This window comes from Coptis chinensis, chromosome 5 (assembly GCF_015680905.1).
Source record: "Coptis chinensis isolate HL-2020 chromosome 5, ASM1568090v1, whole genome shotgun sequence".
NCBI lineage: Eukaryota > Viridiplantae > Streptophyta > Magnoliopsida > Ranunculales > Ranunculaceae > Coptis > Coptis chinensis.
In genome coordinates, this window is record NC_141460.1 from 45,342,861 (window position 1) to 45,414,949 (window position 72,089).

At 35.4% G+C, this 72,089-nt stretch overlaps 2 protein-coding genes, 1 long non-coding RNA gene and 1 pseudogene across 5 annotated transcripts; 3 read left to right on the forward strand and 1 right to left on the reverse strand.

Annotated features, from left to right (window-relative positions):
- The first annotated feature begins 18,238 nt into the window (after window positions 1-18,238).
- Window positions 18,239-31,046, forward strand: LOC147497639 (serine/threonine-protein kinase AFC1-like). 2 transcript variants are annotated; one of them, XR_015195197.1, is made up of 14 exons: window positions 18,239-18,428; window positions 18,656-18,827; window positions 18,921-18,947; window positions 19,056-19,209; window positions 19,294-19,342; window positions 19,463-19,577; window positions 19,778-19,869; window positions 20,025-20,181; window positions 20,272-20,336; window positions 21,687-21,784; window positions 21,871-21,976; window positions 25,213-25,479; window positions 26,032-26,184; window positions 30,668-31,046. XR_015195197.1 is itself a non-coding variant. In XM_086560042.1 (12 exons), the coding sequence occupies exons 2-12, from the start codon at window positions 18,668-18,670 to the stop codon at window positions 25,300-25,302; spliced, it is 1,113 nt and encodes a 370-aa protein (XP_086416168.1). In that variant the 5' UTR covers window positions 18,239-18,428; window positions 18,656-18,667; the 3' UTR covers window positions 25,303-25,744. The 2 variants fall into 2 exon arrangements, 1 of the variants encoding a protein (XP_086416168.1); XM_086560042.1 differs by lacking the exons at window positions 26,032-26,184; window positions 30,668-31,046 and having other exon boundaries at window positions 25,213-25,744.
- On the reverse strand, window positions 29,402-29,776 carry LOC147497640 (uncharacterized). Its single transcript, XM_086562953.1, has one exon. It carries the CDS (start codon window positions 29,774-29,776, stop codon window positions 29,402-29,404), a length of 375 nt encoding a protein of 124 aa, XP_086419079.1.
- A 418-nt stretch (window positions 31,047-31,464) lies between the features above and the next one.
- Window positions 31,465-31,868, forward strand: LOC147497641 (uncharacterized). The gene is made up of 2 exons (XR_015195198.1): window positions 31,465-31,605; window positions 31,697-31,868. It is a non-coding gene; the product is annotated as an uncharacterized LOC147497641 (long non-coding RNA).
- An 8,885-nt stretch (window positions 31,869-40,753) lies between these two features.
- On the forward strand, window positions 40,754-52,506 carry LOC147497642 (metal tolerance protein 5-like; annotated as a pseudogene). Its single transcript, XR_015196864.1, has 6 exons — window positions 40,754-40,828; window positions 41,530-41,679; window positions 41,786-42,031; window positions 50,683-50,768; window positions 50,909-51,148; window positions 51,922-52,506. The product of XR_015196864.1 is annotated as a metal tolerance protein 5-like (transcript).
- The last annotated feature ends 19,583 nt before the right edge of the window (window positions 52,507-72,089 follow it).

Below are 72,089 nucleotides of genomic sequence, written 5' to 3' on the forward strand. Positions count from 1 at the left end.
TTCGATTGTTTCACATGCTAGATGTTAGTTGGTAGAGAACAACTAGAGATTAGAATTACCAAATTGTTATGCGAAAGCATTTCAATTTGGATCACGACATTTCTTTGTTAGTTGATTGAGTTGAGTTAAGGTGGAATCAATCCCCCCTAATTCCTTATCATAGATTCAACCCGTAGCATTTCGTAGTTATAAAATCATATCTTGTTAGTTAAATTTGCATCGTAGTATAATTTCGTAAAACTCTCATTGACTTTGGTAGGATTGATAATCTTAGGAAATACGAATTCTAAAGAACTAGGAGTGGAACAAATCTTCTATTCCCACTATATTGTTATAGAATCGAGAGTAGAAAACTTTGATAAATTCATTCGCACCCGAATAGCTTTAGTTTTACTTGCCTATGCGTAATTGTATTCGTAGGTAAAACTAACATTTTACTTTTATCACTCCACAGGTTCACACTTACTCGAACAATGAGTAAAAAATGTTTTACAAAGAAAATGTGAGATATACGTGGACTAAGGCTCCGACACTTGCAACCATACACTCTAAGTGGAGTGGTCCGGTTATCTTAAGGATGCACTCCCATGGAATCCATCGAGAAAACATAATATGAATATTTTATAGTCAGATATTCAAGACTATATGTAGGCTCATTTTAATTCAGATTCCCCAAGACTATGCATAAGATGGATGATATGCTGTTAACTATATACTAATAGCCTAAACAGTTGGAGATCTTTATTGAAAAACATATAAAAGCATATACCCCCAAACAGAATGAAATGATACATTTGGAGGGCAAGATACAGAATGATAAGAGAATGCTTGTATAACCCATCATGGAACTTATGCAATAACCTGTCATCATTGAATTGTCTAAAAGTGTGAGATGTTGGTAGTAGATGTTCTTTATAAGGCTCAAATGAGGGGGAATAGGACGTACCAGGTTTCTCAACTACTGAAATAGACTCTTGTATTTGTATTTTGGGCAAAGTCTCTTTACTGGGAAAGTTTAGAAAATTATGAATGATCTCAAAGGCAATTGGCTTAAGTGCGAATTTGAGGTTTCTTTGAAGTGGTTTCGTGGTGCAGTCCTGATAAACCGTAAAACAATAGTTTTACCTACTCTTAACTAGTTATGCTATGAATAAGTAAAACTAAATCTAGTTATTACTCTATGATCAAAATTCTACTCTCGTCTATCATGTAATATGTGGAGTAGAGAATTCGTTCCACTCTTAGTTTCTTAGACGTAAGTTTCACTAGTTTAATCAATTCTAACAAAATTGGTGAGAGTAATGGATTGAAATTATACTAATATGGTGATTGAACTAATTAAGATAATTTAACTTATACCATAGCAATTAAATACTAAGATGTGAATATGGAGAAGGAATTAAGGGGATTTGATTTCACTTAGATAAATTCCTAATATGCTAGTGTAGATTATTGCATTCCTAACCACTAAAGATTAAATAATTGATTCCTAATTATTCATGACAATCTCTGCCAACTAATAATTAGCATGTGAGAAAGTTCAACCCATTTTCATGGCGAATCAACTAACCTACTAGAGTGAAACTCTTAAAAAGCAATAATCTTAACTAACACATCAAGTCTTCATCAAGCTTCATCAAACTCCTCTAATAGAGGTTTAGCTAGAAGTCAATAGACTATCATTAATAGAAGAATAAGAAGAAGACATAATGAAGAATAATAACTTGGCTTTTATTAATCTAATTGAAGAGAGTCTAAGACTTACAACTATATTAAAGATTAAGTATTGAATAATTAACTAACTTAAAACTAATGAAAGATTATATGAATTAAATCCTAGGTAGCTAACTAAGTATATAATTATTTTCTAAGTATTTCTAGAGTTATGCCTTCGTCCTCTTTATATAAGAGAGGGCTAGGTTTACAATTTCGTGCATGGGCTTTGGAGCCATGTTTTGGGCTATGAAATCAAGCCCAAAACCTAATTACATGTCCAAAAAGGGATTCTCTGCTGGAAATTACTACAACAGCTTTTTCGTCCACTTTTGCTCTTTTGATTGGATCAAGGCCTAGACCATTAGAAAGCTCTTTCTGAGCCGGTCGTTTTGACATATAATAGGCCCAATTCCGAGGTCTGAGTCCAAAGATACAGCTTGTGGAAGTTCTGTTGACTTTTATACTCTATTTCTGCCCGCGTTGACTTTGACTTTTTAGCTCTGACTGGGTTTTAAAAAGGCTTTTTCTCCTTGAATCTTGGCCTTTAATCATAGAACTTCTTAGCAACCAACCTTTGCTCCTTTATCTCGCAAAAGTGACATATTTCTTAATATATTTGACTCCAATACATGAAATACATAAAAGCACGTAAACAATACTAACTCTTATTTATTATACACATAATTGGTCTAAATGTAATATTATTAAATGGTTAAAACTACAGTTTTGGGCTCTTATCAAGTCCTCATAAATTGGTGAATTTTTTATGAATGGAGGATGGATTTCAAGAGGTGTTAATTTGGGATGGTGGTGGTTGGGTGGTGGTCTTCACATAATCTCGATGACTCAGAGAATTCTTCATCTAGTTTTGGCATTTTCATAAGATTGTGGTTCATATCTGCAATAGGAAGGATGTCATAAATTTGTTCCATCGATAAGTCTTTAACGGCCAAACTAAATTGAAATCCACTTTCCACCATAGATTTTATTTTCTCTTTTCTAGGCACTTCATTTTCGTTGTCCTCTCTGCCTAGATCTTCATAAAATTTCTCAATGCCATTGTTCAAGTGTATCGAGTCCAATGCATGCTCTTGAGTTTCTTCTACCGGAGTTTTCTCATTAATGGGTGATGATGCATTAAGGCATGTGAGAGAAATTGTGACTTCGGGCATATAGTCATCATCATAAGATCTGGAATTCACACAATAGTTAGGTGGGGGATGATGGGTTTTTGATTGGTTATAAGTATCAAGATAGGCTATAACAATTGAATTTGTTATAGTAACACCTTGTTTATCTTGTTGGTTGGTTTCTGGAGTGGTGGGAAGAATATTAGTCTCAGATGTGTCCTCTTGTGAATCTGATTGGAGAAAACATAAGGTAGTTGTTATTTGCTGAGTTAGTATTGTTTGCTTAGCCATTTCCTGGTATAGTTGGTCTGTGATGGATGGTGGAGTGGAATATGAATTTGATATGGATGGTGATATGAATGGTAATGGGTTTTGGGTGAAATCGTACTCTGACTGACCAGGTGGATATATGAATGGTGGTTGACTAGTTGTGGCAGAACTCCATGAATTGTCGATATGATTAGAAAACTCTTGAGTGTATGGGGTACTAGTGAAGTTTGAAAGTTGAAGTTCATAATCGTAAGGATTTCCCGTAGTAGGCTCGAATTCAGTATATGATGGACAATGAGATAACCAGTGATAAGGACTACCGCAAAAAGAAAAAGGTTCTGGGTTTGCATTGTAATTCTATGATGGTTGCGATGCATATTGATAAGACATGAATGCTTAATCAAGGATGGTGCACAAACAATAGAAATTCATTTTTTTGGATTTTTGAAAATATTTGCTTGGTCTATAATTTATTATGCCCTGTTCAAGGGAACAATTGGGTGCGAGACTAGGATGGCTTTACTACACGTCTCAAAAGTGTAGGCATACACTTTTCCAAGTAGTGTGCTACCAAGAATCTCACTCACGATGAATCTGGGGGAGGGGAGTGAAGAAGGTAGTTGGTCCATCAAAATCTGGTAACTAATTACTCTAAATCCTCATGGCTATATTTTTGTCCTTTTCTAGAGGAGCGTGACTACTTTGGGCTCTAGTTGATTGATTTTAATTTATTTTTTTGGTCTAGGGCTTCAAGAATCAAACATCGTCTGATTTACCTACATTGGGGAATGACTTCCCAAAGGTTGTTATGTGGCTCGGGTTCAGCCTTATGGGTGAATGTAAATTGCAGTGCGGAAATTAAATTTCAAACAATCACATAAGCATGCTTGAACACACATGGTATCCTCTTACATGGGCTTTGAGGAGGTTTAGAATTTACCTCTCAAGCCATGCTTATACACTGCTTGAGTAGAAGGCGACGCTGGTTGGGTGAGCATATGATTCATAACTCGCCCCACACACTTGAACTTCTCAAGGCAATGAAAACTCTAATCTCTTGGTAAGTTTAGAACTTCAACCAAGTATTCACCCAAGTTCATCCATACAATCAATCAAAACTCATATTTTCTATATTTTTTTTTTTTCGTTTTTCATTTTTCTTTTTTTCTTTATATCTCTATCTATTACAAACAAGTTTCACTGATTTATACTACTTTATTACAAAATCCGGGTATGGAATTCAACTACACATCACAAAACAACCGAATCGAAAAAAGATCGGACATCGAGAGGCCGAGGTGGCCTCGAGGTCGCCTCTGCCGACAAAAAGCGTGATTACGCAGCGTCGGATTCCGTCCAAGTTGTGTCAGTTTTCAGCTGCAGCTTCAGCTCCTCTCCAGTATGTTGATCTTGAACCTGGATTTGCAGAAAAGTAAGTCAGTAATGAAAAATAATGAAATAAATCAACGAAAATTAGAAAAATAAGAAATTGAAAGATGAGAATGGTGCTTCGTCCTTAGATGCTCAACCAAGCATTTTTGCTCCTTCAATCCATGACGGCAATGCCATTTGAAGTAATTTAGTTTGGAGTATCTCAAAGATTTTGATGTAGTTCACTATAGATTGTTTAGAGTTTGAATGTTAGGAGTTGAAGAAAGGAAGGTAGACTCTTAGTTTAGGACTTGTATTGGTTTATAGTTTATGAAGAACATTGAAAGCTTAAGTTGTTTTAAATATTGAAATAACACAAACATTGAAAGAAAGGATTGAAATGAAATATTGGAACAAAGAACAACAAAAAGAAGATTGATTGGATTAATTGAATAATAAAGCAAAATAACAAGACTGAAATGAAGAACAATAAAGTAAAATGACTTGAATGAATGAAAAAAAAAAACTAGAAAAATAAATCCTACATGACACTAGATTAAGTCTAGGTGCATTCTCTCTCCCTAAATTTTAGTTTATATACCCCTACTTTATGCCAATGACTGATTTACCCTTCTCCATTATATTTGAGACACCTCACCCTTTATTTTATGTTTTTGCTTTTTGATTTCTTCTTGATCAAGATAGGTTTTAGAGGAATGTCGTATTTTGTGCTAAGGACCTCCATCACTGGTCTTCTAAGTTGAGGGCTTTGACCTTTGACTTTGACTTTTTCTGTACTTTTTCATAGCAGCTTCTGGTCTTCATAATAAGCGTGATTAATGCTCCTTTTGGTGCTAAGACACATCTTTCATGATAAGTTGTCTGAAATTCTCTGTAACCTGAAAAAGGCAATAAAAGTTATGAGTTGTCTTTTCATTAAACGTAAGAAGGGCTGTAATTGAATAATATAAGGGTAATAAAATGCACATTTGGGTGCTGATCAACACACACACACACACACACACACACACACACACACACACATTTCATATGTGTCCGTATAGATAATTTATGTTTTATTTTCATTTTGTTTGTTTTGTTTACATCATTCCAAAATTTTCCAATTTTCTTTTCGGCATTACATATGTTTTCAAAAATACAAAACCCAAAAATTTCATAGTAGAATAATTATCCTTAGTACAATAAACTATGTATTTCTCGTTCTATATCAAACAACCCGCACCCCAAACTTATTTGGGGGTGGCATATTTTCATCATGAAGAACAGAATACAGGTGTATCGCTATTTTTGTTTATGTTTCTATGGTAATCTCTTTTCTTATCTCTTCATACTTTGAGGACAAATCATATTTATATTTGGGGGGTGGTATAGTAACGACATTTTGCAAAAACTAGGCATTTTTTATATTAAATATAGTAGTATATTTCTTTCTTTCTAATTTTTTTTTTTTTTTTTTTTTTGAAAAAAGTCTAAAAATATTTTTCTGTTTAGTATTAAAAGTATTGTTTCCTTTTCTCATGATGAATACAAAGTTTAGAAGTCTCATTATAGCAATAGAGTAAGGATTCATTCTTCGAACTTAGACTAATATACGTACAATAGTTTTTGTATCTTTTTATGAATGACATACATAAGCATTTGATTGTATATAGCAGCGAGTTTTCGAGACCAAGATTAGAACAATTAAGTTCCATATCCTGTGAGAGAATTTAGGCCATTTTTAGATCGATATAGTCAAATAAACGTTAAAAACCCAAAAGATAGTTTTTCCTCTAGTTACCCCTCTTGAGCCTTTACCAATTTCTGAAAACCTTTTTATTCTTCACCATAAAAAACTTACCCAACACACAATAAAAAGCAACCATGGTGAGGTGTCTTGATTGTAGAGGGAGCAACAAATTTTTTCCATAGTTATAGAATAACTTAATTATTGTGTAACGCGCTCAGCACCAGTTTGGCTAACTATTATGTCACTATTTTGGATGTTTCAGCTAGGTTGAAGGTACTGAAAGAGAAAGTATAGATTGTCTTCAAACTGCTTATGGCTTCGTAGTCTGAGACAGAAAAGTTGCTTGAGCAAAAGGCATTAGTTGAGATTATCTAGGTGGTATTGAAGTCATTTATGGCACAATGAGGATGTAGTTCAATATATTTTGACTATACTAACTGAAACTGAGGACCAATTAAAGTAGAGTAAGAGCTTTTTTTTCAATTCCAAAAGTATCAAAATTGATTTTTTTTTTTTTTTTTTACTCAAATGTTGTTTTTTGTTTATAAATTATGAAATCTTTAGTTGAGGTTTCAAATTAATATATATAATATTGATGGTACTAAGAAGTTGTAGGGGTTGTTGGGCTGTTTTATGTGGTAGTTTAATTAAATTAGGTGGATTGATTACTATGTAGTGGCTGGAAATGGCCTGGAACCATCCTGCAGCAGCCTAGGGTGGCATGTAGTACGTGGCCTTGGGATGGCCTATAGCAAGCCTAAGATTTAATTTATACTAAATGTGAGGTTTAGGTATTTTATGCAATTCTAGAATTATTATTTGGAACCACACGAACTCTAAAAGTTAATTTCATATATAGTTAGTAATCAAACACACAAATTTCTTAATGGGTTCCTCTCGAAATTTGTATAAATGATATATTGATTATTTGTTTATAAATTATGATAGACTTACGTGTATATATATGGTATATCTATAAGAGTGGATATTGGATATAGTTATTTGGGAACACGTGGAGGTAGCGAAGCGTGCGAAGGTAGGAACTTACACCACCAGTATATTTGTTATTTCATTCATGTTTTATTTATTTGAATGGTTAAAATATTAGTTTGATATTATATGTATAAACTCTTTGGTTTGAAAATGAGTTTTTCTAAATTCGGGATATTGGGCTAGTTGTCTTTTCTTTTTTTGAAAAGAAAACTTGTTTTGGAAATGCTCGTCTCATATTTTCTTGAGAGAAAATGTGAGATGGATTTTTGTAATGCAGGTGCTGATAAGTGATGTGTTCAAAAAGTTTATTTTAGCCTGTAATTATACCTCTTGTTTGTCCCTCTTAGTGGACTAACATGCTTATAAGTTAAAAAGAAGTTTTTAAGGATCATATGGAAAGCTTATGGATAATTTTTGGGAAAACCCAAGATTTAAAAATTATGAAGAAAGAGAGAACTTGAACCTATTTTAAAGCCTAGGTCCTTCCACCATCTATATTCATAAATAGTATAGGGATAATATTAATAATCATTGTCACACCCTTGGCTATTTACTAATGCACCCATGTGATCCATTTAAGTTAATTAAACAACAGGAAACATTTTTCTATACTGACCGGGTTTAGTTTAATTACTATGTGGATTCATTGTGCTGAATATCCTCGGTGGATCATTTGTTGGACATCTGTAATACCACGACACCTTCAATTTATCACCCAAGTCATCCAATATTCAGCCTATGTAGGCGTCATTGGTTGACGGCTCAAAGTGACTCATATCCATATTGAATTTGTTACAATTCCTCAAGTCAAAAGACAATCTAGTAAAATGAAGAAATTACATTCTCCTTGACAGTGAATTTGTCATGTAATTTCACTCGTGATCTTGTTTAGTGTTAGTTCAAATACTACACTAATATGTGGACCTAGAGTCACCACTCTGATGATTGAGATACCATCACTCTATCTTATAGAAGTCTCTACATATTACAGTCATATAAATGAAGGCCCAACTTCATCCACGACTGTGAACCAATTCAAGGTAACTAGAAATAATCATATATCTCCCACATGTAACTCTTACATGTATGATTATTCTATTTAATATTACCTCAAGAACCTTATTCATCTCATGAATTTTAACTTATAAATATCCATAAAGAATGCATGCTAAAACAATATATAGACTTTATCGTATTTGGCTTTGTTTGGGCCAAATAACCCTATAACTCCGACTACAAGAACCCTCACCCAGTAGAAAAAATATCCTAACACCATGTCATCGTCTTCATCATAACAAGGATTCACTATTCGATATAGACACCTCGAAAGGTCAGGCAAAAGTTTTTTTGCATTGAAAATGCATTCCACAAATGTTTGTTTAATTTATCATCCATTAAAGGTCCCAATTTCTCAAACAGTGTTGTTAGCTTGGCAATAGGCATGGAGTGACCCTCTTTATCCTCTTGGTAAGCTTTCATTTCAGCTGCTACTTTATACATACCGTCGGTTCTTTTCCTTTTCAACTTTCTTCGATAATTCTAATTCTATCACTACGCCAAAAGGGTGATTTTGTAACGCACTCATTTTTCGCTTAGTAACATTTTTTAACCGTTACATAATTATTAAAGTTTATAAAGCATTAGTATGTCACTTTATCCGTTATTTAATTTCAGATAATTATCGGAATTAATTTATCACGGTTGACTAACACATGTATACCATTAGAAATAAAATAAAAAAGAAAAATAAATCTGAAAAATAAATGACAGCCTAAAACCGAAGGTTGGAATCCCGCACTCCTCTCTCTCACTTTCAGAGAGGGCGAAGGTGGTTGGCTCAAACCAATACTTCCTCATCTAAAACGAAGGTAATGTTTGTTTTTTCTTCTTTTGTTAATTAGTTCTTCCTCTCTTTCTTCTTCTTCTTCTTCTTCTTCTTTTTAGGGTTTAGAAAATTTATGTTTTTATTTTTGTGCCTTCCTCTTCAATTATCTTATTTACTTTTTGTGCTTATATACCAACGGTTTAATTGGATTTCAAATTTTGGTTTGAGAACGAGTTAGGTTTCTCAATGTGACGCTCAACTTTTCTAATTTGGAAAAATAATTTTGGTAAGGGATTTGTGAACATAGGTTCATTGTTTTGTTGATTATCTCTTAATGTTCGTTGAATTTTTAAATTGTTTGATGAAAGTTTGAACTTTGTTCAACATTTTTAATTTCTTCTATTTTTCACTCTTCACAGATCTTGTTTCGATCTTATGCCAGGTTAGATTTGATAAATGATTAGTATTTTTACTAGGAATAGTTATTTGTTAATGTTAACGAAATAAAGTATTGATTTTTGATGTTATATCTAGTTGGGCATGTGTGTTTATGGGTTATGTAACATGGGCTCAATTGTTATTAGCATTTGAAAGACTTTGAATGTATGATTAGTGAGGCTTTGTCAGCTATGGATTGTTCATAGAGATATTAGAGAAAATATAGCCTTGAATAATTAACAAACTTCTTCTGCTCGTTTGGTGACTTTTCTAAAATTAGCTTAGTAGCATGAATGTTTAGAGTTGTGCCCTGGGCGTGGGTATTTGCTAGCTTGTGACTCTGATCTGATAAGCTCAAGTTAGAAGCTATTGTATCAAGTTCAACACTCCATTTAAACTATTAACATTAAGAGCCTTTGAATACTTACTTAGTTTAAGGTAGAAATGGAGTGAAGTGTAGAATTAGGGAATCATAAATAGAAGGGATGGAAGTGTGAAAGGAACTAGTGAAGTTTGTTTGTGAGTTCTATAGTATTTGAAAGTTGACGTAGCTGATAGAATGTAGGATTAGTCCTTGAACAGCTAAGAAAAATATGAAGTTATGAACACACTTCTTCTACTCATGTAGTCCACCCCCTTTAAAAGTTAAAAATATAGTAGCGTGTGCATTCAGAGTTGCCTTGCTGGAATGGGCATTTGCTAGTTTGTGGCTCCTATCCAGTAACTCGGTAGGGTCAAGGTAGAAGCTACTGTATACAGAATTACAGATCCACTCCCTTTAAACTAAATTGTAAGATCTTCTCAGTGTAATTAAGTTCAGGAGGATATTAATATATCGAGATGGCCATATATATTAATCCTTTGAGCCATCACTGTTTCTGCCTCTTGTTACAAGAGGATTTGTTAATGACTTCGGTGCAAAGACTAGCAGGCAGCAGAAAAGACAAGTAGTTGATGTCTCAAACAAATATCAAACAAATGAAACAGAGATAACCATAAAGGAAAGCAATCTTGCTAAGATCAAAAGTGTGGTATGTTACCTCTTCACTTGTAATTCTAGCTCTTTAGCATTTGTCATAGTCTTGTATTGTCATCAGATATATACTCAGATAGTAGCTTGGTAGCATAAGTTTTGTTGGAGTGAGCTACTGGTTTAGGTAGCTCAATTTGAGCACCTCAAGGTCATAACTATATAACTACCTCTCCTTTTTAAGTCGTTATTTGTTTATTTAGTTTTTCTTTTACAGTACTTATAACTTCTAGTACTATATAACTACCTAGTTTTTATTCCATGCATCTCATTATAATACCATGATGCTACAGGTCTTATGCTGCCATGTGCTACTGGTAATTATAACACCATGCATGCTACATGTAATTATAACACCATATGATGCTACAGGTCATATGTGCCATAGGAGTAAGCTTTTTAAAGATATAATATTACTGGTAGAGGTCTTCCTAACTCCAACTAGCTTGTGGAGATACAGAAAAGTTAAAAGTAAATTAGGTCTCCGTATTTGTAATTAAGATTTTGCAGGCAGGGCAAGATTTGGAATTAATTCAACACTGTCAGACTTTTTTGCTTGTACTCGCATACGTTGGTTCTGTTTATGCAAGCATATAATTACTTTTGACAATGTTAGCTAAGCCTTGCATTTAAAAATCTTGTATGGATCTAGTATGGATTTAAAAAAAAATATTGTTTCTATCTACTTTGGAATTCTTTTAGGAACTTTAAATATATGAAATGTTAGACAAATATGGAGTGATTTTGCCTCTCTGATACTCTACCTTTTCAACTATTGTAGCCTTCTGGTGCTACTCCAAAGGTTATTGATGATTCAGAGAAGGTCATTTGGATTTCCATTTGTTGATATTCTAGTATGATGAAATGAGTTTTAAAACTTGACAATGGTGTATCTGTTATTTGTTTTCAGGTTCCTTGTGAAACGTACAGCTAGTGAATATCCATCGAGGACAAGGGCTAATAGTTCAGGGCATGTATCTTGGTCCTAAACTCTTATTTACATTTTGTTAGAAAAAAGACTAAAGTCACATCCAGAGAGCTATGGATCTAATTAGTTATAGTTGTGTTTGCTTACAAGTTTTAATGTTACATATATTTCTCCTGATTTTAAATATTGATCTAGTTATTTTGCATGATTTAAAATCGTGTACTAATATGTACTTGTATTAATAGGTTAGTGGCCTTATGCTAGCTAGTCATACTAGTATAAGGCACCTATTTAGAAAGTGTATTGTGTTCATATTGATATATCTGACTACTTAGCTAGAAAGTTTTTGAGGTACTTGGGTAATACTTGAATTTAGCATCGACTCAATTCAGGTATGGATGTTTCTTTCATTTTGCCTATGTCTTATACATTTTAATTTTTGTTATTCTTAGGATTAAAGATTCATGGATTGTCAAGGCGTAGATAGTTGAAGAAGATGAGGATGGGCTCCCTGACAAATCTTATTGGTTTTGAAGAAATGTTTATTTCCTTGTGGCGCATCAAATGGTTATGTATGACTTTTTGGTTGTGATTTTTAATAATATAATGAATTACTTGGTTGGATGTACTTGTGAGGTTTTCTGTCTAGTGATAACTTTTGTGGATTTCTCAAAAAAAGTGGAGGCATTTTATGCAGGTGAAGGTGCTCAATGGGTGGTAGGAGAAAGTTATTTTTTTTTAATACGCAACTGTTTCGTAACGGCAAAAAAGCGTTACTGATCTCTTCATTTACTTACACTTAAAAATCTGAAAAAAAAATGTTAGCAATGAATGAAAAAAATGTTAGTAAATGATTCAATCAGTAACACATTCCACACAAAACAAAACATTACTAACTTCTCACAACTTTTTTTTTTTTTTTTTTAAAGGCAAGCAGGGTTTTTGAGAGGTCCCTTACCCCTATTTTATTAAAATTAAAACTAGCTTGGTTACATAGCTTATACTCTTACATATCTTTTGCCCGTGGCATCATCGAAAACAATTTTTCTTACATCTTTGAAAAATGAACTAGGGGTAATTACTACATAACTTGATGTCGGGATATTACTAGCCAATATATCGGCTAATTTGTTGGCTTCCCGAAATACATGTTTGAGTGTGAAACTCTCAAGTTGGGCTTTCAATCGGTGGATTTCACCCATAAGATAATGGGCTCGCCATGGGTAATGGGCCTGCTCCCTCCCTCATATAAATTTATTCTTGTTGTTGAGTCGGTGCGGGCTCTAACATTTAAACATCTTCTCTCCACCGCAAGCTGAATTCCTCTCGCTAACCCCTGTAACTCAATGAGGTCGATCGTCTGATATTCTGACTTTCCCTGTGCAGCTGCTACAACAACTCCTTCTCTATCTCTTATCACAGCCGCCCATCCCCCTTGTTCTCCTTGGAGTGTTCCATCAATATTGAGGCAGTACGTTCCCATATTTGGCTTCTCCCATGCACAAAATCGAGCTATCCTTGGCCTTGCTTCCACCATTACATTCCATATTGACATAACCCTGTCTCTTTCGGGACCTTCATCCTGTTTTGAGAGAAAAGTTTGGTCGCTACATCATAAATGGTCGCTACATCATGAATTGACATAACCTTCTCACAACTGTTACTAATAGTTTACTTAAGCTATGCTGGAAAACTGTTAGAAACTAAAGGAAACCGTTACTATTTTTGCAAATAATTACCGCAATTGAGAATGAAAAACCGTTAGTAAGTAATTTCAATCACACTAAAAAACCGTTACTAAAAATAATTTGTAACGGTAATAAAATGTAAGTAAATAACTTAACAAATTAAGAACGCCCAAACAGTTACGGATAAACGGCATTACAAATATTTTTAGTAACGGTCCTGCACCGTTAAGGATATCCTGTTTTGGTATATATAGTGTATCTTCTAGTGCCTTTTCCTCTCTTCTGGAAAACTCACTTCTCTCTCATCAGTTTTATTTACTTTAACATTAACAGAGGTTCAACAGTCAAAGAGTGGTGTAACGTGAAAATAAAACAAAATACATGACGGACATCAAATGTTTTATCTAAATTGTCAATATTAGGAAGATAGGTCAGAAAACATAGTCTATGACTCTACGTTTTCTTTGGTCTAAAAATATGGTGACTGTGGTTTTTGGTAATTCTCTCTTAATTGTATTGGTTGCCACATTTTTTTGTAACTTTATTGGATGTCACAATTGAAACAAACTAAATAAAACAACATTTACACAAGGATCAATAATAATAAAAATAAAAAAAAAAAAAAAAAAAAATGAAGAATACATTGGCAGGAGTCCTTTAGCCATATTGTTTTACGAGAAAATTAGCCAGTAGTGTCATTTATCATACAGTTACAAAAAGATAAAATAAAATATACACAATACGAGCTAAGAGATGATATCTTGATATCCTATATTTTGCATAGTTTATCAAATATATATATATATATATACGAACTCAACTAAAAAATTGGAATATCACAAAATATACTCACGAAGGTTTTAGAAAACCCCAAACCTCATCGCTCCTATTTTCTCTCCCATATCATCTTTCGTGAGAGCACTCTTCTGATCTTCTCTCTCCTCTCTCTCTCTCTCTCTCTCATGTTTTCCTCTTTCTCTTTTTCAAAACTTCTAAAGTGTTTGTCTATGATGTCACGCTATATGTAGCATAATCCTTACGAAGAAGACAATCAAAATCGGTGCCACCCAAAGTAGTCATTTTTACTAATAAGTGATAGTGTATCACTTTCTCGAGTAGAAAGGGAGAAGACAATAGCCTTCTCCATACTGATCATATGACTATCCCTGAAATTTTAGAACAAAGAGATAGTTGTTGTTCTTGGACAAGAGTCTATGTCGATTCAGGAACTTAAAATGGTAAAAAGGAAGCAAGTTTAGCTCTGCACTTAATGTGTGAAAGTCTACTACAGTACTACCAGGATCAATGAGCATTGGAAAAAAAAAGGGTAATGTAAGTGTAAGAGATCGAAGGGGAAAGAAACACGAAAAGGTATGAAGGGAGTGAGTAGCTTTTTATTCACCAACGAATCATTGAACAAACTTCTGGTTGAAAGAAGTTTCTGATGCTGCCATTTAGGATGCATTGAGTATTGGCATTAGGTCAACTCATTCAGATGGGATCAATATCTAATAACAAGAAGTAATCCTAATGAAGAAAAAAAAAATACATGATCACTTCTCTTATATGAGAACGTACCATGAAAAGGCATGAAGTTGTTTCAAGTTAATACTAGATTCACATTTAGTGAGTAGTGACTATTATTAGTTTCAATAGAGAACCTATTATCCTTCGAATTTCAAGAAATAACACGAAGGCCCAGGAATCAAATAGTTGCTCTTCACTGATCTTTATCCAACAAGAGCTTAGCTTCTAGGCTTGAGACTATCAGGCTAAGATTTTCCAGCTACTGATGGTGAACTATTTTTAAGTAGATGGAACTCTATTTTGCCTTGCTGAACGTGAAACAGTTTAACTCTTGGAGAAAAGTCAGGTTGAAGTTGTAGGTCTCGGTGGCGGTGAGGCTTGCATCTCAATGATGTATAGTTGATTTTCATACTTCAACTTCAAAACTCCCACAACTCGACAGGTGCACATTATGTTCCCTCTTGAGTTCTAAAATACACACACCCAAAATCCCTCCGCTTGGTAGAAGGCATATTGCGAGCAAGCTGCACATGTTCAATTTCACCATATTTTTGGAACTGCCTCTGCACTTGCACTTCGTCCCAACTAGTTGGCAAACCATCTAAGAAAACAAATTTCACCTATAGTAAGTGTAAATCAAATTACTAGAGTAGAACAAACCGTTCAGATATCATAAAGTTTGAAGACATGAAACAAATAACGATAATACTTTTCAAACTAAGCCATCTTATAATAATATATTAAAAATCGGCAAGCTAAACAAGAGTCATTAAATTGAAGTTCACAGATGTCAGAGATATGGATAGGGACTTCAAAATAAGCACAAAAAATCTTATAAATAGCATTTCCGATCAGATCGCACTAACAAATGAATTTAACATAAAAGTAACACATCCAAATTAACGCCTCTAAAATTAAACTTCCTAAAAGTTCTTGTCTTTTGTTGTCGCACTAACATCTATTTTTGTATCCGCCATATGGTTTGTCAAGTTAGAAACTAATAAAAGGAAAAAATGAATTGAGGTTTTAGAAATCAAAAGAATTGGAAACTTAGGCACCGATTTCGATTTCAAAAGGAATCCACATATAGCGACGAGATGAGAGAGAAACACGATAGAAGTTATGAGAGAGATAGAGGAAAACAAGAGAGCGAAAGAGAAAGAGGGTGGTAGGAGGGAGAGAGAAAATAGGAGAGAGAGAGAATTACAGTTTGGGGTTTTGAGTTCCAAGCACTAATGTTGTTGAGAGTATATTTCGGCGATATTTCAATTTTTATGTGAAGTCCGTTTACGGACGTCCTTCAGAGAGCCGGGCTATATATATATATATATATAGTTGAATACTTGAATCATTAATTAGATTACACGTTTAATTATCATGTTGGCATTCAACACTCACGGATTGTTATCCAATTCATTAGCAACTTGAATTGATTGTCTAATTTCACAAAGAGAAATGCTAGCTAGCGAGTTACCCCTCTATGGAGATACCTCATAACAAAACAAAAAATGTTGACTTAGAACATCTCTAGGTGGTGGTGGTATACTCTTCAAATTTGAAGAAATTTTTTGGAGAAACTGGCTGCAAATTTTGACCAACTCTAACTGGTCGCAAATATCGACCGCAAATGAGATTATAGATCCTACCACGCGTGCCATTGGTACTGGCACGCGCCAGTACTATTGTCGCACGACATTACCACTGTCGCCCCCAAGTTGAAAAAAAAACTCATGCGACATTCCCACTGTTGCACCAAATTGAAAAAGTAAAAAAAAAACTCGCACGACATTAGTAGTGGTGGCGATGATCGATATTGGCGTGGTGTGGTAAAAAAAAAAAAAAAAAAAAAAATCGGTGACATTTGCAATGGCATGGGACATTACCAATGTCGCTCCGCATCTGCGTCCAAATTGCCAAATTTGCGAACAAGAATGTAAACGAACAGGTGATACGACCGAATATACTTCCACCTAGAGTTGAAATTCCGGAAAATTCGAATTTTTTCTTCAAATTTGAAGATTTTGACAGGTGATACACCTAGAGATGCTCTTAGAGTTGGTTTGGCAAGTATCTCTTTTCTCTCTATTCGCCGTTGACTTGTCTTCATCATCCATATGACTATATTCTTACCCTGCACCAATTCAAAGTTGGTTTTCAATTCTCTCAATCAAATCAAAAGAGTGTTGTTATTCAAAAAAGTAAAGTGTTATAACACATTTTAGCAGTGTTCGAAAAAACGTTAGGCGGTAGTCGGGTAGTGGAAGAGCGCCTAGTGCCTAGGCCTTCTAGGCAGTGCCTAGGCGGGCTAGGCGCTAGGCGGTTTCTTCTTCTTAATATATCTTATAATATATATAGTAATACACACTTATACTATAAGAAATGAAAAAAATCATTTACCATAACTAAAAAAATAAATACAAACAAATATATATACTTATTACAAAAATGCGTAAAGAATATTGACTTCATATAAAAACATACTCTTTCTTATAGTGGCATATACTTTACATTAGACTTTAGTCTTTTAAACTCATTCAAATCTTAAGCCTACACGGGCCTTTAATTTTTGACATTTAATCATTAAAAAAAAAAAAAAAAAAGACTTGACTGGACCGCCTAGAGGTAGATCAGTCCGCCTAGCCCGCCTAATCGGTCTACCGATTTTTTAAACTACTTGGACCTAGGTGAGTCGGTTGGGCACCACCTAGCGCCTAGAGATCGCCAAAACCGATTTTTAGAACAGTGCATTTTAGACCTATGGAGCTCAAGGAGGCCGTGGACTTGTAGGAAAAATATGTTATGGTCAAGAGAAGTCCATGGACTAGGAGTACGCCAAGGGCATAGAGCAAGATACAATGAATAATTGAGAGTGGCAAGTGATATGTGCGTGGCAGGTCATGGTATAGGAGTGGACTGACATCACAGTATAAAATGCACTATTCTAAAAATCGGTCTAGGCAGCCGCCTAGGCGGTCTCTAGGCGCTAGGCGGTGCCCAACCGAGTCGCCTAGGCCCAAGTCGTTTAAAAAATTGGTTGACCGACTAGGCGGGTTTAGGCAGATCGATTAGGTGGGCTAAGTGATCTCTAGGCGGTCCAATCAATTTTTTTTTTTAATAATTAAATGTCGAAAATTAAAGGCCCGTGTAGGCTTAAGATTTGAATGAGTTTAAAAACTAAAGTCTAATGTAAATTATATATTACTATAACGAAGAGTATGCTTTTTATATGAAGTCGATATTCTTCAACTATTACGCATTTTTGTAATAAGTATTTTTATTTGTGTTTATTTTTTGAATTATGGTAAATGATTTTTTTCATTTCTTATAGTATAGGTGTGTATTACTATATATATTAGGGAAAAAAAAGTGCCTAGAAAGCCTAGGCGCTCTCCCACCGCCCAACGACCGCCTAGCGTTTTTCAGAACACTAATAAAATGTTAAAGGAAAATTCTGGGCCTCAGAAAGCCAAAACAAAGCCCAGATAATCCAGCTTTTCTAAACTCTGGTTAAGCTATAGAACCTAACCATGGTTAGTTAATCTCTTCTCCACCTGGTTCTTCTTTTTTGCCTTGAAAAACTAGACCTCACCTAAAAAAACTAGACCTCACCATTTTTTTCTCTCACATTTTTCACATTCTTGATTTTCAGTCATATATCAATGGAGACACAATGGATCACAGAACTTCCACATAGTAAAATGGATAAACGACCAAGAAAACGAGCTAGACTAACGTGGGACATCTTCCCCACCTCTTCATAAGGTATATTCATTATTTCATTTCATTTATCTCGAAATTTCCTTCTTTTCAGCTTCAATTGATATTTATCTCGATTTTTTTTTAATGTTAATTGATTGTTTGTGAGTTTAATTTAGGAATTGATTGTAATTATATGATTGGAAGAACAAAAGATTGAAAATTTCGTTATTTTTCATCGAATTTACGCTCAATTTAATATGCCCAACGTGTGCATTTGTGGATAAATGTAGGGGATTCCACCAATGTATTGTGGGCAAGAATATATTAATAGAGTGGCTTCGAATCATGGGTTTTCGTCTATGTATTATAAAGTACAGCCTCAAAATTTATCCCCACCTTGGAGGAATGATGATAAAGACGGGCATTATGTTTTTGCCATTGGAGACAATCTAACTCATCGTTGTAAGTTCTGGTTTTAATACTTACTTGTATTCAACTTCTAATGTTCTTTAAACTCAATTGTGATTCATGAATTGTGTTGTCTTAATTTCGCAGACCGAATTATGAGTAAAATGGGCGAAGGTTAGTTTGTGCGGTCTTTGGGAGCTATCGTTGCTAATTTAAGTTGAGTGTCCGAGTTGCAATTAGTTTGATCATTATGCTGAGTTCATCTTCTGGGTAATATTTCAGGAACATTTGGACGAGTGTTGGAATGTTGGGACAATGAAAAGAAAGAATTGGTGGCCATTAAAATTGTCCGTTCAATTCACAAGTACCGTGAGGCTGCTTTGATTGAAATTGATGTTCTTCAGAAGCTTTGCAAATATGATGTTGGAGGCACTCGGTATGGATCTTGTTTTTGTTTGTTCTATTTTGGTAACTGAAGATGTTTAAGTTGAATGTGGTATAAGTGGTTCTATTCTTGCAGTTGCGTGCAAATACAGAATTGGTTTGACTATCGAAATCATATTTGTATTGTAAGTATTTGATTATATAATGATACTTGTATCTGATTGATATTGAAGGGCAATGAGTTCCCTTCCTGCCTAAATTTCATGCGAGTTAAAACTTGCATATGAATTTAAATGGTTTAACAGGTATTTGAGAAGCTAGGACCAAGCTTATATGATTTTCTCCGCAAAAACAGTTACCGTTCATTTCCCATTGACCTTGTTCGGGAGCTTGGCAGACAACTCTTGGAGTTTGTAGCATGTGTGTGAACAGTACTTGCACCATTTTTTTTGTTTTGCATTTCTCTTGATGGCCAAATGCTGTCTTTGAACATTGAAAGTTGGGCATCAAGGTTCTCGATCACCATGTTATGGTTCCATCATGAGTAGTTGAATGACTGTTGTGGTTGGAACTAGGAACTGCAAATTTTCCATACTCTGACTCATCTGTGTCTTTGGCAGTTATGCATGATCTGAGACTTATTCATACTGATCTGAAGCCAGAAAATATTCTTCTCGTTTCTTCGGAATATGTCAGGGTGCCTGACTATAAGGTAGTGACATACTCAACCCTTTCTAAATCGTCGTTATGACAGAGCTTGACTCTGACACAAATTTTCTCTTTACTGGTTGATCATTTAGTATTTCGGATGTTTTTAATTAGCTCGTAACTGATACATTTTATTTCTGATTTTTGGCTGCAACTAAGTTTCTGTCGCGTTCCACCAAAGATGGTTATTATTTCAAGAATCTTCCGAAGTCCAGTACTATTAAGCTCATTGATTTTGGAAGTACAACTTTTGAGCATCAAGATCACAGCTATGTGGTATCAACAAGACATTACCGTGCACCAGAGGTCATCTTGGGTAATACTTTGTTCTTGCTGCAACTGCTATTTTATTTTATTTTCTTATTACCTAGCTCTACGATATATTGTTTGGTACTGTCTGTTGCAGGTCTTGGGTGGAACTATGCTTGTGACTTATGGAGTGTGGGTTGCATACTTATTGAGCTTTGCTCGGTTAGTTCATTGGATCCAATTATTAATATTGTTTAAACTTGTTATTTTGTAAATTCTTGTGACTTCAGGTTTCTTAGACATCATTACAACAGTACATATTCTCAGATTCTTGAGTTTAGGCCTCTAATGATGCTTGGTTGAGAGGACTTAGACTAGAGGACCTCCTGTTTGGGTGGGATAATGTAATTTTGACTTACGATTCTTTTGAACTTGGTGATGCTATCTCTCTACCTGGATTTATACCTACCTTTTTCGCCTTGCTGAGGGTAATCTCGATGTTTTTTTACCCTTCCAAAATCACATGCAGGCTGTATTTCACGGGTATGTGGAAATGGTTGCCATGTCCAGAGTCGTGTCGTGTCAACAGCGACACGGACACTAGTACGACACAGATACGGCATCTACGGTATCAACGAAGAAGATGATCGGATTTTCTAATATTGGTTTTGGTAAATGGGATTCGTTTCTTAGACGCTGTAGTGTGTGCCTTTACTAAATTAAGTAAATTCATGATTTTCTTATCTGGGTTTTTCAAAAAGAAGCTAGGTTACATTGACACTCCGTATCGGACACGGCAAAATATCAAAATTCGAGATAAATTACATGCAATATGTGTCCGACACGGGCACGTGGATACGTATCTGACACGGATTGTTTTCAAAATATGGCGTGTCCATGTAACCTAGAAAAGAAGCAATATGATATTTCATTTAAGACATGTACCAGCCCATTCTACTGTAAACATATATTTCCAACGTTAATGGCAAATAATATTCTTTTTTATTTTTTTATTTTTTACAAATTAAATTAAAATATTAGCCTTGTCCCCGCATCTGATTTTTAGACCTTGCTGTGTTGGAATCACCGTACAGGTGTCCAAACCCGACACTTGTACCTGTACCCATGCAACACAGCATGCAGGCATTTGCGTTTTCTGACCCTATCTTTTGGTATATCTTAATCAAAACAGTCGTAATACTGTCAATCAAACTACATTATAAATGTGGGGCATTTGTTGGAAAGGAGCAGAGGCTTTTAGTGGGGGTTGGGGAGGTTTGTCTTCTCCTATGGCAATGATTTAAATGCTTAAACACTCTGCAAGTTTGTCTAAAATGAAGTCAAATGATACCAACTGCTGTTATTTTCATTGCCCTGTTTCATAGTGTTACCTTAGAGAAATCTAGATTTTCTTATAATTATTTATGCTTGGACTATGACATAAAGAATGCAGTACTTCAACCTTTTGTGTTATTGCATGTGATCTATTTGTAAGTCTATCTACCTGGCTCAGGAAGTTGTTTGTTTAAATTGGAAGTAATAAGCTTATTCCGTTTTTCTTTTGATGTAAAGGGGGAAGCTTTATTCCAAACTCGTGAGAACTTGGAACATCTTGCCATGATGGAGAGGGTGCTAGGCCCACTGCCCCAAAATATGGTGACAAGAGCGGAGTGAGTTTCTGTTTTGTCTATTTTGAGCTTCCTTTTCAACTCCACTTATTATGCATAGAACTTATAAGGTACACTGTTCTGTCTAGTCGGCGTGCTGAGAAATACTTCAGGAGGGGTGCACGATTGGATTGGCCTGAGGGTGCTACTTCAAGAGAAAGCATGCGAGCAGTTTGGAAACTGCCACGTCTCCAAGTAATCAAGTCTTACTTCTTATATCATGGATATCTGTGCCCTAAATTATGCTTTAAATGACTGATAATGGCTGTTATATATGACAAAAATGTTGTTAGTTTTGTGGATGTGAATGTTTTTTCTGAATGAGTGGGTAAACATGGTTGGGATAGATGAACCAAAAAAAAGAAAAAGAATAAAATCATGAGAGCATTTTCAATTTGGGGTGTAAACAGTATAAGTTGTACTCCCCATCATCAAGAACACCCGTCCAGTGGGGGGTGTAAATTGTATAAGTTAGTTATCAATTTGTAAAGGGAGGAGAAAATTCTCATCAGTTTACACTACTTTTAAGAGACAGGCTTTAGTTAGAATGACGTGTGGGCGTTATGATAGTACGAGTACCTCCAACTGATGTGGGTGTGTTGAACTACAAGACATGTTCAAAGTAAGGACTCCTTCATAAATCTCCATTGTGAAGGGCAACTTTCCTCCTTTCTGAGACTATCTCCTACTTCTCCCTTAAACACCACCACCCATCACTTATGTTCTTTGCTAATTTCTATCATCTCAACCATCATTTCTTAATTTATCGTTTTCAGTTTCACAATCACAAGTTCTTAAGAGTCCCATTCTGAATTCGCCAAATTGCAAGAGATTAATATTTTTGAAAAGGAGACAAATTGATAATTGTTTTTCCAAACTTGGTTTAGATATATTTCTGATTACTAACTTTGTGAATTTGCACAAGTTTTTGGTGAAGATTTGATCAATTGAAGATTGTTCCTACAGAATTTATGTTTATAATTTGTATCACTTTTATGATTTATAAATTTTCTTGATTTCCTAGTGAACTTCTAAATATCAAGCTAGTGACCCAGATTGAGTTATGGTAATCTTGTTTCTGAAAAAGAGGAAACGAGATTGAAATCTGCATCATTATTTTGTGGGATCGGTCCCCCTTATTTAGCTAAGACGTTATCCAGAATGATGTCAGTGTTTATAATATCCAAATTTGTATATTTTCTCCATTGGAGACGTTCAAGTGTTTTACTTTTCATACCGTACACTAGAGTGGAGTGGGTGGTGTTAAATCGTAAGTGGAGCCTAGGTGGATTTGTAATTTTACACTCCCCTTTGGAGATGCCCTGAGACAAAATGATCTGTGGTTTTGTTTGTTCCAGTGCCTGTCATTGCTTTGTTATTTGTCAGTTTCTAACTGCAACTTTCAAAATATACATCTGTGTTTAATGAACATTAAGCCTTGTGCAAGGAAGATTATAGTCTTCCTCTCCTCTGGTTTAAGTCTCTATTTAGAAATGTTAGGATCTTTGTATCTTTGTATCTTTGTTAATTAATAATTATTAATGACGAGTCAAACTTTTATTAGTAAATATGGGGAAGATGGGAGCATGGATGGAATTTTCTATCTTCAGAGCCCAGGTCTGGTGGTCTGGTTCTTATATGGGATACCCTAATGGTAGAGTGCAAAGGAAGTCTGAAAGATGCTTATTCACTGTCTGCTAGATATATTAATGATGTTGGTGGTTTCTGATGGGTTTTCAGCAACATTTATGGGCTGTCATTAGTAGAGGAAAATGAACAATTCTTTGCAGAGTTAGTAGATATTGGACCATTGGACAGTGTTGGCAAGCTCCTTGGTGCTTGGGAGGGGACTTCAATCAGATAAGATTCAGTAGAGAGAAAATTGAAGGTTGTAGATTGACCAGAGAGATGCATGAGTTTAATCAATTCATCAATGATTGGGGTTTGGGAGATTTTCAATTACAAGGGTCGATGTACACATGTTCTAATGGACAGGAAAGGGTCAGAATGAGCAGAATTGATCACTTCCTAGCCACATCAGATTGACTTGAACACTTGGGATGGAAGATAGAGAGAGCATTAGGCAGTTTCTTTTCAGATCATCAGATGATTCTCCTTGATGCATGGAAACTTCCTGCAGGATCAAGACTGTTACGATTTGAGGTATGTGGTTCGAGAGTTCGGATTTGGTGCATTTGATGTAGGGGTGGTGGAACAAAATCCATGTTAGCACCAAGGCTGGTTTTGGTGGTGTTTACATAACTCGGAGACTAAAACACAAACTAGGAGACTAAAGATGGTGGTGTTTACAATTGATGCAGGGTAGTGTTTACAGGAGTTCAAATTTCAGACCTATTAGTCTCCTTGGTGGTGTTAAAACACTAACTAGGAGACAAAAGATGGTGGTTGAACTTATCATTTTTAAGTACCAACGAGCTTCCGTAAGCAATAGACAAATTCTTGATGGCGCATTGACTGCTAATGAGATTATTGACTCTCATAATAGAGCTTATATTCCTGGGGTCGTTTGTAAAATGGATTTCTCTTGTGAATTGGGATTTTCTCGATCTTGTACTTGTAAGAATGGGGTTCAGGGTTGAATGGATTTCTCATAATAGAGCGTACTTGTGTGTGTGTGTATACTGTAGATATATATACGTTTCAGTTTTTGAATCTAGCCCAAGCTACTTTCAGTAGTTATTTTGTGGATTATCAGAAATTAGCAAATACAGAGACAAGGTCAACGTGTCGTCAAATGTAAATATGGATACATCATAAATATATGGTTCTTTTTAGTTATTTCTTTTGCACATTGTTTTGACCTCTGTGGTACTGAACACACTGCCATAATGGTATTGGAAAAAATCATGGTGATGAGACCGAAAGACCATCTATTATATCTGAACTCCCTCGAGTTATTTCTGTTTTGATTAATAGTGATAAAAATGGGGAAGGGAAGAGGGAAAAAAAAGAGGTATGTATTTCACTAAGTACATTGACACGGATAGGTGTGTCCGTATTCGACACAGATATGAAGAGTTGGACACGGCGAATTTTCAAAAATTGAGGTATATCACACACAATGTGTCTGACATGGACACATGGATATGTATCCGACACAGATTATCTTCAAAATATGGCGTGTCCATGTAACTTAGGTATTTCATCAATCAAAGCTTCAATTACCGATAAAATAACAAGAAGGTTAAAGTCAATCAACAGTATTGGATAAAAAGAATATTCAATTTACCAAATTTCTCTTCAATATAATCTAATAAACTAAAATTAACCTTCTGGTCATTGCTTTATTTTTCATAATAATGTTCTTATTTGATTACTGAATTACGCCAAGAAAAGTGCTATGGAGCTGGAATTTTTCAAGGCTTGTAATATAATGGTCTGATATATAACTACTCATTGGTTGCTTGCAGAACCTTGTGATGCAGCATGTGGATCACTCTGCCGGAGATCTAATTGATCTTTGCAAGGCCTCCTCCATTATGATCCAGCCGAGCGGCTGAAAGCAAGCGTAGCACTATGACATCCTTTCTTTACAAGAGATCAGAGAAGGTGTGGCTATCCCGTGTAGCTACTAGTCCGACATAAGAGTCTGTTATGAAATGAACGCTCTAAGGACAAAACAAAAGTGTGGAATGCATCGATCTGCAGAACCTTCTTCTTACTCTGCCAAAAGCATTGTAAGTCTACTACTGTACATGGAGCTATTACTCATTTTGTTATTGTCTTTTCGCAAGGCTTTGTCTGTCTGGAAAAGTGTAAACTGTGTACAAGATGAGAATCTGTAGTAAAAATCATACATCTTTGGTTTGTGTTTTCTTATAATATTTTCCCATGTACTTTTCCCTGTTTTTGAACTTGCACATTGTAATTAAGATATGAATCTTGAGGTTACAATAAACCTCAGAAGGAATTGGCTAATGAATGATGGTAAGTTCTGAGTAACACCAGACATGTAAAAGCATGTGGTATTCTTCAAAATCCCAACAATTTACAGGACTGGCAGAAAGCTTCAACAGAATGTTTCCTTCAAATTAAAATTTCCAGAAAGATTGTGAATGAGATTTTTTTTGTGAACGAGATTTTTGTTTTGCTACAGTTCCTAAGCCCTAGAAAGAAAAAGACTGGGCACATGAAAACCTCAAAAATATTTTGACAGGATCATTGCTAAACTTTCGGAAACCGATTGGCAGGTAAACAAGAAAGGAAATTCTAATGTATATTTTTTATAGGGATGCACCGGAGAACCATCAATGTGATAGAGAAAGAGTACAAAGAAAGAAAAGGCGCACCTTCAGTCAGTGGCTGCAATGAGCGGATGTTTCAAAGCAGGTAAAGAAGGGTAGTTATGAAGCTAAAGGGTTTCAGTTCCAAGAAGATACCAGGTGTGTGCTGAAGCCATATTAAGATGTGCTAATTCCATTGGCCGTTTTCCAAGCTGCTAGCATATGATTATATAAAATTAGCACCTGCTACTGAAAATAGAATTAAGATCTTGTCATTAATAGTTGAGGACTTAGGTCCCATTTGAACTTGACTATCAAAGATGAGCAAGTTCATCAAACCTGCCAGACTACAATATAGGAGTTGGATTTGTTGTCTAGGGCATGATTATGTCCTCAGAAGCTCATTCCGCTCTATTGGGTTAGTGGGTGGTTCATTAGTGTCGTAGCTCATGGGGGAAAATTTTCATATAGCTCTGCAAAATTGCCCACATCTGCCAGGCCACCCATTCCGGCTCGAAGCACTTCCACAACCCCAGTGCCATCGTGTAGCTGTTTCAAGTATCGTACTTGAGTCAGTATTTTTGTGCCTTGGTAACGTTGTTTCAATAATGCTGAGCATCACCCCCAGTTCTGGCTTATATATGGCTTCAGAATAATGCTGGCCACTGATCAAAATTCATTTTTGGCTATGAGATTTTGGACGTGTACTAAATTCGATGTTACAATTGACGGATTAGCGTGGGCAGTTCGATATCACAATGGGATAATTGGTCAATCGGCTTGTTGTTTGGAGGCAAGTGTATTGCGTTGAAGATTTGAAGTGATTATGGGAAGTGTAGAAATGGACAATGTTTTATCGCTCAGGGTGTCAGTGGGTTGGGTCAGGCTCAATGCCTGACTGACTTTAAACGAGTCAAAGAGGGTAGAATTTAGACCCTAGATTTTAGAGTCGTCCTCCCAGAACAACCTGCTTGTTGCTTCAAAGTCATTGCAAAATGAAAGAAATAAGTCCAACTACATTTGCAAAATAAGAATGAATATGGTATTTGGATCAGCGTTAAAAGAAATTAATCAGAAATTAAAATCCAATCATTGAGAATGTGAGATCATCATACCCAAACATAATTTAGATTCGAAATTCCAACCGCGTAAATTTATCCTCCATGTGTTTTGCATGCATCAACTTTTCATGGTGAACATTAAGAAGTAAGAGTCAAGGATTCATGGGTATGAGATCTCGTTGATTATTCCTATAGCATACCCATCAAAAAAAGTATGTCATTACTCGACCATTGGACACTTTTCACTTTTGTCATACCGTGGTGGATTCCATAGTCCATAATCCATACTCATCGAGTCATCGTTATCTCTATTAGTAAAGTACACCATAATTAACCTGACCTTTTAAATTAGACCAACCTTTTATCTACCACTAAATACCCTTGATTAGATATTAAAATAAAATATTCAATGCCTTTAAAAAGGACTATTCTGTCATTTCAACTTTTATTTACATTTATACCCTTAAGTTATAACACCATCACAAAGGAGTTTTGTGTAAATTCAGGTTGAAAACCAAATGCACGCACTATATGACTATGAATTGTACGCCTATATTTATTAGTCATAAATTAAGACTTAAATTACCATAAATACGCTAATCCTTTCCCTTTTCGTCTCCCTCTCAATCTCTACGTATCCCATCTTTTTTTGCAAACAGTAGGTAAAAAAAAATCGTATTATCTCTTGCCTCTCTTGAAATACTTGGGATCAAATGACCTCTCTTCTTCTTACGTTTTCTCTCTCTCAAATCTCTCATTCGCTTTCTCCTAAAAGGTAATAGCCAAACAAAACAAAAAAAAAAAACAATGCGGCCCTAATAATATCTCTATTTCAAAAGGTAAGATATTTCATTTAACCTATTCAAAAATTTCATAGATTGGAAATTACTCATTCGAGGATCTGCAACTATTTCGTTACTTTGGCAGGAAGGTTAGTTTCGTTCTACTGACCTCTAATCATTATTTGAAGATTTATGATTTTTTTTTTAAGAAGCATGAAATATCTTGATGACTTTTTGTTAGTTTCCAAAATTGGGTTTTGGGATAAAATTTTGCCCTAATATGATGAGTCTTGCCCTTCTAGAAAAAGTTGTATGGAGTTATCAGCTCGGCCTTTTCTGTGTCGACGGAAGATGAATTGTCCTGTTGACAACAACGTTTTCCACCCTTTGGTATGTCTGGAGAGGGGAAACATTTAGAGTAGATATTGGAGATCAAAGTAAATTATCTCGAAATGCCTGGTGGAGTATATACACAACTATTCTCACATCCAAACACGATAGCAAATTCGAAATCACTCAACTCGGCCTTACTTATTTTGTGTAGATGGTTGAAATTTAATTGTGAGGGTTGTAGGGAGATGGGAAAGAAGATTCGAGATAGTTCTTTTATGATGAATTGTGGTTATCATTACAGTACTTGCAGTTCAATTGGCTAGGACTCTTACAAATGCAAAACAAAGATTCGAGCGATTAGAGAGGCCATTAGTGGGAAAAAGGTTCAAGAGGTACAAGTGTACAACCTATTGGATTAAATGCAATGCACCACATTAATCGACTTTTGAACCTCGGTCAAGTTCATTACACTTCCATGGCCATTGTTAAAATTTGGTTCTGATAGTTTTAGATAGGTTTATTGGTCTTAGAGTTATCTCCTGTTAAAAACCCTTAATGACATGCTCACACAGTGCATTGTGGTGAATACAATAAGTCTTTTGTTTGGGTTAATAGCTGTTGTTGCTGCTGCTTGGTGAGGTCTTTAGCAGACTCAAGATTTGTGTTGGCTGTATTTTGAACTATGTAATGATGTTTTCCTTTTCCTACAACTGAAAAAAAGCAGTCTAGATGTATGCTTCACTTGCAGAAGAAATCATATGCTTATCACTTGCACAAATCCCATAAATTTTGTTATATAGTAAACTTGCAACTGAAGTGCTTGAAATCAAATTGGATGCCTTTGTACTTGAACAATATATTAAAGGACCCAAAATGTTTCGATGCATTCTTTAGAAAAAAAATTCATAGTTAACGGATGTGCTTATCACACATAATTTCGTTACTTTAGTGCTTTGTTGGTTTTGTTTGATTTTTGCTCACCGCATATTGCAACGTGTTCTTTTGTTCGGAACACTCTACTCAACCAGTTGATTACAAACCGCTTGACGCCATCCAACCTGTTTGTGGCCAAGATGCCCGATTAGAGAAGCCCCCGGATAATGCAAGATCATTGAGCCTCTTTACCGCCAACCCGTTCTTAATCTAATGTTGTAGTAATCTTGTCATGGAAGAATCATCTATCTGAGATCTTATGCGACATTATTGGATCAATCCTAGGAGCCCCGTAACAAGACACTTGATTGGCACCGCGTGAGTGAAGATACCAATGGAAGATGAGCATATCGAGGAAGATCTTCCAACATTTACTTCATGAAGATGGTCATGAGTACTGGCTTCACGACAAGAGATTTCAACCTCAGTTTCGTGATCCCCAGTTGTGGTGACAAACTGTAACCTGCTTTTACCGAATGTTTTCCTCGTCAAGCCTTGCCTGGTCTTGGAAAGCAGATCTCCATGTGGTAAAGGATTTGGCCCATCTCGGTCATTAGCCGAGTTAGGTAGAACGTGTGACTCGTGTCGCGAAAACCCATTGCTCTCACTTGGTGGGAGTGATGATAGGTTCTCTATTCTCATCTTTGCAGGCCAACCAAGGACGGCCGGAATTAAGAAACTGGATCATCCGAAACTCCACTTGCCTCGCCGACTCGATGGAGGAGAAAAATCGGCCGCAATCTGGTCAATAAGACTCACCATGTCGGTGGTGTATATCTCGATTGCAAGGCAGCCTTTCCCATCGGCCCCGACTCATTTCAACAAGCTCATCCGAAGATTGTATCTATTCCTCGCAAAGTTCGGGTTCTCGAAGAATTTGCATGTACCAATCGATTCATTTATCCGAGATTGAAATGACGATCACGATTACTAGCGGTTGCCAATACCGTGATTCTTATCAAGCAACAAAGAAACATAGTTATCTTTACATATAGAATAACCAATACAAATTGAACTCGTAAAAGGCAATATAGTCTTCTGAGGAAGGTTATGCTTATTGCTCTCGACAACAAGGCCTTTGTTAAAATACTTCCAAAGATATCGCCAATACTTTTCTTATACAACTAACCGAACCGAGACTTGGCATGGAATTCAGAAGAAATAACCGGAAGGGTGCGGGAAAAAGTTGATTATAAGGTCATTTCTTTGTGGTTAGTCCAAATCTGTAATAATTCGAAATGACCGCGATTAGTACGGATAACTTTGTGGGTTCAAAATGGGATGTACAAGAGTTGTATACCTGCATTACCAAGTTAGTATGTTTTCATTTTCTACTACTTTAGTCCTATTTGTAGAAACATACTTCAGTATTGGCCCTTCATAGTATGTGGTCTGGTGGCTGACCTAAGGAGTTTGCTTCCTTTATGCTTTTATAATTTGATTCCATTAGCACGCCGAGACTTTAGTTTTTAAGCTTTTGAATCAAAGGATTATCAACTGTGCTGTGTTGTTTACTTGTAATGGTTTCTGAAGTTTGCAGGCTTCAACTAAGGCATGGACGGTAATGCAGGGACAGTTCAAACTGGATAGTGTCCCAGCAAGAGCTATCATTTTTATTGAAGGCCCACCTGGTGGAGTGGTCATTCTTATGGAAATTGTAGTTTGTCACTATAGTTAGCATTTATATAACTATTAGACACTATATGACTATAGTTCATAGCCACTACTATTCTATATAATAGCAATTATATAGTATATATATAATTCCATGCTCTCATTATAAAGTTGTACTCTATAATTTGTTAAAAAGTATATACTTCTTATGAGAACATAAGTACAGCATTTACGAAATGGTGTGTAGTTTGTCAATGTGGAGAGATGAAGTGGTAATATAAACTTCTGGTTTGTCAAATTGCCTCTGGCCTATGTTACGTAAAATGCTCAACCGTAGGTAACATAGGTATAGTTGGTGGCTTCAATCTTTGAAAGGATGTAAGGGCTCTTTGGCGAAGTCATAGCCGGTGGGCTCAATATGGGTAATCTGGCCCTTATTTTTCTATTATATCTTTGGCTTTTGAAGTTAGAACGAGGTCCCTTTGAATATATAAGCCTCCGATTAAGTTCACAAGTACATCAAGAGAAGTACATTTGCTATTGAGAATTGTCATGCATTTGGAAGCTCATTGTTGGATGTACTCAATTTTGGGAAGGCATACACACTTTTAGCTATGTTTATTTGATTCCTAATTTCTTATCTATCCAGACCTTCAAATATTTCTCATCTCATTCAATTATTGTTAAGGATATACTGTAGATCACTTGATTTTCACTGATCGATCGAACAATAATGACTTTTTCAGTGATGCAAGCGCAACAGGTGTGCCCAATTTACTTGAAAAAAATGTGTATAGAGTTATCAGAAATTGCCTTAAACATCCATATGCATGCTTTGGAAACGAACTCTTAACATTGTAAGGACTTTTCTCTATCTCAAATTGATGTGAGTAGGTACTCTTTTTATTTGCTCAATGTGTTTTTTGCTGATAAAACATATGTATGCAGGAATGCTCAGAAGAACATATCTCAACGCTTTATCATATCTCAAATATTGAGTGTCTATATTCCGTGCTTTTTGCTAGCATGATGTCCTTGAATAAAAACGATGCGGTATTTAATAGTTCTTCTTTTGTTGTATGGGATGTCTTATTAGCTGTATATTTTATTTATTTAATTATTTTTACCTGTCTTTTGCATTCTTTTTTGCTACCAGATATTGAGTTGGTAAATTTACAGATATCAAAGACCATGGTGTTGTTTTAAAAATGGAATTTGATTCTACAGACAAATTTTGTTTAATATACATGTTAACATTGCATACAGAAGAAAAGTTTTTCATCCAGACCACTTTTCTATCAGCAACATCACTTAAACGCCAAGCACCCTCAATTGAAGACTATACAAGAATGAGCTATTGATCAATGTTGAGTCTAAATTCAAAAGAATTACTTTTACATGCAACCATGCTAAGGAATGCACCAAGATAGAACGTGCTTGATTTGAAGACTAGACATGTCACCAAACATTTAAGTGTATAATGCAAATGGACAACATATATGAAGTGTTCAGGCTCAAGATGAAGATAGCCCGTATGCAAGTCCTCATTGTGACTCATGCTGATTTTTTATGCTTCAATTTACAATATGTTTCAGCGTTCACTTTTTTGCAAATTCAAAGTTCCTGCAACTGATGTAAGAACTAAGAATTAGACATTCTCGCTATCAATTTTGCTTATGTAATAACATTTGTTTGGCTTACATTTCGTTCCTTAGAGTTTTTAAGAACGTATTCTTCTTGCAATTGTTTCTAGACCTAACCTGCTACGTTTTTGCTTTTATTAAAAAAAAAATTCTATAAATTTTAATTCCTGTATTCAGTTGGTTTTGTTCGGATATAATGTTCTTTTTTCTCCCAAATTTGTGCGTGCTTTTAAAATTTCTATAATCATGTTAAAGTATATTGAAATATTTATTTTTGTTGTACTTTGTTAGCTTCGCAAGCGCAACGCGCGTGCCAATTTGCTAGTATATTTAACTCTTCCCAAGCAACTTTTATCAATAAAAAAAGTCCCATACTCATCGTTCAAAGATCCGCTTTATAGTTTACTGACGTGTACGCTACCGTTTTAATTTAATAAGTTATCTCAGCTAGGATTTTCATTTTAATATTAACAATAAATAAGAGAATTTCGTTTTCTTCTTGTAATTTTCTTTTCTGGTTCACTAAAGTGGGATTGATTCCAAAGTTTTAGTGACTTTTCTAGAAGATATCAATATGATTGCATTTATATATATATTTTTGATAAGTGATTTGTTTTTCAGGTAAACTTGACAATTTAAAATTTCATCACTTTAATCCAACTAAATTGTATTCCAGTAGGGTATGCCCGTGCCTACGGCCCACGAGACCTCGTCGCGTCTGCAGCGCTACCCGAAAAATGAACAATCATGTTCATATATGTTTTGGGTATGAACATTTATTGTTCATATATGTTTTGGGTACGAACAATCAATGTTTATGTCTGTTTTGGGTATGAACATTTATTGTTCATATATGTTTTGGGTATGAACAATCAATGTTCATATTTGTTTTGGGTATGAACAGATATGAACAATCAATGTTCATATTTGTTTTGGGTTTGAACATTTATTGTTCATATCTGTTTTGTTCATACCTATTGTTCATAACCATTAAGTATGTGGTACACATATCAATCTTTGTCTATCCATTGGTTGCCCAGTGTGTTTTACGTAACTTTGTCATATCTCATTTCTTAATTTTCAATTCCATTGTTTTAAAATGTGTCCACCGCTACAAAACAGAAACATCCACCAAACTTTGCAGTTATGTGCAGGAGCTTTTGATTATCTCTTCTTAATCCCAAGTAAAGAAAATATTACTTTGTGAGTATCCTATATATGTTTGGGAGATAGAGTGTGTATGGGTATCTAATTACCCGAAACCGAATCGGAATTAGAACTGTTTATAGCGGTTATGGGTTTAAAAATGTTAATAGCGGAATTAAAACCGAACCGGAATTAATTAATACACCGTATATGTTAAAATTTAGTGTGTAATATATATTTATACAGATCGTATGTATGTATGTATAGTATAATGTACTCTTGTTCGATTTAAAATGGAAATTAATACATGCGTACGCACAATTTATGAGTTGTACTTAAAGTTTTTCTAAAAAATTCAAAGATTATAGAATTTATGACCATTATAAGTGTTATTGTCGCACTAAAAACTAACTTTTATATTTGTTACGTAATTAAAAATGTAATTTTAGTAATAATAATATATAACCCAAGAAAAAACCGAAACCAACTTAATTAATGGGTATAGTTTCTGGTTTTCTTAAAAATAAAATAAAATAACCAAACCTGATAGGAACCATTAAAAATAGAATGCAACTCGAAACCAGTAAAAACCGACCCATGAACACCCCTATTTGGTACCATGATCAACTGATCTTTGTTTAGCCTTAGGGTGCCCAGGTGTGTCTACCGCAAATTTGTCCTATCTCATTTTATTATATTTTTTATTTGAAAATGTGACCTCGTGTTATCAAAGAAAAACGTCCCCCAATCTTTGAAGTTATGCCCACGCCTACGGCCCACGAGACCTCGACGCGCCTGCGGCGCTACCCCGAAAAATGAACAATCAATGTTCATATATGTTTTGGGTATGAACATTTATTGTTCATATATGTTTTGGGTATAAACAATCAATGTTCATGTCTGTTTTGGGTTCATGTTTTTTTTGGATGTGAACATTTATTGTTCATACCTATTGTTCATAGCCTCTAAAGTATGGATGCACCTCCTAATAGGTTGTGTCCGCGTCTGACGCGGATGCGGACACGGACGCAGCATGGACGCCTGTCGGACGTGGTCGACGTGGTCAACATAGTCAGGACGCGGTCAACATGGTCGTGACGCGGATTTTGACCTAAAAAAATAAAAAATAAATCAAAATAATATTTAAAAACTCAATTTTTTCATTTTTTTTTGTTTTGTTAAGACTTATAACATGTTTTTAAAGTTTGATTAGGAAATATTAAACTTAATTTTGTGGCTATTTATCTTTAATAGTTTTGAATTTATGAATGTTGATACATTTAATTAAGTTTTTAATGTTTAATTTATATAAAATAAAATTATAAATATTAATTAATTTCCGCGTCATTTGCCGCGTTCGCATCCTACTTTTTTGAGATATAACCGAGTCACCGCGTCAGTGTCTGCGTCTGCGTCAGTGTCCGCGTCCGCGTCCTCATCCGTGTTCGTGCAACATAGTTTATAGCTAATGTTCATAATTTGGAGTATGAACAGTTATTGTTCATATCTGTTTTAATAAGCAGTTGATGAAGAACAACTATATAGTTGATTGAGAAGTTATATATGTGATAAAATATATGAAGAAATGGTCACACACCCCATGCTTTCCAACGACAAATATTCCTTATGGGCTTATTAGCGAGTAAAGTGTGTAGGAAAAGACGGCTTTGGATTGTGCTTTTAAACAGACTTAAAGATTACAAGAACTTGAAGGAGAAAAGACAAATTGGAATTAGAAAGCCTAAAATGAAGTGCACGCCATGTTCAAGTGAAACGATCGGGGATGGTTAAAGAAGTTAAATGGACTTGTATACAAAAGGGTATGCCCATGCCTTATGCCCACGACGCGGCGCTATCTCTAAAAAATGAACAATCAATGTTCATATATGTTTTAAAAAATGAACAATCAATGTTCATATATGTTTTGGGTATGAATAATCAATGTTCATGTTATGGATTCATGTTTTTTTTGGGTATGAAACATTTATTGTTCATATATATATTTATTTATGCTAAACAATCAATGTTCATTTTTTGTTATGGATTCATGTTTTTTTTTTGGTATGAATACGGATGTTCATATCTGTTTTGGAGTGTGAACATTTATTGTTCATATCTGATTTTTGTTTATACCTATTGTTCATAGCTAAATACTTTTTCATAAGTGTTTTTTGGGATATGAACAGTTATTGTTCATATCTGTTTTGTTTTGGGTTCATGTTTTCATAGCTGTTTTTGGGTTCAATCAATGTTCATAGCCGACGTTCAAAGATGGGTAGATATGAACAATCAATGTTCATACCTATTGTGGGTATGAATGAAAATAGAACCTGTCAAGTCTCACAGTTCAAACCAAAAACCAACTTCATTCTAAGCATTTTTCACCATAAAATAATAATAATAATAAAAGATTCTAGTGCCTCTTCAAAGGAAACTAAGGTATGTGTGAATATGAATATTAAGGAAGCTTTTCATCACATACACCATAAAGAAGAATAAAAAGCTGAAAATTTCCGTGGTGAGGTAAATTGCACCATACAAAGTGACTTCTAACATCCAAAGAACCAAAACCAAAAGGGACATCGGGATCATCATCATGAGAAATTCAAAATGTGGCTATAAAGAGATTGTAGCATTCGCATGAAATTTCCGCCTCAAGCACATTGGCGTGAGAGAGTTGAAACTTGGAACCGAGAACACACTATTCCCAAATCGAGAGTGAAGAATGCAATTAGTAACCTCTTCAACAACCCAACCAAGCCATCCATGCATGAACCTCTAGCTGGTGGACATTAATCACTTATCTTGAGTTGTGGGTAGTCTTGATTATTTTTGTTGATGGAGACTTGAAATGATTTTTGACCAAGTAATGGAATCATTAGCCTGTGAAAATTTCAGAAGTGTAAATAAGGAGGCAAGTATATGATGGTTCAAGGAAGCAAACCAGTAGCTAAGCATGTATCCATCCACAAAAACAATGACGTACCTCGAACATGGATGAAGACGGTGAATCTGGGAGTGATGGACGAGAAGATGTCATCTCACGATCTAAAGCAGAAAGTGTTAGTTTTCACCCTGGACCAGTCATGGCAGTACACATATTCCATGGGCAAAAATGTATGTGCTGCCTGATTGGATCAAACTCCATGCCTTGGCACGATTGCGCCCACTTTAGACACATATTTCAGACATATGTCATCAAGACAAATGCTTCAAGCAAGACTTCAGAGTATACGACATTTGTAGTAAGCTTTTCAGCATTTGGAGGTAGAAAAATACTTATGCGGGCTGCGGAAGTGCACCTGGATAATGCCACATATAACTGGCCATGGCTGAAAACTTCAGTTCGAAGATCGATTCCTACAAACTTCACGGATTGTCCTTGTCAGTTATTGAATCAGTATGCAAACGGAAAGATGTGAAAATTTTGGAAATTGTTTCAAGTAAATCTTAAAAGACATGGCTTGACTTGTTTCTAGGCACATAATACAAATTTGACTTTGTGCTAAACGGGAAGGAAGGAGTATCAGACAGTACCTAAAGTTGCATAGTGCATTGAGGAATACTTCTAGGTACATCCATTTTGTACAAGATTTGTCTTATTTTATTTAAGTGGGATGGGGGGGGGGTGGTTAGTGCATTGAGGAATACTTCTAGGTACAACCATTTTGTACAGGGTTTGTCTTATTTTATGTGGGAATTCGGTGGGTGGTTTATGAGACACATCATAGAGTATTCCCTTTGCACTATCATAGTATCTCCCCTTCCTAATTGGTATGCTAAATAAAATCGATAACTTCAGGAAACAACACATTTCGTTCTTACAAGGAACAATAAAATGGTGTAGTCTATTCACTAAAATGCTAGAAAATCCGAACAAAAAAAAAGTAAACTTCCAACTAAACCAAAGAATTGTAAAGCATGTGAATCCTTTTTAGAGCACAGATGCAAGCTAAATCAGAATATTGACATTCTGGTTTTTTTATAAGAGAAAAATCCAATTTTCTTATAAGAGAAAAATCAAATTCTTATAAATAATCAAAACCAATAAAGTAATAGGGAAAGTACTCAAGTAGGATCCAAATTAACCAATTACTTATTTTACTGATAAGACCTAAAGTAAGATACAACGATTACAGAATTGAAACTTCATCCACTCCCACTACAATTTTCTCTTATAAATTTGCATACGCTTCTAAAATCAAGTTTCATATAGATTTGGAAACGAGGTGAATGCAAGCAAAACCAATTAATTTAAGCGTAAGATTATTGACGTTTACAAGTGATCTATTAGAAGGATAAGAAAAAGTATGACTGATTACCATGATCATTTTTTGTTCTTGTTCCTGCTCTTCTAGAATTGCCTCAATAAGAATAATGTAAGGTCCCTGCTCAATAATTTCCCAGTGTCCCTGATAAAGCTACAAAAGGAAATAAAAGAAAAAGAAGAATCAATTAATCCTTGTAACACTGACACTTTCAAGTGAAAACATACCTCCAAAAGTTCATTCACCTTTACTTTATTATTAAAGGAATGTCATATCCCATAGGGCGTAGTGCATCTATGGCAGCATCCATCCGCGCTTGACCTATCTGCAATGATATTTTCCAAAACATATGGGGAGATAAAAAATCAAAACTAAGAACCTGAGAAGATGTACCAAAAATTACAAAAAATTAAAAATTAAAACTAAACAAAATAATAATAATAATAATAATAATAATAATAATAATAATAGTAAATAAATAAAATAAATGAAAAGTACAAACCTTTCTTGGGCTCCCTCTACGCGCCATTGGCAAATATAAGTTCAGGACACGAACTAATCAATACAAGTTAGGACACTGTAAAAATATTCCAAACAAACACCACACTGTAAGCAAAAGAAAGACACAAATGGAGCCCAACTAATCCAAACCCCTCAACCTTCTCTCTCTTTTTCTCCCCGACACTATCATAAGCACTTTCAAGCTTAACAAATAAGTATAAAACAGTCAAAAAGGGGGGGAGGGGGGAATAATAATAAAAAATAATAAATAAAATAATAATAAATAAATAAAATAAATGAAAAGTACAAACCTTTCTTGGGCTCCCTCTACGCGCCATTGGTAGATATAAGTTCAGACCTGTGAAAACATTCCAAGCAAACACCACACTGTAAGCAAAAGAAAGACACAAATAGAGCCCAACTAATCTAAACCCCTCAACCCTCTCTCTCTTTTTCTCCCCAACACTCAACTGATCATAAGCACTTTCAAGCTTAACAAATAAGTATAAAACAGTCAAAAAGGGTGCGGGGGGGAATAATAATAATAATAATAATAATAAATAAAAAATAAATAAATAAAATAAATGAAAAGTACAAACCTTTCTTGGGCTCCCTCTACGCGCCATTGGCAGATATAAGTTCAGACCTGAACGACCGAATACAAGTTCATACCGGTAAAAACATTCCAAACACCACACTGTAAGCAAAAGAAAGACACAAATGGAGCCCAACTAATCTAAACCCCTCAACCCTCTCTCTCTTTTTCTCCCCGACACTCAACTGATCATAAGCACTTTCAAGCTTAACAAATAAGTATAAAAAAAAAAAAAGGGGAGAGAGAGAGAGAGAATGAAAATCACGGCCCATTAAAACAAGTTTAAGATATGTGATTTTTTTCCAAAAAAAAATACACCACAAATTCCACTTCATTTATCACAAATCTAAGCACAAGAAGTAAAACCTATAAACCCCATAAACATAAACAATTGGAAAGCGTGATACTACACAAACAAGCATTAAACGCATCGAATAAGCAAACACCATGAACACAAGCAAAAGAAAATAGAAAATCACAGCCCATTACGCACAATGCAATCTATAAAAAAATCAATCCCCCAAAAACCCCTCTTTGTTTGTCAACTCAAAAAGTAACAAATAAGCAAACCCCAGAGTCATAAACAAAGAAAAGCCAAACCACATTCCCAAACATTAACACAAATACTTCTTCTTTTACTTCAACAAAACCCTTCAACTAATGCAGCCGGATATAACAAAGAAAACCCAACTAAAAAAACATGTTTTCTACAAAATAAAAGATGTTCTCGAAGAACCCCAAAGCGTAAACCCTTAACACATATTCTTGAAAAAGAAACAAGTGAGTGCAAGTTCTTACCTTTGCAATGTTGCGTGTGTTTTTTTTCACCAAGAGAGCAAGAAGAGAAAATAGAAAAAGAAAAAAGGACAGTCCTGAATTTTTAAATTCAAATTAATAATAAGATAAATCGAAAAGGTCTTACCTTAATGAGAAGAGATGTGTGAGAGAGCGGCATCAACTAAAAGCTAAAGAGAGCGAGAAGAGAGAGACGGTAATAAGATAAACCGAAAAGGTCTTACCTTGATGAGAAGAGATGTGTGAGAGAGCGGCATCAACTAAAAGCTAAAGAGAGCGAGAAGAGAGAGACGGTTGAGAGAGTTATGTTAAATTGAATCTAATGAGGGCGGATGTTGATGTGTAATGCAGCACACGGTCCCGTATGAGTTAGATTGTCCACGTCACAAGCCGAAAAAATATTATTAGAACCGTAGGATGGGGGCCCTGCGGATCCTACACTACTCTTTATTGTTAATATAAATTAGTGCATTACATGGTGTCCTAAAATAGATTGTACCAGGCATGAAATAATGAAATTATCCCTTGTAAACTATGGTTATTACCAAAACTTAAAAGATAATCATTTCTTTAAATTTTAAAGCTGACATGGCCATTACTAAAACTTGTTTAGGGCTAACATGGCAGCCAAAACTCGAAAAGTAGTCCCTGTCTCAAATACAACCCAAACCAATTTACACCTTTCGTGTGTTGTCCTCAAAAACAAGTTCGCTATTGCAAGAACAACACGTGATGACGGGCATTTAAGTCTTTCCAAATGACCACCGTGATTCCCACAAAAGAGAATTATTAAACAGAAGATCAGTCAGACAGTCACGTTCAATCTTTTTCTCTATCCCGAGTAGCACCACTTTCTCTCTCCACCACATCGTACTCAACACGTGTCCAACTTATTCGACTTACGTAACACTTAACCCCACTACCTACTGTCCTACTCAATAACCACCCTCCCCACACACAAACACACAAAAAAAAAAAAAAAACTAGTTTCTTTCATACCATTCCTAAAAACACAAACACTTTTCCTTCTTTCTTCTTGTTTTTGAGAAGAAAAAACATGGTGGAGGTAGTCAAGACAAGTGTGGGCAGTTCAGTAGAGGAGGCAAGGAGAGGAAGCACAGTTCTTGTTGGAGTCAGGAAATGAGGAAAGGTCTTGGAGGTTAAACTTTGATAGCATCCAACGTTGTTCTGAGTATACTGATAAACCACCTCCACGTCATTACTGTCTTGGTGTCCTAGGTAATAAGTCCAACTTAACAGTATGTTTAGTTGTTTTTAGTAAAGTTTGACTTTTTAAAGATTTAGTAGTACCCTGCAATTAATACTAGTTGACATTCTTTTATTTATTTATTAACTAGTTGGTGTGACTTGTTTAAAATCTTTTGTAAATAAATTACTAGTTATAATGTGTTATTGGTTCTGGTTTGTGTAGAGAATGCATTTGCCATGAGGATCTTGCCAAAAAAAAAAATAATAGGCTTTGAGAAGTTATGATTCAGTTTACAAGGGGCAGCAAAGTAAAGACATATCAACATAAATGGCTGTACCTTTGCTTAGGCATGTCTATTTTTACATACATGTAATGATGCTCTTTGCTCATTCTCTTTACTCTAGAGAGAAAATGGAATGTTAACTTAATGCCTCTGTTTTACTAGCAATCTTCATAATATGCAACTGTGAAATGAATTTTCCTGAAAACGAGCGAAATGATAAAAGTATAATACAACCTGGGAACCTATGTATACATTGGACACATTTTAATTGTCTAATTTTGTGTCCAAGCGAACTAGAAATGCTTTTGGATTGATGCACTAAGATTCGTTCTTTATAAAGTGTGTGAACCTTTTTTTGATTGCTTTGTTTGTGGACCTAGCTTCCGAAGATGTGGTTGCTGAGTATTACCAGCAGCAGGTAGAAATGTTGGAAGGGTTCAATGAAATGGATGCTTTAGCAGAGCGTGGTTTTCTTCCTGGGATGTCAAAGGTTTATATGATCTCTGGCTTTTATTGGTCTTCTCTTTGAGGGGTACTACAGCAGTAATTAATTTTTATCCTGTTAAATGCTTAAATGTGCTTTTGTCTATTTCTAGGAAGAGCGAGATAAGATGGCAAGGAGTGAGACGATGGCCATCAGATTATCAAATATTGCAAACATGATTCTTTTTGCTGCTAAAGTTTACGCATCAATCAGGAGTGGTTCATTGGCGATCATAGCATCTACGTTAGACTCACTTCTAGATCTATTGTCTGGTTTCATCTTGTGGTTCACAGCATTCTCTATGCAGACGCAGAACCCCTATCAGTATCCCATCGGGAAGAAACGTATGCAACCACTCGTCAGTTACCTTCTGTAAACTTTCTATTGCCAGAGTCATATACGTTATGGACTTACTGTTGATAGCAATTTAAGTTCTTACATTTCTTGACATATGTTGCAAATGGTGGCGAAAATTAACTTGGAATCTTATTCTAAAAGAACTTTTGCACACTACAATTGTACTAGTACATCATCATAGGTCATGTGTATGGATTGGTCTGTTGTTCAGGCTTTTTTCAATCAGATAGTCCGGAAATATTCTCTCGGACATTGCACACCCATTGGGTTGCTCTTAAAGTGGGACACATTATAGAAGTATTGCCAATTTCCTCTTTGAGGGTATTGGCATATTGTTAAAGAAAATTATAGAGAAAACTGTTTTTTGTTTTGGTTTTTGTTTCAAAAACTTTCAAAACCAAAAAATATATTTTATTGAATATTGAAAAGAAATCATACAAATGTAGACAAGTTGCAAGGCGTCTCTGAACAGGAAAAGTAATATTTGCTGTAATATATATATATTATAAAGGGCAATACGCGAACACTATTATAATATATAGAATTATTACAAGAAAAATTATTACGGCAAATATTACTTTTCCTGTTCAGAGACGCCTTGCAACTTGTCTACATTTGTATGATTTCTTTTCAATATTCAATAAAATATATTTTTTGGTTTTGAAAGTTTTTGAAACAAAAACCAAAGCAAAAAACAGTTTTCTCTATAATTTTCTTTAACAATATGCCAATACCCTCAAAGAGGAAAAGGGCAATACTTCTATAATGTGTCCCACTTTAAGAGCAACCCAATGGGTGTGCAATGTCCGAGAGAATATTTCCCGACTATCTGATTGAAAAAAGCTGAACAATGCATCAATCCATACACATGACCTATGATGATGTACTAGTACAAATTGAAGAAAAAAGTTCTTTTAGAATAAGATTCTAAGTTAATTTTCGCCACCATTTGCAAACATATGTCAAGAAATGTAAGAACTTAAATTGCTATCAACAATAAGTCCATAACGGTATGACTCGCAATAGAAAGTTTACGTAAGGTAACTCCGATGGTTAAGCTTTATTGCCCTTTATAATATATATATATATATATATAGGGTCGGGCTAACTTGATGACTTAAAATGATGACCCATCTTAACGACTCATCACATCCATTCGATTATACCCGATCCAACGCCCGGATCTTGCACTAATTTCACAAAGCAAATATGAGAGGGTACAATAGTCATTTTATTTTTCTTTCACAAATTAGATTAGAAAATTGGATAAAAACCGACTCTTTTTTCTTTTCTCATCCTCTTTTCTCTCTCGACTACAGGGACACCCACCACTAAGTTTTCAGAGAAACCCACTACCATGTTTTTTCATGAAAACTCTGCCTGGAAACTCAATAGAACCGGTTAACCCACAATCAAATCTTAAGAATCAAAAGAAAAATATAATTAAAGTTGAATCCTTGAAACCCAACTCAATCAAGTTTGAAGAACTCATTTGAAAATTGATTACCTCCTGCTCAACAATAGAATCAAAGAGATACAAAAACTCACCAAGATTCTCAACTCAACCATCCATATCTTTAATTCCTTCCAATGGTTTACATAAAAAAAGGTGTCATAACTATATAAGGTATTTCTTTATCAATGATTCAATGGAAGTCAAAGAATTCACTTCAACAGATAACCGATCACCCACTTCATATTTATGAGGATAACTCCAAGGTAAATTATACCCATCTCCAAATTGAAGAATTATACACAAATCAATACCCAACTATGAAACTTTTATGAGAGATGGCTTACATTTAGAGGAAGAAGAATGGGGTCGTGGATTTTTGTGGATCTATTTTTTTTGTAAATAGAAAGTCAAATGACCATTGTACCCTCTCTTATTTGGGGTATGAACAATCATTTGTTCATACCCAATATGAGCTATGAACATTCATTGTTCATATGAACATTCATTGTTCATACATATTTGGGGTATGAACAATCAATGTTCATACCTCACTATATAAGCCGTGGTACAACACTATATAACAGAGAAAGTTTATATACGACAATGTATAAGCCGCACGTGTGGAAGACTACCAAAATGGTTAGATCTAATCTAAGCCGCCCGATCTAAAATAAATTAGATGATCTAATCTCAACCGTTTATCAAAACAAAAATAAAGATGATATTATTATCGGGAAAAATCACTCCTCTCACCGCAAAACAAGGGGTATCTCAAATTAACCATTCTTTGTTCATACCACGGTCATGAGCTATGAACATTTTTGTTTATATCACAATTGAACTATGAAGCGGTGAGTGTTCATAGTCCATATGCGTTATTATAAACAATCAATGTTCATAGTCATGAGCTATGAATATTCTTTGTGCATACTACAATTGGACTATGAACAATGATTGTTCATAGTACGTACAATATGGACTATGAACACTCATTGTTCATAGCTATGTTCATAGCTCATAGCTATGGACAATGAGTGTTCATAGCTACCGAACTATGAACAATCACTGTTCATAATCCAATTGTGATATGAACAAAGAATGTTCATAGCCCATAATATGATTAACTTTTAATATGGACTTTGTTACCCACTTTTCTAGTTCATTGACGTATGTCAACTTCATTGACATACACATCATATGCCAACTTCATTGACATCATTGGCAAATCAGATTGCATCAACTATGAACACCGAATGTTCATAGTCTAATAAGAGTATGAACATTCAATGTTCATAGTCCACTAGAGTATGAACACCGAATGTTCATAGTCCAACAAGAGTATGAATATTAAGTGTTCATTGTTGATTTTGCGATTTCTTCACTGGGTTCATAAACAATGGGAATTGGTGGCACTTCGTTACATTTTCTTTTTCGGGTTTGGGTGCTTAATCCTCCCGTGTTCGTGGAGGCATGTTTAAAATGACGGTCCTTCCCACGCTCCCAAAAACTGGATAGTCAATTTAAAATTCAAACAATTCAAATTTTTGAGAAATTTTTTTAAAAAATTTATTGAGAAATTTCGGTTTTAGAACAATGCGGAATCGTAGAGATTTGGGGTTATCAAAAGATCAAATTTTATCAAGGATTTCAGCTTTGGGGTTGTTAATATATACATTTTTTATCTTCTGCTATTGACTTTACAGTTGCTCGTTTCGCGACAAAGCGTATTCTCAAGTAGCTTAAAGGGTTTGGAGGAGGAGGAGGATTGATTCCTTTGTTTATATCTTTGTTCACATTAGTTCAAGTTGCAAAGGTATGTGGGATCTTTTCACTTTCGGCAAATTTCATTCCACTTGTTTGTGCATTTGATTTTTAGCTTTTTTTTTTTCGTTGAATGTAGATCACTTATGTAATCGATAAAATAAGGCCATTGGGTTTCGCTTTGGAAGTTTGAGATCACGCCTTTATATCAAAGATCTTATCATGTTTTCCATAAGTGAGAATGGTCAGCCCCTTCCCCGATTGGTTCTCAGAGTTGGAGGTAAAGCACATTGTCTTTGTTTTAAACTTCGTAGGCACATTTTAGATCATTATTAAACTTCACCTGTTTCTACAGCCAAGCAAATGGCGGAGTTGGTGGAATGGTTGAATGATATAGTTCCCAATTTAAGCCTTCTAGTTGAAGCTTGCATCGAAGAAGTGAGGTCTTGCTTGTTAGATGGTTTCGTCTTTTGTAGCATCTTGAGCCGACTAAATCCGACACGAGTAGAAGAGGTTGTGACTACTTGTTTGATGCTATACTCAAGTAATCGGATTGCATTGAATCCAAAATTTGCTATTGACATCCGGGATTCTCGGTTTGATAGGTTTTCTTTTTGTAGGATGGAACCCGTGATAATTCATCCGAATTTGCGATTGTGTAATCGTTAAACTTAAAGCTTTGTTATCAAAGCAATGTAAAAAATAATTCAATGCTATGCTATTGTTTATATGGGTTCATTCATTATTGTTGTATTTGAATGCCAATTGGATACAGAAACAGTTCTTTGTGGACTATGAACAATTTGTGGACTATGAACAAAGAATGTTCATAGCTCATGACTATGAACAATCAATGTTCATAGTCCAATTGTTCATAGTCACAAAGCCCACAATCAAAATACTGATATGCAGACAAAGAAATTCCTAACATTCTCAAAATACTGATATGCAGACAAAGCTGCTCCATCAGGAACAACAATCGAATCACTCGGACTTTCTACAACCTAGGATCAGCTGCCTCATACCATTTTTCTAGTATCAATTATCCAACATAAAAAAAACCGAAATCATTGGTGTAAGCTCCCAAAAAATTGGATAGTTTTATAATTCTTACAATTAGAAAAAAAACACCCAAAAAAACAAGACAGTAAGAACATAACCAACGGTCCTTCCACACTCAACAAGCATGTCATTCCACACTCTTGTTTTTTAATTTTTCGGACAATTTCGAGTCGTGCTTAGCAATCTTATTACAAGATTTACACATTCTTCCTGGATTCTCTAAGGCTTCCTCCCTGGGGCCTTTCATTCTCTCCATTTTCTTCTTCCTCCCCTTCGTTTGAGAAATGTTGGGATTTAAAACCAAGAGCTGAAAAGAAAATTTAAGAGTTAAAATCAAATAGGATTTTTATCATTGCAAAGATAAAAAAAAAACAAACTAAATAAATTACCTGTGAGGTATCAACTATAGGCTCTTCAACTGGAGGTGCTTCATTATTCATTGCATCCGTTTTGTTGATAGTTTCCTTGAGCTCCGAAACTCCAATAGACATTTCACTCATCTTCTAAATAAAATATGCATATGTCTCAACACTAGTTGATGCATCATAAGCCAATTGAGTAGCAACCTTGATACAATGGGCAACTCTTAATGGCTCATGGTCTTCATGACCGGCCACTAGTCCACCATCAAACACCGCTCTGTATGTATTTGCCTTTTGCGTCCACCTTTTCAAAATAAAATGATCTGGAATCTCTTCGATGTCATAACGCTGAAAAAGCTTTAAAATGTGAGCACAAAGTAATCCTTCGAACTGAAAATTCTTACATTCACATTCACCCTCCAAAGTTCCTCTATTAAAAGTCACTTTCCAAATTGAAGTTTGCTTAATGTCTCTTGTCTTCACCGTATAAATTCCTGTTCCATGTATGTCTATCTCTTCTCCAACAATTCTATACTTTATCTTAGCATTTTCTAAATGTTTCTTGAATTTATTAAAAGCACTAATGGTATAAACTTTACCTGCATGCTTGAGGAGGAAAGCATCCTTAGCCACAATGCGAGAAGTATGTTCGGTACGGTAATCAGATTCCCTTTCATTCCTGGCTATCGATTCCAAAGACCTCTCATTACCATGGACAAATTCCATAAGTGTAGTCGTCGAACTAACGAATTGATCATAATGAGAATTCATTGATTCACTTCTACCAATCATTATGCATACCAAAAAAAAAATGTCATTGTGATAAGCCGGAACCCAAGGCGACGGTTTTATATATTTCGTCAACCAAGTATTTTCGGTCAAGTTATACTTCAAAGAGTGTAGACCACCTCGCTTTCAAAATCAACAATCCTATATGACTTCCAAATAATATATGTAAGCTCGAACACAAAGCATCGAGCCTATGGTAGACAAATGACAACTTCTCTGAAAATTTGCATAATGTGCCAAAGACAAAATCGATGTCGAATAGTAGGGAAAACTCTTCTAACCGCCGCATAGTCATCGCTAAATCTTGGTCAATAAGTATTGAAGTTGGTGGGCGACCACCCATAGCTGCAAGCCATGTCCGAAACAACCACACAAATGTCTCTTACGTCTCATCAAGTAGCAAGGCACAACCAAACTGAATGGATCGCATGTGGTGGTTGACTCGATAAAAGGGGCAAATGGTATACCGTAAACATTAGTTCTATATGTTGTATCAAAAGATACGACATCCCCAAAGTACTCATATTGGACGGGACCTTCCATCAACCCAAAAGAAATTTACTACTACACCTTTTGTATCTAATTGAACGGCATAGTATAACCGAGGATTTTCAGCACTCTTACGCCTAAAATAGTGAAGCACGGCTGTTGCATCATTATCTTTAGGCATTTTTTTCGTCAAACCATAATGGTGGTTCCAACAATGCTTTCTCCGAAACCCAATCTCATCCCCATGGAAAACGTCCCCGCCACTTTCCCCTACGGGTATACCGTTGTCATGAAAAACCTCTGTCAAACTCTTTCTTTGCCTTGGGGCATATTTTTGTTACCTTTCATATATTGTCTCTTTGATGGAGTGACGAAACCATGGCTATGGCGATTTTCAGCCAAACTCACATCATATATATCTTCAAGTTTTCTTTTTGTAACTTCGTGATTCTAGCTTGGCAACCACATCTAATAGTCAAAGTACTTCTCGAAGCTACACCTTCAATTTCTTCTTTCTTGTTATGGACCCTCGGCGTGAGCAAACCAATAGACAACTAGAAGGCAATTCCACACCCGTTTGTTTTTATCCAGTAGTCGAACACGAATCTCAAATCCTCCCTGTTTACCAAACTCTCTCAGTAGTAAGTCTTTGCTTCATCAACACTATTAAATTTCATACCTAAGTGTGGAGCAACTAATTTATTAACGTCATTACTTTGAGAATCAAGACAACAAGAAGAAGTGCCAACAAAAACTCTAACATTTTCTTCCATTTCTAGCAAAAAAGAAACAGAGAAAATATCAAATGACTTAAAATAGATATTAATGACTCCCATATATTAAATTGACAATTTTAACGTCTATTCTAATTAGCAAAAAGCGATTATGGTATAAAAGAGGGCTATAGAGCAATTCTTCGAGAACAAACAACTAAGAATTCTAATTCAAAAAGAAAGCACTTAAGTTCAAAAAGGACAATATCAAAGCAAAGAATATTAACTTCTTACAAATCGAAAACCAAAAGAACGATAAAATAAGATTAACTTACCTTGGTTTACGAGATGATGGCTAATTCCAAAAAAAAATAGTATAGTGATTTTTTGTGAAAAAAAAGAAAGATAATGGGCTCCAATTGAATAGTTTGGTGATATTTTGTGAAGAAGAAACCGCGTGGTTTTTCTCAGAGAGAGTGAGTGAGGAAGAGAGAGGAAGAAGAAGTCTTAGGGTGTTTTGTTGGGTTTTTTTTTTTTTTATGAATAGAAAATCAAAATGACCATTATACCCACCTCAATTCTTTGTTTGATAAGGAATAGTTCTTGGACGTTGGATGGGTTGTGATCAAACGGACGGACGATTTGTCAAGATAATCTGTCAATTGAGCTGTCAAGGTAGCCAGCCCCATATATATATATATATATATATATATATATATATATATATTTTATTTATATATTTTTTTTTTTTTAATTTTTTTTTTAATTTTTTTTTCTAAAAGGTTATTGTATCATATAGCAAAAAAGTGTTACTAAGTAGTTTACAAAGAATAAGAGATAAGATTGAGAGTGCTTGATTTGTAGCATTAACTTTATACCATTCTTCCGTTCACAAATCTGTACTATGTCGTGTCCATGCTTTCCATTATGTGTAGAAAGGGTGGCGTAGAATTCCACCATTGCCTCATTACATCGGGCAGACAAAATTGCTTTTCTTGGGCGTCTCTCCACACTGGTGATATTTATCTGATGTGATTAGATTTTTATTTGATCCCAGGCTGCTATGAGCCTCCGATGCACCTTGTCTTCTTGAATTGATTTAACTGCAGGTTTACAATCAAATTCGAACCATATATTCCTCAATCCCAGTTCGATTTCCTTATTCCCTCCAATATGGCAAAACTTTCAGCAATGAAATAAGTAGATATGTCTAGTCTTCCAAAATAAAAATCAATGACGGCACTGTTACTCTCTCTCAGTAGTATATCCCTTCCAGAGACACCTGGGTTATGTTATATACATGACTGATGTGTGGACGATATGTGCAGGTTGGCATGTAGTTCCTACTATCTAGTTCTAATATGTAACTGGTTAATATTAGTGGCTTAGGTAGCAATCTTGAGTATTAGTGGTCTGCTTAATTGTAGTTTTAGTATGGTAGTGGGTAGTTCCTTGCTACTATCTAGCAGTGGCGTAGTGGTATATGTTGGTGTAATTTAGATGAAATTGTATTGAAGCTTGTGAGTGGATCAGAAAAGGTAGGCAAAATATATTGTGATCTGCACATTGTGTTGATCTTGGAGGCATTGGCTCCCTCAGTTAAACCATATCGGAAGCAGAATTTCCTCAAACGAATTCCATTGTTCTACTCTTGTTCTTATGTTAAAATTATTTCGAGATTTTACCAGGTCACCTTTGAAAATCCATTAGTATTACCTTTATTCATGCATGAAAAGAGGGAACGGGGAGTAGCATTCGAGGATTTGTGAAGAATGCGAATAATTGGCACTTCCCCACAGTTAATGTTTCTGTTTATTTACTAGTTCAACTCTATTTATTCTAAAAGTATTCATAATATTTGTTGTGGACTTATGAGAAGAAAGAAAAACAAGTGGCCTTGTTACTTCTTTTAACTTGACAGTTTTCTTCAAATGTAAAAACGATCGTGCATGGTACTAATTACCAATGCATTGTGTAGTTGGTTTATCATACTCATTTCCTCGAATGAAAATGCTTGCAGGGAATCCTTGTTTTTGCCTCGGTTATGGCGACATTGGGTATGCAAATCATCTTTGAATTGAGTCAGTTCGGACATTGATATCTGATGTAAGTGCATCATTGAAGTATATGTGATTTTTTTAACAGCTTGAATCAGGGTGCTGCTGCTTCAATTTTCTGCTTGTTGATTGGGCATATTCTTTACTCCCAATTCTGTACTTAATTGATCGTTGGTTTGTTGGCTGTAGGAGGATGACTTTCATTTGACTAAGGAACAAGAGGCATGGGTCATTTCCATCATGCTTTCAGTAACACTGGTGAAGCTCCTCCTAGTACTTTACTGCCGCTTTTTCACAAATGAGATCGTCAAAGCTTATGCTCAGGATCACTTCTTTGATGTCATCACGAACATTATTGGTCTTGTTGCTGTACTCGTTGCAAATTACGTAAATGACTTTATGGACCCTGTGGGAGCTATACTTTTGTAAGTGATGTATCCCCCCTTTTCTTTTGAGGAGTAGCTGCCTAAGCATGAAGATCAAAATACGCTAGGTTCCATCTATGCTAATGCTTATTAGGAACTCTTTGATCCATCTAAAATACTTTAAAGAACGAGGCAGTTATCTACAGTCCCACAACAGGATAAACCATTTTATTTAGGAACTTAAGATTAAATTCAAAATATTATGCTAATAATAATAAAGACAATTGAATTCAACACACTTTTTCCACACCACATATCAACTACTAAACATCTTGCACATGCATCAAAAGATAAACTTAGGTTTCTTCTATTTCTGTCCATTTGCAAAAGACTTTTGTTTCTATGTCCTGTCCATTTGTTCTGTGTTTCTGTAAACTAGATCTGGGGCAACTGATATTGGCAACTGATCTGGCAGTGTGGTTTTACTATTATCCCGAACGAAGTGAGTTTTTGGGTCAGGAACGCTTAAAACGACTTGTCCGGCTGTCCTTGTCTTTTAGTGTTCCAAAAAATAAAAAAAACTCATAGCACCCTCTCCATCCTTCTTCTTCCTCAAAACCTCAACCACTTCTTCTGTCTCCACGCCGCTTTCAGATAATCCCTCTCCTCATCTTCTTCTTCCTTTCTATTCTGTTTGGCCCACCGATTACCGGTATACTAGTTGTTATACAGGAAGGTCTGATATGATTCTATTTATTATTATCGTGTCCAGACTCGTTCTTGTTTGTCTTAGTTTGGTAACCTTGTTTGTATAACCCGACATTTTATCACATGCAGTTGGCATTATACACCATGAGAACATGGTCGAGTACGGTGCTGGAAAATGTAAACTCCCTGGTAGGCAAGTCAGCAGCCCCAGAGTATCTCCAGAAACTAACATATCTGTGCTGGAACCACCACAAGGCCATCAGACACATTGATACTGTGCGTGCTTACAGCTTTGGGTCTCACTACTTTGTTGAGGTTGACATTGTCTTGCCATCTGACATGCCCTTGCGGGAGGCACATGACATCGGGGAATCCTTGCAAGAGAAGCTTGAGCAGCTGCCGGAGATCGAGAGAGCCTTTGTTCATCTTGATTATGAATTCACGCACAAGCCTGAGCATGCACAATCACATTCTTAGTTGTAGCGCAAATGCTTTTGGCCATGAGATGGCCATCGCACAGAAAGCTGTGTTGTAAATTATGTGAGTTGGGTATAACTGCGCGGTAGTTGAAAGTACCCACATCGTAGCCATAGTGAAAAACGTTTATGGTTTATTTAGTTAATATATATGAGGCCTAAAAGATTCCAGGTCCTTTAAATTTCTGATTAATCTGGTATTTACTGAAATTATCAGTTTTGTTGATAGGAACATAAATACATACCAAGTCGCAAGGCATCAATAAGTTTTCTATGTAAATGTAACTGTAATTTAGATCCACGTGTGGTGTAAAATCCAAAACTATAATCCTGCTGCGGGTGGGATTTTATGAACCACAATGGTAGAAACATAATCATGGTTGTCATTGGTTTGTTCGTTCGTCTTTTTCCACCAGTTATTAAAGGGTTTTGTAGATCCATCAAAACCTGGTTCGAGTCCCATACCTCTGGTATCATCACCCAAAGATTTTACCGACTTTGCTAGTCGGTAGTTCGGCACCTGCCGAGAGTTCTCTATATTAATCTTTAATCTTCAAAAGTAATTTGCCTATTATATGAACGTCATTTTATCTTAACTCCAGACAAACTCTACCATGAAAAATATTGAATTAGAAACTAATTTTTGGTGGAGATGTTCTCATCACAATATAGATTATCCTTAGAAAAAAATCATCACATTGATGTCTAGATGTATCAAAATTTGCAGAATTTTCAAATTTCAAAATAACTATTGACCACGTTAAACATTTTCGTTTAGGCCTGATTTTTTATATGGAGATTCTCCATTATGAGAAGACTATCTTTACCAAAAATCAGCCATTGATTTATCTTATAAATCCACTTTTTGTAGAGTTTATATAACGGGCTCAAGTAAATAAAAACCAAGATATTAGCAAAATGGAAGAAATAAGTCCGACTACACTGCAAGAGAAACCCCATCTGTAAAATTGACACAGACATCCAATCCAAACATGAAATGATCTTTGGATCATATCCAATCATTGAGAATTTGGCATCGTCATACTCATACCCAAACATAATTTTGATTCGAAATTTCTAACCTTGTAAAATCACCCTATAGATCCGTTTTACGGCCATGTGTTTTGCATGCATGAACTGTTTAAGGGGAACATTAAGAAGTCAGAGTCAAGGATTCATGGGTATGAGATCTCCTTGATGCCGATAGCACGCACGCCCCAATAGAATAACAAATTTACGCTTTAGTATGTCATTTGTCGACCATTGGACACTCTTTGTCAAACCGTGGTGGATTCCATAATCCATAATCATCGAGTCATCGTTATATATTTAAACTCTTCCCGACCAACTTTTATCAATAAAAAGTCCCGTACTCATCGTTCAAAGATCTGCTTTATAGTCTACTGACGTGTTCGCTACCATTTTAATTAACTAAGTTATCTCAGCTAGGATTTTCATCTTAATCTTAACAATAAATAAGATAATTTCGTTTTCTTCTTGTAATTTTTTTTTCTCGTTGCTAAAGTGGGACTGATTCCAAAGTTTTAGTGACAAACCCCTTTCCTTGAGGACCTTTTTTTATATTTTCTAGAAAGGTATCAACATGATTGCATTTATATTAGGGGTGACTTCGGATCTAATAAAGGGTTTTCGGAAAATTTTCTAATTTTTTTTAGGATGGTAATATCATTTTCAAACCGATCCAATTATTTTTCGGATGACAATTCGGAAAATTAAATTTTTTTTGGAAATTTCGGAATCTACAAAATATAGAAGTAAATCAGAAATTTAAATTATATAATCGGATTCTCTTTTAGAATAACCATTTTTTATCCAGTTAATACATTCATTTAGCAATCATTTTGAAATGTATTAATTTAATAAACAACTTAGACATTTTAACACGTTTATTCAGCTAAAAAATTCTTCATGTTAATGCATTAATTCAGTAAATAGGAATATGAGATAAATTGAGACATGTACTAGAATGACAATATTGATTTCTTGAAGTTGTGAGAGAGACAATGTTCTATTTATCTAGGGTTTTTATTTGGTTTGTAAATTATATGTAGTTCTAATTTAGTAACTATATGAAATGGACCGCTATATGTTAAAAATTCGGAAATTAATCAGAAATCGGATCGGATCAGATTTTGAAAGCATATCCAATTCCGATCCAATTATTTTCAGAAAAATCAGATATCGGAATTTCAGATATCGGAATACAAATATCATTGCAAATTCAGAAAAATATCGGATTGGAATTTAGAAAATTTGGGTTTTTAGAAAAAAGAGACACCCCTAATTTATATATATATATATATATATATATATATATATATATATATATATATATATATATATATATATATATATGTTTGTCTAGGGTGCCACTCTTAGAGTGCCACCCTTTATCTCACTCTCCTCTTGAGCCGCCGGATCCGACCTCTAGATCCGAAGATCTAATTTACTCATAAAACCGATATTTCAAAATTTCGTGTATTTCAAAATAAAAAACGAAAATAACAAAAATTGTGTTTTTCTTCTTCTTCTCTCGAACTTCTTCTTCTCGAGAAATCAAGTTCTCTCTCTCTCGGCAATCCTTCTCAACTTTCAAAAAAGAAAAAAAAAACAGATCTACCAAAAAAAAGAGGGATCGACTATTATTAAAACCCAATTCCTTCGCCATTAACCACCACACCGAAGCTCGAACTTCACTGCGCCTCGAAGTTCCAATTAAGGTATACTTCCATTAACACACTTTATTCTCACTCACTTCACTCACTCACCGCAAACTCGTTATGTTGTGTTGTGCATTCGGGTTCCTATTTTCGTTGTCTTTGTTTTTAATTTTTTCGCTTGTTAATCATATAGTCTCTACTTCTAAGTAGCTTAGACATTCCTTCGTTATGAATTGACCCAATACGCTGGTTTGTTATGTAGGTGGTAATGTATCGTGGTGTGTGATGGTAATGTGGTATATCTGTATGGCTAGCTCATATATATTCATGTATGAAGAATATACAACTTTGAGTGCCTTGGAATATTTTCTAGGCTCGTCGGGTTTAAATCTCAAATTTAGTTTTCATACTTGTTTGTAAAACGAAAAAAAGAAAAATGGTGGGTCGCCATTAGCATATTAGTATATCGTTTTGAACTCGCCGAAGTTCGTGAACTCGCCGAAGTTTTGAACTCTTTCGAGTTCGTGAACTCGGCGTCGATTCTTCATGCCGATTCTCGTCGAAGTTTTGAACTCGCCGATTCTTTTTAAATTCGTCGAGTTTTGAACTCGCCGAGTTTTAAATTTCGTCGAGTTTTAAATTTCGCCGAGTTTTGAACTCGTCGAGTTTTGAACTCTGGCCGAAGTTCGTGAATTTGTCGTTGTTTTGAACTCGTCGAGTTTTAAATTTCTGTCGAGTTCTAAATTTATCGAGTTCGGTGAATTCGGCCGTCGAGTTTTGAACTCTGTCGCCGAGTTCGTGAACTCTCGTCGAGTTTTAAATTCCGCCGAGTTTTGAATTTCGTCGAGTTTTGAACTCGGTCGAAGTTCGGTGAATTGCCGTGAAGTTTTGAACTCTGGCCGAAGTTTTAAATTCCGTCGAGTTCGTGAATTTCGCCGAGTTTTGAATTTATCGAGAGTTTTTGAACTCGGTCGAGTTCTAAATTATGTCGAGAAGATTGAACTCGTCGAGTTTTAAATTTCGTCGAGTTTTGAATTGTCGTCGAAGTTTTGAACTCGCCGAAGTTCGGTGAATTGTCGAGTTTTGAACTCTTTCGAGTTTTGAATTATGTCGAGTTTGGCTTAACTCGCCGAGTTTCCTCTGTCGCCGAGTTCGATTGAACTAGCATAGTTCGATTGAACTCAGCATATTTTTGAACTCTTTAAAGTTTTGAACTAGCATATTCTCGCTTAACTTTTGTTTGTTCATTTGTTTTTAATGTTATTGGTTTAGGGTTCCATAGTTATTACATATTCAAGTGATTTTACATTTGCATATTTTGATATTTTTTAATTTTTAATTTTTTCCTTCTACAATGAAATTCGATCTATAAATGAGGTGCCCTTATTGTGGAAGCTCGGGTTCTTAATAGAGTCTCAAATACCCAAATGAATCTGGGACGATCTTTCGTGGTTTTTGCGAAAAAAAAAATGACAAACGTTTGCCTAAGGATAAGAAATGTAGGTATTTTAAGTGGGTGGATGAAGAAAATAATTGTGGAAGCTCGTCGTCGTTAAATATAAATGAGAGTCGAGCTCCCACATTTTCCCCCAACCGAGAGTCGAGCTTCTATTTGCACAAGGAGGATAACGACCGATTCAAAATTCACCAATCGAATGTTAATATTTAAGTTGTTGTTGGTCCGTCTTCTCTTAGCGGGTTTTGTGTATTATCAAGTGGGTGGTTAAGGTGTTATTGGCTTAAGTTGCTTTGGATGTCGTGGTGGCGTTGTCGATGATGTGTTATCCTAAGTTGCTTTGGATGTAGCTTCACAATAATTGCTTTGGATTACGAGTTATGTGCAAAAATTTATTATGTTTCAGAGGGAAGGTCTTCTTGCATTGGTACAATAAGAAGGAATGAATGAGATGGAATTTATCGAGGTGAAGTATCAACAATATCAAGATGCGATTGTTGAAGAAGAAGTAGATTATGAAGACGATGCGCTAAAGTTTTTCATGAAAAATTGTGCTCAAATTCCAATTGTGCTTGATTATAAATAAGGTTGATGAGTGAAGTTTTTCATGTATTTGTCTTGTGGTGTATTTTATATATACTCGAGGAGTGAGAAATAGAAATTTCATATATTATGAATTTCATGTATCAACTGTGCCTTTCAAGATAAAACTATAAGTTAAAAAACCAACTATAAGTGGCTTATTTAGTTATTTTCACTCTTTTTGGCTTGTCTACAGCTAAGTCAAATATTTTGCAAAATGGAAGAAACCGAAAAACTAATCGAACCTTGGGGATAACTTATTTTCCCCTTGGAATGGATTCCAATAATTTGATTGCTCAATGTATGTTACAAACCTATCAAACACCTTCAACAATCAAATGTGTCTGTTTGGACTTTGTCCCAAACGGTGTATTATTATGCCGTTTGGACTTAGTCCCAAACGGGTGTTATGCAGTTTGGTTTTTACTAAGTCCAAACGGTGTGGTTATGCAGTTTGGGGACTAAGTCCAAACGGGTATGGCCCGCAGTTTGGGACTAAGTCCAAACGGTGTGGCCATGCAGTTTGGCCTTAGTACCAAACGGTGTGGGGCAGTTTGGCCATTTTTTTTCAAGTCCAAACGGTGATAGCCACCGTTTGGACTTAGTCCAAAACGGCATGGCCACACCGTTTGGGACTAAGTCCAAACGGTGTGGCCATATCGTTTGGATTTGAACTTGGATAAAAAAATGCATGGTTCAGTATGGACTTTGTCCCAAACGGCATGGCCACACCGCTTTTTTCAGACAAAAATCTCAAATCCAAAATGATTAGGTATTGAGAATGATTAGTTTCAAAGTTCGAAAGTGATGATAACACATTATCAACCAAGAACGGTCCTGTCTAGGATTTTGCACACATTTGCGTTCTCTAATTTATAGTGTAGGAGGCATTTTATACATATGTGAGAAATGGTCATGTTTTTGTCTCACTGCGCCTCAAATCTTTGTATTTTCTTATGCTTCTCTTTCTTATTTTCGTAATCATTAATTGTGTATAAGCTACTACGAAAAGTAAAAAGATAGGAACACACACATTTCGGATGTATAAAGTAAAATATAATGCAACACCGACGAAAAGGGTATTTTCAGACGAAGCTACAAGAAGTTTAAAGTTCGCACTAAAGTCTTGATAATAATATATAGGGGAATCATTTGGAGATTGGATGAACAGAGTGTGTTGAAGACTTTAAACCAAGATTGTTGCTCATCAATGACCAACTCTGACAGGCAAAATAAAACTCTGTGTTTTCACAGTTTCAAAACTCTGACAGGCAAAATAAAATACAGTACCCTAGCAACTTCCTCACGGCAAACCAAAATAACTCAGAAGAGTGATCCGATAGAAATTTATGTACATGAATTCTCTGGAAGAAAATTACACATCGATCATATAACTAAGGGCCTCAGCTGATGTTCCATGCTCATAGAGGAACTGCCCATTCTAACCGGATGTTCAACAAAAGTAGGATTGTGGACTGCTCTTGCCAAATATTTCATCATGCCCAACTGCCTCTACTCCCTTTCTTGTACCTTATGCTCCAACTCCTCTAACTGAACCTTTGTTTTGGACTTCTGTTGTTTCACTCTCCAAAGATTGGTCTGAATAGAGGTCTTTTCCCTAGAAAGTTTATCTATTTCATCATCTAGTCTTTGCTCTTTTCCGAATCCTCGACCCCTTGAGGATGAGAAATGTGAATAGGCTTCCTTCTATGAATGTTCTTAAGCAAATGCTTCGATCCTTTATGAAATCCTCATTAGCAAACTCCCATTTCTCGGATCAACTTTTGAAACCCCTCGATACATACAAATGCAAATACGAGTTACAAACCACCGATTTCATTATTAGTTTCAACTTACAAACATTAAGTCAACAAGTTGACACTCTTAATTAGAAAAATGGTTGTACGAGACTTAATTTTAGAAAACAGCCATTGACAAAGGTCCATAGTGATCATGCGAGAAAGAAATGTGAAACCAAAACAGAGTACCAAACTAAAAGACTTGAGCAAGAAGCTCCAACACAATTCTGAAACTACAAACAACTTGATATCAACTTGATATCCTTCTATTCCTTTTGCTTAGATAAAACAGATTCGAGGAAGAATTTTTTGATATTTTTGATATTTTTGATATCAAAAATATGTAATAACTATGGAACCCTAAACCAATAACATTAAAAAACAAATGAACAAACAAAAGTTAAACAGAATATGCTAGTTCAAAACTTTAACAGAGTTCAAAACTCTGACAGAGTTCACCGAATATGCTAGTTCAACGAACTCGTGAGTTTAGCGAACTCTGACGGAAATTCAAAACTCAAAGAGTTCAAAACTCGACGAGAATTCACCGAACTTCGACAGAAGTTCAAAACTCTTCGACGAATTCAAAACTCGACAATTTAAAACTCGACAGAGTTCAAAATTTCGACAATTTAGAGTTCAGCGAGTTCAAAAACGGAATTCAAAACTTCGGCGAAATTCACCGAACTCGACGAAATTTAAAACTTCGGCCGAGTTCAAAACTTCGGACAATTCACCGAACTCGACAGAGTTCAAAAACTCCCCGCAATTCAAAACTTCGGGATTTTAAAACTCGACAGAGTTCGGAGTTCGACAGATTTAGAACTCGACAGAGTTCAAAACTCTCGACAATTCAAAACTCGACAGTAATTCACGAACTCGACAATTTAAAACTCGAGTTCAAATTTAAAACGAACTTCGGCGAGTTCAAAACTTCCGATTCAAAACTCGAAATTCACCTAACTCGACGAAATTCACCGAACTTGACGAATTTAGAACTCGGACGAAATTTAAAACTCTCGGCGAGTTCAAAAAAGAATCACGGCATGAAGAATCTGACGAGTTCAAAACTCGACGAGAATCTGGCATGAAGAATCGACGAGTTCACCGAACTCACGAAAGAGTTCAAAACTTCGCAGAGTTCACCGAACTTCGGCGAGTTCAAAAAACAAAGATACTAATATGCTAATGGGCAGCCACCATTTTTCTTTTTTTTTTACAAACGGTATGAAAACTAAATTTGAGATTTAAACCGACGAGCCTAGAAAAAATATTCCAAGGCACTCAAAGTTGTATATTCTTCATACATGAATATATATGAGCTAGCCATACAGATTATACCACATTACCATCACACACACGATACATTACCACCTACATAACAAACCCGTATTGGGTCAATTCATAACTTGAAGGAATGTCTCGCTACTTAGAAGTAGAGACTATCACAGTTAACAAGTGAAAAAATTAAAACAAAGACAACGAAAATAGGAACGGAATGCACAACACAACATAACGAGTTTGCGATTAGTGAGTGAAGTGAGTGAGAATAAAGTGTGTTAATGGAAGTATACCTTAATTGGAACTTCGAGGCGAGTGAAGTTCAGAGCTTTCGGTGGTCGATTAATGGCGAAGGAATTGGGTTTTAATAATAGTCGATCCCTCTTTTTTTGGTAGATCGTTTTTTTTTTTTTTTTTGAGAAGTTGAGAAGGAGAGAGAGAACTTGATTTCTCGAGAGAAGAAGAAGTTCTCGAGAGAAGAAAAAGAAAAACACCGAAATTTTTGTTATTTTCGTTTTTTTATTTTGAAATACACGAAATTTTGAAATATCGGTTTTATGAGTAAATTAGATCTTGGATCTAGAGGTCGGATCGGCTGCTCAAGAGGAGAGTGGGTGGCATAAGAGTGGCACCCTAGACCATCAGATATATATATATATATATATATATATATATATATATATATATATATATATATATATATATTTGATAAGTGATTTGTTTTTTAGGTAAACTTGACAATTTAAAATTTCATCATTGCTTTAATCCAACTAAATTGTATTCCATTAGTCCGTTACATGGTGTCCTAAAATAGATTGTACCGAAATAAAAGGCAAGAAATAATGAAATCATCCCTTGTAAATTATGGTTATTACCAAAACTTGATTAGGGGCAATTAAACCCGAAAAAGATAATCATTTTTTAAAATTCTTTTGTGTTATCACTCAATAATCATTCAGATGAGGTTTTTGGCTAGATTCTCACAGGGTATGAAACTTAATTGTTCTAACTTTGGTCTCAGAAACTCACTGCTATATACAATCAAATGTTTATGCATGTCATTCATGAAAAGATACAGAAACTATTGTACGTATATTAGTCTAAGTTCGAAGAACGTATCTTTACTCTATTGCTATAATGAGATTTCTAGACTATTTATTTATCATAGAAAAAGAAAACAAAACTTTTAATACTAAACAGAAAAATATTTTTAGTCTTTTTCGAAATTTTTTAAGAAAGAAAGAAATATACTAATATATATAATATAAGAAATGCATAGTTTTTGCAAAATGTTATTATACCACTCCCTAACAGAAATATGTTTTGTCCTCAAAGTATGAAGAGATAAAGAAAGAGATTATCATAGAAACATGAGCACAAACGATAGTACACCTGTATTCTGTTATTTGTGTTGAAAATATACCACCCCCAAACAAGTTTGAGGCGTGGGTTGTTTGATATAGAACGAGAAATAATACATTGGTTATTGTAACTAGGAAATTACGTAATTATTCTACTATAAATTTTTTGGGTTTTTGTATTTTTGAAAGCATATATAATGTAGAAAATTTGGAAATGATAACATGATGTAGTTATATTACCTTCTATTCATATACCAAATTACATATAAAACACTAAACATGCATCCATGATTATTATTATAGTAACATTTGAACAAATAAAAAGTGCAAAATGTAAAGTACGAAAACAACTATCTAAACGGACACATATTAAATGTGTGTGTGTGTATGTTAAAGTAATTGTTTTTTTTTTTTCAATCTAAAGGTATCTCTAACTATATAGAGGGTTTGATAAGAAGAAAAAATTATACGTTGAAATTTTGGTTACTCAGGGGCGTATAATTTGGATTTTTATATCCTCAGGTTTTGAAAACTATGTATAGATGTTATAAAGATACTCGTACCCAAAAACAGTGATCCTTTAACTCTAAATTTTTAAAATCAACCATAATAGGTGATCTTAGGCAACTTTCGAGTCAACTCTTGATTGAACCCAATCCAGTCAGACTGTGGTTTAAGTTATGTGTGTGTTGGGGGATTTACTGCGCAAGACATAATGGGAGGGTTTATCTGATTGGACACCAGTGGGTGGTGTAATTGGAACTAGTCTATTTGGTTGTTGATTGATGGATTTTGGTAGTTAAAAGTTAAAATGAGATAGAACCATTGTTCTATTCTAATTATTTGTGAATTAGCTTGTCCTTGTCTGAATATATTTTAGTGGTTTTGACGTGATTGATCATAATATGTGCATCGTGAAAATTCATCTCGTTTGGGTTAGACACACTTAAATGGATGTATATGTAAGCCATGACACCAGACTATTATCCCTAAGAATCAAAACTAGATGTCTAGATTCAATCCCATTTATTTTTTGGTAAAAGTCCAATGTATGCGTTGACCTTACTCATCTGTGCTAAACCTATCTGTTCAGTGCATGTGGTGAGATTTTCACACTTAAATGGATGTAGATATGTAACCATGAGACCGTGATACTAGATTATTATCCCTAAGAATCAAAAAGTTACGTATTGCTGTATGAATTAAGCCCTCACATCTGGGCGGCTCATCACGGGGTTGTGTGTATTGCATCAATCTTGATCAAAGGCCCACATCTAGCTTTTGATACATCTTAGAGCCGTAGATCGCGGTGCCATTGATGCAATACATCCTCCTTGTGTGTGTGGCCGAGTCATCAAGGAAACATCAACCGCGATAGATGTAGATTTAGCCTAAAATAAAGCCAAAATAAAGTTTTGGAACCGTGGTAGACGGAGCCAGTTTGTGGGCGAGTTATCATTCTTTGCCATGGAATCTGAAAGGTTTTGTCGATTTTGAGGTTTTGTGCGGTAAAGGTTTTGCCTTTTCGGTTTGTGAAAGGTTTTAGATCCCTTCATTCTTCAATCAAAGGAAAAGGCGAGGAGCTAGAAAGAAAGAAATTTTTCCATCCTTTTGCTGTCAGTCGTGCTTTTAATAAAAAATGATCTTTTCTTCTTCTTTTTATTTTGCAATGTCAATGACCGATTGATAGTTTGGTGGGGAAGTTTATGTTGATCGATGGATTGAGAGAACTTTGAGTGATGAAGATGTTAGGGTTAAGTAGTGGAGGAGGCTTCATCAGTCTTTTGCCATTGGTACTAATCGGGCAAGTCCCTGCGTCCTACGAGGAGGAACCGCGGTATATTGAGAATAATTTTAGATCTTCCGAACTCCAGGATTAAATCGATAATCAAAAATTCGGGTAAATTTTCTTCCATTAACAGCCAGATTTCCCCCGACCCCTCATCGACCGTGATATGATAAAATTTCATTTCCAATCAAATGAATTTCACTCCCTCTCTCTCCGATCTCCCCGCGTCCACCAAACTTAAGTACTAGTATCTTGCTAGCAAAGGGGGTGAAATCAGGAAGATGGAGAAGGAGGAAAGAAGAAGATGAGACTCCTCAACCAAGGGGTTTTTGTCCCATAAGCTCCCCGAAATGTTATTCGCTCCAAAACCTTAATATATCATTTTGGAAATCATTTTATTTTGGAGCATTTGTACATCTTTATAGAGCTTTAGTGGGCTATTAAATGGTTGATACTCCCGAGTGTCGGTGAGTACTAATTTACTTCATTTGCTTAGCCGACGACTAACAATTTAATCCCCGATCCTGTCGGGCTCAAAAACTCCCCAAGTACTTTCGGCCGATTAGGCTAATGGCTCGATTAGCGAGGTAATTGTGTTCACTATTTCAATGTTAAACATTGAAGTCAACATTTTTCTTGATTCGACCAACCCTCGGTCTGTAAAGTTCTACACTTTAATCATATTTATTTTAGTTGATTGAGTGTTTTAATTGTTTATTGATTGATTAGGTTCTTAATTGGCTTCATTATGTTTGGTATTTCAAAGTTAAATATATTTAATAATTATTTGTAAAGAAATGTAGTGTTATGAAAAATCATCAATTAATCCCGACCGATTACACCTACTCACTCTGCTCTTCAAGCGAGTAAGCGATTCTTATCTGGGCTTTAGCGGAGGTAGGTTGGTTGATTGGTACCTCGAAGAGTTATAAAAACTTTTATTTCGGGTTTCATATGGCTCGGACAAATCGAAGTGGAAATAGTGCGAACTTTCAAAGAAAGAAATCAACGTATCGTATGCGTATCATGCGTCGTTCTAGGCAGTCTAGATGCGGTGGGTTCTTCTTGAATCAATATATCGGATAAACGAGCAAAACAAAGTTGAAGCGAGGAGAGGCACTGTGACTCCTCCCAAATCTGGCCCGATGAACAACTTAGTAGATGAAGAATTAGGCGCTTTGGGCCATGGTAAGGATCAAAATGGTGGATCCCTTTTAGGTTGTCATTTTGGTTTATGGATTATGAATAGGATAAATGAACTATCTGAGACTTAGTTGGTAACTTGGTAAACACATGTATTGTTGGCGTCATTTTTCTATAATCATTACTCTTTCGGTATTAAGGTTATCAAATCGATTAAGTAAATATGTCTTTTTTATTTAGAGCGAAGGCAAAAGGTGATGAACAATGTTCAAGTCCATCAACTAATGCTAAGAGGAATCGATCAACGCGATCAAGCAATCAATCCAATGCTAGAAACTGCGAAAAATCACTTTGGAGAGGGTATGGAAGAGGCAATTCATGGCATGGAAGCTGATTAAATTTCGAAAAAGAGTTAAGTAATATGAAGAAACAAATTCTAGGTTCTAGTGTTGAACATCTGAAAGAAGCAAAGATCATTGCTGAATTAGAAAATGTGCGACCTAGATAGCATTACTTTCATTAAAGCTTTAGAGCTCCTTGATGATGACAAAAAAAGCAAGGGTGTTCATGGTGTTAAAATTTTGGAGGCGTAGGGAATGGTTTGCTATATCATCTAGCCAAAAATGATTTGGAATGTGGGAACTAAAGTGGTGATCCATTTTGTGTTTGTTCTTTGAAGCGCATATCTTTTAGGGGGTCATTGGTTGCTTTAGTTAGTTTTTTTGCCTATAAATTTAGAATGTGGATCTTGGATGCTAATGTGATTATCCATTGTATATGGTGCTTTGAAAATGTATATTTTGTTCGGATCATTAGTTGCTTTGGTTGTTTATGAGTCCATTTTAGATGATTGCGGACCCCCATTTGTGTTGGGCAGACTCCCACAAAAAACAATTATTACAAAGTGTGCCATTGGTTTCAAAAATCTAAAAAAAAACCATTATTACAAGTATGCCATTGGTCCCGAAAAATTGAATTGAAATCCCAAACTTAAGCGACCGGATAGGTGGTTTGGGTACTAAGTCCCAAACGACCTAAGAGCCCAAAAGCGAACTTTATATTTTTCAAAGTTCAAATCCCAAATGACATGGCCACATCGTTTTGGACTAAGTCCAAATGGTGTGGCCATATCGTCAGAGACTTAGTCAAGCGGTGTGGCCATATTGTTGGGGAATTTTCTAAGTCAAATCCCAAACAACATGGCCACATCGTTTTGGACTCGATCCGGATGGTATGGCCATGTAGTTTTGGGATTTGAACTTTGAAAAAAATGAAGTTCATTTTTTTGGGTTCTTGACCAGGTGTGGCCAGGGATTCGTTTGGACCAAGTCCCAAAGCGGTGTGGCCAAGTCGTTTGTAATAAGTCCCCAAGCGACCTATCCGAATTAGTTTAAGTTTGGGGTTTTGAATTCAACTTTTTTTGGGACCAATGGCATACTAATAATATTTTGAGATTTTGAGACCAATGGCACACACTTGTAATAATAGTTTTTCTGAAATACACCCTAATGAAGATCCGTAAGTAACTAAATACTTTAGATTTTTAGAATGTGGGGACAAGAGTGATGATCCATTTCTTTGAAAATGTCAATTTTGTTAAGGATAATTTCATGAGGATTTGATTACTCATTAGGTGCTTTGGTTTTATGACTATGTAATTATTGGGTCATGACTTAATGAAGTTAGAATTTATTTTGGATTTGGTACTTCTTGTTGTTATGTTCTCTCTCAAAAACCTCAAAGAAACCATCTAAAAGTTTTCTCTAACTTCTCTCACAAAGGAAAGAAAATGCCATATCTAACTCTCTCACAAAGAAAAGTCATTTTTCACTCTCTCTCTTAAATTAGATGCCATTACATGAGATTTCATTGCTTCTCTTTTTTTGGTTCCACTCTTTTCTTGAATTTCCTAAGAGTCATATGAAGCGAAAATTTGAACCAACTAACAAAATCCATATTCAACCAAATACTATATTTTGGAATTATTTATAGTTATTTATAAGTTAGAGTTACACACTTATCCGAAAAGCTAGGTGCCTAAGTATCATCCAAAATAGATCATCATATTTATCCATCACTATCAAAATGCTATTGTGTTAGCTATTGTATTGGACTCCACCCTACTAGAAAATTTTCCTAACTTCATTACCATTCATTGTGGCGTGCAGCATTCATTCCTCCAAGGCTCCAAGGGGCATAAAATCTCAAAACTCACAAAGCATTATCATTGGTAAAGTATGTGATTAAAATTCACTAAAAATTAGTATAGACAAATGTATATATATCATTCTGTTTGACATACATGATAGTATGTCATCGAATAGTCATCCAAGAAAGTATGTCATAAGTAACACCTTTTCGAAAGGTACTATGTTTCATAACGTTATATGTGATTATAAAGAACATACATAGTATCTACATACCCAATGATGCGAATGTATTATGTAAAAATAATTAATGGGCGATAATTAAGAGGATAATTAATTGTTAGATCTTAATTGTCTGTAGTTTATATGGGCTTATAAATAAAGAGTAATACTAAGTCACACTCGAACTATGATCAATCACTTGTTCATAGTCGATTGTGATATGAACAAAGAATGTTCATAGCTTCGTAATATGATTAACTCTTAATATCACTTGTTCATGGTCCAATTGTGGTAACTCTTAATATGATTAACTCAAAACCAAAACTGAAAACTCTAATCTGGACTACCGGCCTTTATATAGAAGTGAAATACCTGATTACCACAAAACTTGAAAATTTTCAAAAATGGAAAGTTTTGGGATAACCACATATTAAGAAACTACTAATCAAAATATAACTAACACGGTGGCCAAATAAAAAAGCGGACTCTCCTATCAAAAGATATAGCAAAAACAAAACTTTCCTAAAAGCGGCAAAAGCGTGATTTTGAATGCCTAAGCGATGGATTTAAGGCCGAGAGGGTGGTGCCCACGGCAAAGCGATGGGTTATGCTTATTTTTGGCGTTTACGATCAAATATGGCGGCGTCCATGTCTTTCCGACTTTGTTGCCCGATTTTCCGGTTCATTGACATATGCCAAGTTCATTTGACATATGCATTGGCAACCAATGTCTTGCATCCGCATATGCCAAGTTCAATGACATATGCATTGGCTAATGCATCATCAATGGTTGTTCACATGAACAATGAGTGTTCATAGGTCATGTTAAGATATGAACAATGAGTGTTCATAGCTCATATTGGGGTTTGAGCGGTGATTGTTCATACCCCAAATAGGTATGAACAACCCGCGGCATAATCACTTTCATATATCAAGTAGAAGGTCGAGGAAAAATACCAAAATGCACAAAGCATGTGCACCCTTCTAACATATCATAGATTATGTATTAACCCTACAAACCAAAACAACCTAGCAACCAAAAATACTTACATTATTTCACAAATTCGTCTTATTTTTCTCTCGGACAATTTCACGGAGTCTTATTTTCCACGGTTTCTACATTCTTCTGGATTGTTTAGGGCTATTTCTCTGGGGATTTCCATCTCTCTGCTTTCTTCTTCCTCCCTTTGTTTGAGAAATGTTGGGATTCAAAATCAATATCTGAAATAAAGATTTGGAAGTCAAAATATATATTATATATATATTTTTATCAAATTAAACATTATAATAAGAGAAATCAAATAACATTAAACACTAAACCTATATGCCATCAAATTAAACATTAATATCACAATCATAACTTTTGTGAGGTATCAAAGAAAGACTCTTCACTTCATTATCTTAGTCTCCTTCGTTCGAGCTATATTCAACGTTGAGACATGCTTAGCCATTTCATCCATCTTTTCTATAAAATATGAATAAGCCTCAACACTACTCCCGCGTCGTAAGCCATGAGAAGCAACCTTGATACAATGAGCCACTCTCAAAAGTTCATGGTTTTCATGGCCGGCCACTAATCGATTATGAAACTCCATCTATCGTGTGTGTGCCTTTTGCATCCACGGCTTCAAAAGAAAATGCCTTGGAATCTCTTGATTTTAAATAGCAGCTGAAAAATCTTTAACATGTGACCACAAAGTAACCCGATAAACTGAAAATACTTACATTCCACGGTCTCCCTCTAAGTTCCTCTATTGAAACTCACTTTCCAAAGCGGACTTCTTCTGCGGGTCTCTGAATTTCACCAAGTAGCTTCGGTTCCATTGTTGACAATCTCGTCCCCATCAATTTTGTACTCCATCTTTGCCTTCTCTAATTGCTCCTTAAATATATTGAATGCATTAATCATTATAGACCTTCAAGGCATGCATAAGGAGGAAAGCATCTTTAGCCACAATTAAGTGAACTATGCTTTCGGTCGCGGTAATCGGCATCTCTTTCATTCCTAGCAATCAAAGCCAAAGATCTCTCATTACCATGTACAAACTCCATCAGCATAGTGCTTTCGAATTCTGAATTGGTGCGTAACGAGAATTCATCGATTCACTCCTCCCGGTCATTATGCATACCGACCAAAAATGTGTCGAGGAGATAACAAAGGAACCCGTTTCTCCGCGTATTATACATTTCGACAACCAAGGATTTGCGGACAACTCATTCTTCTCTATTATTGTACACCATCTTCTTTCAAAACCGGCAATCTTATCTGAGGAGAGACCACAGCAAAGGCGGAAGCAATGGTGGGAGAATAGACCCAATTTTGTTTATAGGTTAGAGAATCAACACTCTACTTATTTGATTTATTTCTTAAAAATTTAGGAAATGTATGTTGGAGTGGTCTACCCGGGGGCCCTCACAAAATGTATCTTGTTTTTTTCTTTGCTATCTAATACAATTACCGCTTCAAAAAAGCCAAAAAAATCTGAGGAGAGAAATAGTGTTATTCGTCGATTACGTTACCATGTCTCGATCAATTTTTTAAAGGATAGCTTCTCTTGAAATTTCTGCATAATATGCCAAAGGCGATGCGATGGCGAGTATCGGGGAACACTTTTGCAATGGCTGCGGTCATCGCTCTATCACGGTAAGTGATGATTGCGGTTGGCGCCGACCACCCATGGCTGCAAGCCGGGCCTTAATTAAACAACCATATGAATGTATCTTACGTCTCATCAAATGTAACAGTAGCGCAACCAAATAACTGAATCGGTGCATCTTTGATTGACTCGAGGAAAAGGGGCAAAAGGCATAGAGTATGCATTAAATGCGTTATGTGGTATCAAAAGAGACAACATCCCGAAATACTCATCTTTTTCGAGACCTCCCATCAACCCGAGAAAAAAGTTTACTGCAGTCCCATTTTGATCTAGATCAATAAGCGTAAGTAAAAGCTGGGGATTCTCGGCACTCTTACGCATAAAATATTTAAGCCGCGGCGGTTGCATCACCTTCTTTAGGCATCTTTCTAGTCAAACCATAATGATGGTTCCAGCAATCCTAATGCTAACCCAACTTCTTCCCCACTAAAACAGCTGCAACTTTACCCGGCCGGGTAAAACCGTGTTCACAAAAATCCTAGCTCATCGTAGTAAAGTATGTCATTAAAAACGGCTTCACTAAAAATTAGTATAAACAAAGAGCCATAAACAAATAATTGTCTATATCATTATGTTGATGATAGTATGTCATCGAATAGTCCATAGCCAAGAAAGTATGTCATAAGTAACACCTTACGAAGGTACTATGTAAAAATAATGATGTATGTGATTATAAATAACACATAGTATAGTATGTCATGGAAAATATCATAGCATACCGTCATACATAACAAAGTACATACCCAACGCTGTGCAGATGTATTATGTAAACATAATTGTAAATCTGCTTTTAATTAACATAGTATAGTATGTTATGCAAAATTTGATAGAGTCAGTCACGGTCTACTACCGGTACATAAGAATTAAGGATAGTTTTATAAGCGAAAAGTATATCATACTTTATGCCAAATTTATGCAACTAGAAATGGCATTGTGGAAGCATCGCGACATATGCGATGTGATGTCAGCGATTGGAGTTTTACCTTGCGAAAGTATGTCACTTAAAGTAAGTGACATACCGACCGTCTGTTTTGTAAGAAGTGACATAACATATAAGTATGACAGTTATAGTGTCATATCTACTTTCATGAGCTTATATCGACATTATATGGGCTGACCTTGAATAAGCTATGCACAACACTATATAACAAAAGAAGAGCATATCGACAATGTATAAGCATCAACAAAGAGTATGAACATTAGTTGTTCATAGTCCGACAAAAAGTATGAACATTCATTGTTCATAGTCCGACAAAAGTATGAACATTCACTGTTCATAATTCAATGGTATGAACACTTTGAATGTTCATAGTCCAACAAGAGTATGAACATTGGTGTTCATAGTCCACTAGAGTATGAACACTGAATGTTCATGGGTCAATTTGAGATACCCCCACATTTGAGCCACTAGGAGTATGAACACTTAAAGTCCACTATGTAGTATGGAGGACAATAGAGTAGCATTGAAGATAAGATAAGGGTATAAAATATATTTCGACCCGGTTATAAAATTTTGGCGGAGAACAACAAATTCTAAGAACATTCAAGTAGTATCTTGCATGGCGGTGGGGAGTGAGCCAGAGCCTTGGGGAGAGAGAGAGTTGGGTGAAGGAGAAAGGGTATTGGGGGAAGAAAAATGAGAGAGAAGTTGAGGGGCGACAGAGACAAACCAACCAACTTTGTTTTGTCACATACCCCAGCCTTCGCAAAGATGCGTTAAAACTCCGCTCACTCGACAAGCATGAAAAATGTCATAACTAAATCAAAATGAAAGAGATGAACTTACTCTAAGCCTCGATGGTTGGCAATGAAATTTCTAGTGGAGGAGTTGTCAACAATGGGAATTGGTGGCGCCGTTACATTTTCTTTATAAAAATGTTGTAAGAGAATGTTTGAAAAACAAAAGTTTGTGCAAAAGCGTGATTAAGAAACATTTGTCGAGATTAAGATGTGTATTGGACTCACGGGTTGCTCGTTCCATTGCCAATTCACTAAATTAATGCAAGTTCAAACAAGTGCCAAAATTAGCTATAAAAACAGGATTCAGAGTACACTGCAGAGCATCATAAACATACTCTGACTTATGTTTATTTACAAGAGAAAAAAAAAAATCTCTTTGCATTGACTGTATGACAGGAATATCCTTGCTAGTTCGCCAGTCCTGAATTCTTATTACGAATTAAGATAGCTTGTTCTAGAACCCATCAGTCCCTCGTTCACTTTGTCTTTGTAAAGGCGGTGGTGTTCTTTTGTCACAACACAAGTGATAAAGCTCACCCGAAGCTCGATCGCCTTTGGTTCCTACCTTAAACCGACAAAGCACTTACCATATATATTCTTGCATTTTAATGCTATTACTGAAACACTTAACAAAAACTAGTTAATACCATTTCTGACATATTCTAATACATTCTGCAATTTATGACCGGTATATACACATACACAAAATAGATATTAAAGCCAAAACCCGTCGGTACAAGGATAGTTCTGAAAGGTCTAAATCCATAACATTTTTGGAACCCTTTTATACCACTTCACGATCCTTGGTTCCATTATAGTTGCCCATCCCAAGCTTCATCCCATGCAAATGACTCCCACCTGGAGCAAGTGGAATAGGACTATCATCTTCAAGCACGAGTTTCACAAAATGTGTGCCTCCTCCAATGTGGCCTATTGCCGCTATCTGGACACGAGTTGGATCAG

What these genes read in the sequence shown, in the direction of transcription:
- LOC147497639 (XM_086560042.1), top strand. Translation starts at nt 18,668, where the DNA reads ATGTATTGTGGGCAAGAATATATTAATAGAGTGGCTTCGAATCATGGG. An exon ending in TATGATGTTGGAGGCACTCG is followed by an intron (nt 19,210 to 19,293) that starts GTATGGATCTTG and finishes CTATTCTTGCAG; the next exon opens with TTGCGTGCAAATACAGAATT. An exon ending in ACTCTTGGAGTTTGTAGCAT is followed by an intron (nt 19,578 to 19,777) that starts GTGTGTGAACAG and finishes TGTCTTTGGCAG; the next exon opens with TTATGCATGATCTGAGACTT.
- LOC147497640 (XM_086562953.1), bottom strand. Translation starts at nt 29,776, where the DNA reads ATGAGAATAGAGAACCTATCATCACTCCCACCAAGTGAGAGCAATGGG.